The sequence below is a fragment of the Sapajus apella genome, unplaced genomic scaffold (genome assembly GCF_009761245.1).
Source record: "Sapajus apella isolate SASKATOON/1434 unplaced genomic scaffold, GSC_monkey_1.0 scaffold137, whole genome shotgun sequence".
Lineage (NCBI taxonomy): Eukaryota > Metazoa > Chordata > Mammalia > Primates > Cebidae > Sapajus > Sapajus apella.
The window spans coordinates 2,053,830-2,124,754 of NW_022437077.1; the positions used below are offsets into that span (position 1 = coordinate 2,053,830).

The 70,925-nt window shown below is 43.8% G+C and overlaps 4 protein-coding genes and 1 long non-coding RNA gene across 5 annotated transcripts in view; 4 read left to right on the top strand and 1 right to left on the bottom strand.

Annotated features, from left to right (window-relative positions):
• Positions 1–7,735: 7,735 nt before the first annotated feature.
• LOC116540214 lies at positions 7,736–8,898 on the top strand. Its single transcript, XR_004264349.1, has 3 exons — positions 7,736–7,835; positions 7,976–8,134; positions 8,735–8,898. It is a non-coding gene; the product is annotated as an uncharacterized LOC116540214 (long non-coding RNA).
• Positions 8,899–22,775: 13,877 nt separating this feature from the next.
• On the top strand, positions 22,776–23,824 carry WFDC12 (WAP four-disulfide core domain 12). The gene is made up of 3 exons (XM_032263549.1): positions 22,776–22,858; positions 22,962–23,120; positions 23,285–23,824. The coding sequence occupies exons 1-3, from the start codon at positions 22,780–22,782 to the stop codon at positions 23,380–23,382; spliced, it is 336 nt and encodes a 111-aa protein (XP_032119440.1). The 5' UTR covers positions 22,776–22,779; the 3' UTR covers positions 23,383–23,824.
• A 6,491-nt stretch (positions 23,825–30,315) lies between these two features.
• WFDC5 (WAP four-disulfide core domain 5) lies at positions 30,316–36,184 on the top strand. Its single transcript, XM_032263642.1, has 4 exons — positions 30,316–30,489; positions 34,883–35,023; positions 35,117–35,257; positions 35,644–36,184. The coding sequence occupies exons 1-4, from the start codon at positions 30,405–30,407 to the stop codon at positions 35,646–35,648; spliced, it is 372 nt and encodes a 123-aa protein (XP_032119533.1). The 5' UTR covers positions 30,316–30,404; the 3' UTR covers positions 35,649–36,184.
• Positions 36,185–43,029: 6,845 nt separating this feature from the next.
• KCNS1 (potassium voltage-gated channel modifier subfamily S member 1) lies at positions 43,030–52,233 on the top strand. Its single transcript, XM_032263560.1, has 4 exons — positions 43,030–43,446; positions 45,073–45,151; positions 45,625–46,667; positions 49,236–52,233. The coding sequence occupies exons 2-4, from the start codon at positions 45,076–45,078 to the stop codon at positions 49,704–49,706; spliced, it is 1,590 nt and encodes a 529-aa protein (XP_032119451.1). The 5' UTR covers positions 43,030–43,446; positions 45,073–45,075; the 3' UTR covers positions 49,707–52,233.
• A 13,525-nt stretch (positions 52,234–65,758) lies between these two features.
• The window catches only part of STK4 (serine/threonine kinase 4), a 105,611-nt gene continuing 100,444 nt past the window's right edge, over positions 65,759–70,925 (bottom strand). Inside the window, exon 11 of the mRNA XM_032263612.1 lies at positions 65,759–70,467. Coding sequence (XP_032119503.1) covers positions 70,309–70,467 — 159 coding nt within the window. The 3' untranslated portion in view covers positions 65,759–70,308. The remainder of the gene's footprint in view (positions 70,468–70,925) is intronic.

Consider the following 70,925-nt stretch of genomic DNA (forward strand, 5'->3'; position numbering starts at 1 on the left):
AAGAGATCAAGCTATTTATTTCACAATAACTGAGACACAGACCACTGACAAATGAAATCTGCCCCAAATCAGTAGTAAGAAGACCATCTCATAAGAACAAAAAAATGACTCCTGTGTTTGTTTTAAATAACATTTCTTAAATTTTGGTTGAAGTATTTATTTTCTACTTTTATTATCTACTTACATTACTTTTTCTATAAATCATATATACATGGTCCATGTTCATTTTTCTTTTGGCTCATCTGTTTTCTTTTGCGTTATAAAAGTTCTTTCAATATAATATAGAATATATTTATTCCCATCACATGACTGTACTCATATTTTTGAATTTCTAATTGTTTATATTACTATACGTTGGATTTTTTCCAAAAAAGTTTTTTATTTGCATATGATTAACAATAAAATTTGCTCCAGAAAGTCATTCCCATAACAACATTCTAAAACTTCACTCGTGTGTTCTTTGAGTACCTTTATAGTTCAATCTTTATGTTTAAATTCTTGACCAGCTGAAACATACTTTGAGATAATGAGTAAGATACAAATCCAGTATTTCCCCTGAATAGCTGGTAATCTGTCTTAATATCATTTGCTGACTTATCTAACATTTCTTGGATAATGTAGCATTGTGCTTTTATTTTTGAAGGCATCAAGTTTCTTTTTTTTCCCATTGATTGTGTGTGTGTGTTTGTGTGTGTGTGTGTGTATATATATTTCCTTCATTAATATCATATATTCTAATTATGTTAACATGTTATTATGACAAAATTGGTGGCTTTGAAATGTGTCATGAGTAACTCCCTTTTTCATGACAATTTACCCTCAATATATTTCTGGAAATTCTCAAATGCTACTTTATCAGGTGGTATGTTCAATTTCCCTAATCATTAGATGTTCTGCCATGGAGCTGCCAACCTCCTCTTCATCGTTTGGCACTAAAATTTCCATTGCTTTTCAAGAGAACCTTTAGGCTGGACATTCCTCACACTCTGGTCCAAGATAAAGGTCAGTTTGTTTGGGAGGACTTTGGAGCTCTCTGTTCTTGTAGCCTGCCTTTCACCCGTAGAAACTCAGTGAGCTCCTTCTATGGAGCTGTTTTGGAAATAGTGGTCCACGTCTTTCAGAGTGACAGCCTTGTTTTACCAACATGGTTCTGGGCATGAGCAGTAGCCTCTGATGTTGTTGGCATGCATTCCCTAACTTGAAAACTCTACCCTACTAATTAGCTGTGCCAGGGGTGGGGCATGGGGGTCACGATATTCTTTACCTCCAGTGCCTGGGGTAGACCCTCTCCAGTACAAGTAATGTTGGGTGGAAGAATGGCATCTCGTACCTCTTGGTCACACACAAGTGCAATACAACCTCTGCAACATAACCTGGGAGGGAGATTAAGAGATGTTTGCAACCTTTTCCTCCTGGGAAGACATCATAATCCTTGACAGGGGGGTGGGAGAAAAGGGATTTTTCCTTTTCTTGGCCAGTGATGAATTCATCTTACCAAGACCAGAAAGCAAAGTAATAGCTGGAACCAGAGTAATGGGATGACCGAGCCAAGGTGTGAAATTAAATAAAAATATAGATTTGGGGACACCATGAAGATTAAAGGAACCCATTTCTCATGAAGATGAAAGATGCCCAAGTGAAGCTTCCCTCATGCTGACCTTAGAGGTAGAAAGTACAGAGTGGGTTACGGCTCATTGGCATGGATACTTGTGTTCTCTCAAGGTTTAGTAGAGTTTTAAAAATAAACGTATGTATGTAGAACAATTCCCAAACGGTTGTTTGGTTAAAGAGTATCTCTTCACACTGCTATTGCAGAGTAGAAGTCACTGGGTCACTCGATTATTAGTTTTGTCTGCTGGAAATTTGGTAAGAGAGTAGATTTTATGTGCTCTTCCCAAAACAAGCTAACTATGTGAGACAATGAATATGTTAATTGGCTTCACTGTAGTAATTAACTATGTATATGTATATCAAAACATCATGTTATATACCTTAAATATGTACAATAAAAATAAAATCTAAAGTAAATTTAAAAAATAACTTTCACCAGCTGTGATTGTTGGCTGGGAGTAACTCATGGAGCTCTCAAAACAGCCATTCCCTAACAAGAGTCACCGAGTCATTCACTTCTTAATTACAAAGAAGTCAGTCTTGGCTCGGTTAAAATTAAGTGGATCACAAAACCATTAGGGAACCAATAAACTCAAGTTATGAGAAAAGGAAAAAGCAAGCAAGGCTATGAATGCAGAATCACAGTCAAAATCAGACATATATTGGCCTTAGTGAAGCTCCTTGGTGATACCTCAAAGTAGGTGGAGGTTACATGTCTCACAGCCAATGTCTGTACAATGCATGGACCATCATTTCCATTTCTCTTCCGAAAAGTCAAATACAGCTGCCATTCCTGTAACTGTCCCAGGAATAAATGTTCACATCCTAATATCACTAGCTCCCAAGTCCAGTTTAGAGTTTGTGCATTATATATTACCCCAGCATATACTCGTATGAGGTTGTATCTCTCAGTGGAGGCAGAGAAAACAAGAATCCAGATTTTCCTGCTCTGTTATAAAAAGTGGCACAGCCTCTGACTTCCAGGGCTCATATGGTGGTTAATTTATCCAAAATAGGAATGAAATTATTACACTTAGAAGCCAAGAATGCAAATTGTTTACAATAGCCACCCCCATTACATCTTGGGTCCCAGGGAAAGAAAAACTTTGCATTTTCCTTCCACAGATTGTGTTGTAGCCCCGTCTGTGCTACCAACCTGATATAGAACTTTGGACAATCTCTGTCCATTTCTGAAACTGAAATCACCTTCAGGGAAAAAAACAACAGAAAAATCAGGGCTTTGGGGTTAGAGGGGCCCTCTGAGCATTCCTGACTATGTTACTTCTTGATTGTACAGATACTGATGGCCCCATTCCGGCAACTTTGGCTTCCTTGTTGGGGAGAAACGAAAAAAAAAAAAACAAAGATAAAGGTTCCCATTTTTAAAAAATGGTAGAAATTACCCAGAAAAGGCAGTTGCAATGTTCAGTGTGACTTGTAAGTAAAGAAGTCAGAAAATGTGATTTTAGGTAAAACTCAACTGACACCACCCTTCACTGGAGACCTAGGGTCCTTGGCACTACAAAGTTTTACTGTGACAAGGAGCCCAGATAGCATCTCTCCAGGCTCTGGGTACATTACAGGGGTAGAGCAGTGAGCATCACTGATAACCTCAGGCACACTGGAGCCACTTGCAGACTCTGTTCTAGCCAGCCATGTGTGTCTGTCCCCAGGACTGCAGAGTGCCTCGGGGCCAGGACAGGCTCCAGGTTCTTTCCAGCTTGTAACAGATGTTCTGAGCCACAAACTCCCATTGAATTTAGAATGAAATCCCTGCTGGCATATCCTAGAAAACTGCCCTCCTCATACAGATGGGAAAATTAATTTGGAGTCAAGAACAGAGCTTGGAATTGAAATAATCTGTTATGATTTCAAATCACTTTTCTTTCCACAGGATGTAGACAAGACAGGAGGATACAGAAGTCTTTCACAAAAGATATTCATTGATCAGCTTAGATTGTCCCTGCTTGAAAGAGTTATGGTAGGAATGCCAGACCAATAAGACAATCCAAGCCAATGTGGAAAATTAAAGTAAATGTATTAATTTCAGCATTGTTTGTAACTGCAAAGTATTGAAAACAACCAACATGCCTATACAGTGGAGAGCTGTTGAGTCAATGATGTTATAGTACATCTATGCAACGAAGTATTATGCAGCTGTTCAGAGGAATGGTGAAGATGGCTGTAAACTGAGGTTTGATTTCCAGATACATTATGAAGTGAAAGTATCTTGTAATAAATAATGCAAAAGAAGAAAATATTCATTTATCTACTCAATGCAGGAAAAAAGAAACACACAAAGGAAAAACCAAGAGACCATGAAATGATCACCTATAGGGTGTCGTCAGGGATGGGGTAGAAAGGAGAGAAAGAATGGAGATGGATACCTGATTCTGCACAGACCTAACTGTGGAACCATGTTGAAAGTTTCACATACACAAACAAATAATTAAGTGAATAAATTCCATGGATTGGGGGAAAATTCATAATTGTTATATGTTAAAAAAAAAAAAACTGAAGGTTGGAGACAGAGCAAGGTGGCCAAATAGAAGCCTCCATGAATCATCTTTCCTATAGGAACACCAACTATAACAACTACCTACACAAAAAGAATATAAAAAGTTAAAAGATAACAAAAAAGCAGGTGAGTGACCTCAGTACTTGGATCTAACATCATATCACTGAAAGAGGCACTGAAGAGGGTATAAAAACACAGTTTTGAATTGCTGATGCCACCCCTTCCCATCCTCTGGCAGAGGCTACATGGCGTAGAGAGAAAATATGTGCACTTGGGAGAGGGGGAGCTCAGTGATTATGGGACTTTGCATTGGAACTCAGCGCTGTCAACACCAGAAATAACTCAGCCAATGCCCACACAGGGAGCATTTAGATGAGCCTCAGCCAGAGGACAATCACCCATTTCAGCAGTTGGAACTTGAGTTTTGGCAAGCCTCACCACTGCAGGCTAAAGTGCTATGGGCCATTAAATAAACTTGAAAGGCAGTCTAGGCCACAAGGACTGCTACAGCTCCTAGACAAGTCCTGAGCTGTGCGGGGCTTGGAGGCCAGTGGACATGGGGTGCATGCAACCGAGTGAGACATCAGCCTGGGCAGCTGAAGGCGTGCTTGCATCAGCCTTCCTCAACCCCAGGCAGTGCAGCACACAGCTCTGAAAGAGGCCCCTTTCCTCTGCTTGACATGAGGAGAGGGACAAGTAAAGAGGACTTTGTCTTGCAACTTGGATACCAGCTCAGCCACAGTAGTATAGAGCACCAGGCAAAAGTGTGAGGCCTCTCTGGCAGGCCCTAGCTCCTGTATGACATATTAAATTAATGTACAAAAGTAAGTAGCATTTCTATACACCAATAATACCCAACCTCAGTGCCAAACCAAGAATGCAGTCCTATTCACAACTGCCACGAAAATAAAATAAAATACCTAGCAATACAACTAACCAGAAAGGCAAAATATCTCTACTACAATTATGACAAAACACTGCTGAAAGAAATCAGAGGTTACACAAACAGATGGAAAAACATTTTATACTCATGGATAGAAAGAATCAATATTGTTAAAATGGCCATAATACCCAAAGCAATTTATAGATTCCATGCTATTTCTATGAAACTACTGTGATGGTCAATACATAGTGTCAACTTGATTTGATTGAAGGATGCAAAGTATTGATCCTGGGTGTGTCTGAGAGGGTGTTGCCAAAAAGGATTAACATTTGAGCCGCGAATTTGGGAAAGGCAGAGCCACCCTTAATCTGCAATTCAAGATGAGATTTGGGAGGGGACACAGCCAAACCATATCACTTAGCCTTGCTTTATTCCTTGCACAGAGCCTGAAATTCAGGCAGAGGTAGCTATTAGGGCCTTCCTTGGTCTTTCCTTAGCATGTACACAGAACTATGGCAAACACACAATGCTATGCAGATGTGTGACCTTCTAGATTCTCTACAATTATGATAGAGATGTTCAAAGACCCCTGAATATCTCATTTTTCACTTTTTCTCTCTCTTTTTTTTTTTTTTTTTTTTGGTTTTTGTTTTTGTTTTTTGGTCAGGCTCTTGTTAGCTCCAGGTGGCCTCACTGTCTGAAGTAGCTATGATATCAAAAACTTGTCCCAGAAATAGCATTGTCCATACAGAGCACGCTGAGTTAGGTGAGGCTTATATACGCTATGAGAAAGAAACTCTAAATTTTAGAGAACTGGCATATAGCTGAAATACTGAAATTTTTCTGGAAATGGAGCTTTTGAAGGCAGAAAGGGGGAATTTTTCTCCCCTAAAGTGACTGCTATGCTACTGCTTTTCACAACCACTCTAGAGTAAGCCTCTTGGCCTTCAAGGCTACCATACAGCTGGGGACAAAGATGGAAATAGAACAAGTTATGTTGCCACTAAGCTCTCTGCTATTGCTGAGATTCGTCTGTTTTTTTCTTCAATAAATATGTACTGAATGTATTGTTCAAGCCTTTGTTTACATATTGTTTCAAGCCTTTGTATTGCTGCAAGCCTTGGTTATGTTCCAGAGTTCTGAAACAATGGACTTTGACAAGAATTGTCAGTATTCTCATCACTCCTGTGGAAGATAATATTTTCCTCCCTCATTTTGAAAGTGCTTTTCTTTGTTGCCGGCTTTTTGTAGAGGCCCACTATCAAATTAAATAATTGAACTTCTGGTCCTGTGTCATTTACTCTTTTGTCATGAATAGATAAGTGATTTTTTTCACACATTCTATTGCTGATATGGGATAATCAGACAATTTCCCCATTTACTTGATTAGTGACAAGTATTTCAATGATAATTTGGAATGTGAAACCAACCATATATTTTTGAAATAAATCCCACTTGTTCATGATTTATCACCATTTTTATACACAACAAAATTCACTGGTAATATTTTGTTTAGGCATTTTAACTTTACATTTATGGCAAGATTATCATATAGTTTTCCTTTCATGTAATATGCCTGTCATATTTTGTTATCATAAAATTCAGTGAATATCAAACTTCTTTGAAAACAGAAAGGTTTTGTGTTGGTGTGTGTGGCTGCAAACAAACATCCTGAGAATAAAAGTTCAGACACACTTTAACTTATTGGTATGTCACACGAATTGGAAATATTTTTTTTTCTAAATTTTGACAGGAACTCAGTGAGGACAAGCCCAGCCAGAAGTAGAAGAAAATAGCACAGATGCACAGCAAAAAGGCACACAGCTGGGAAGTAACCACCACAAGATTGCACTAGAAAAAGAGGAAAGAGTGATAGATAATAGATAGATAGATAGATAGAACACCTGCTTCAGAGAGCTTTTTCCTCAGTATTTCTCTACCTTCCACACCAGATACCAATTTTTCTGAGTGCACTCATAAACCCATTTCGTACCATTACTGATAGCTGTGCTCTTAGCCACCAAGTGAGTAGACACATCACACACTTTTACAGGAGTGCAGAGAGGCAGAACGGTTATTTAGCCTAGGGGTCACATTCCAAAATGACTTCTTAGACTTTTATCAACAAATAAAGTTTTTGCAGAGTCATGGCAACATAACGACAGGAGTTAAAAGAGCAAACACTAACAATGCAATGGAAACATTTCTCTGTAGTTCATAATGCATTTATATTTTCTGTGAATCTAGAAATTATCTTGCTAATAGCGCAATATCTGGCTTTGTCTTTGTGTCTGTGCCTGTTTCAGTGTTAACGTGGTAAAAGTAAACACCCCAAATGCACTCATATCTAAACACCGCTGGAAGGGGTGGGTTTCAATTGTTCTGGATATATATAGTGGAAAGAGGGGAGTTGGTCAGAACTGATGCAAGCCCTGGGAAAGGCAGTGGCCTCCTACTGCCTCAAAATCCGCTGGATAAAGTCAGAATGAGGAAGAGCTAGGGCAGTCCTGCAACACCCTGAATAGAGGCACAGTCCATGAGGGCTCTCATAAATTATATTGCACAAATTGTTTCACATTGTCTCTTCCTGGAAGTAAAAGGGAAGAGCTAATGGTTCCGGGTCAAGTTGAGGCACCTCTGATCTCCAGCCTCCCCAGCCACAGCGCCGCCTACTGGTGGGGCCCCGCCAGAACTGACATAGACAGGTGCAGCCTCCAGGTGTGCCCACACTCTTTTCTTGCACCATGAAGCTGAGCAGCGTCTCTCTACTCTCTGTGACCATCCTCCTTTGCCTCCACATGGCTCAGCCTGGAATCCTGAAGAGTATGATTAAGGAGTGGCAATCCTGGGTGTGGTTGGGGTTAGGGAATGTTTCCTCTGAGGAATCTGTGGAATGAGCTGACTCTGGTGCCTGGAAATGACTTATGGCTGCCCTTGACTGACCCTGTGGTATTTTTCTCCAGCTGCACCGAAACCTGGATATTGCCCAGAATTTGATCTTGACTGCTCTTTCACCCTCTTACCTGTGTGCTGGTATGATAAAAAGTGCCCGGGGGTCAAGAAGTGTTGCTTCTACAACTGTCAATATCAGTGTATGGAGCCCTGGTGGACTTTGCATTGAGGTGAGGAGCCCCAGATCTGCCCTTCTCGGCTGCCCCTGAAACCTTCCTGCAGACGCATTTATCTTACAAGTTGAGAACTGCCCGTGCCCCTAGAAATCATTCAGATCAGAGGCTTCAAATTGGGTTGTCCCACAGATCTGCCTCTGAACAGTGAAGGGGGTGGCTCAGCAGACCTCCTTGCTCAGAATAGCACCATCCATTTCACATAAGGGGCATTACTCTTCTCCCTTGTATGAAGGGGACATTTGGACAAAATTATCTTTAAGCTGCTCAAGGGTTATTGAATTTTTATTATTATTTTAACTTTCACAGCACCTTTCTCTTCATATTTAAATTGTAGGGCAAGGGATTATAAATTCACAATTCCTTAGGATAGCTTGCTGAGAATCCCTGATCCCCAGTCCCTGATTCTGGGGCAGCATATCTCATTGTTCTTCGAAGGAGAGTACTTAGCAGGGTTTCTGCCATGGTGCCCCTGGGACACAAAATCATGTCCCCTGCAATGCTATGTCCTCTGGCATTGACAAAGTACCAGTCAGGCTGAACCTTCCCTGAAGCTTTTCACCTTCCTACATCTCTGATTTTCTCTTCTCTCTCAAGGTGGAAACTCCTTAACCAAGCCGGAGGAGATGCTGGTTGCTACAGGCTCAGATTTGGATAACTGGTCTCCAGTTCATCCATGATCTTCCCAGGCCCAAGATGTACTTTTAGAATTAAATGCTTATTAATATGACAAGAAGGCAAAGAGATAAAGTGTTGTATATTTGAAATCACAGAAAAATCTGTAAGAGTGTTCTCTCTCTCTCTCTCTCTGTCTCTCTCTCTCTCTCTGTCTCTCTCTGTCTCTCTCTCTCTCTCTCTCTCTCTCTCTCTCTGTCTCTCTCTTGCTCTCACTCTCCTTTATGGTTTGTCTCTTAGGGTCTGAAAAAAGGATGTGGTTACTATTTTACATTTAGTTAAGAACCACAAAGGTAGTAGAAGTTTGGACAAGTCTTCCAAAGTTTTCTTTGTAACTATTATAAACAAATTTTGGAAAGCCACTTATTCTCTAGCATAGTTTAAGTTGACATCAAATATTTTTATCATAATTGGATAATAGTTACAAGGGACACACTTTTAAGAATATGATGAGTATTGTCATTTAATTTAAAAATATACCTAAATATTTTTAGTGTTTCTAATGGAATTGAATCATCATCTTGATTTGGCAGTAATAACTAGTAAGAAAAAAAAAGCACGTTTTTTCCCCCATCTTCTTCCTCTTCTCCTCCCTTTCTTCATTTCCTGAACTATTCAAACCAAAACTATAGGTGAGTAGGTTTGTTTAGAACTCATTCTAAAAAGCAGATGCCCAGACAGGATTAGGTAATCAAGAGTGTGTATCAGGGAAAATGCCAGTGAGGGGAAAAGGGAGGCAGCCAAAGTGGCAAGGAGAGCATCAGACCATGATGCAAGGCTGCCTGCTCTGAAGGAGGTGAGAAGGAAGGAGGAAGAGTCTCAGAATGAAGTACAAAACTGATAAAGTACCAGCCAGGCTGAACAGCAAGGCTTGAACTGAAGTCATCTATCAGAATGGTGACTTCAGTTCTCAGAATAGGCCTGCGTTAGTGTTTGGGCAGCACCCAATCGTTGGCTGGGGGTAACCTGAGGGAAGCATGACTTCAGCACAGACATGGTGGCAGATGCAAAGGACAGTAGCTGGGGGCATCCATCAGTTACACACCCTGAAGCAGCAGGAGACCTGAGCGGTGCATTTCCATGCTCACCACTGTCCTCTACCTTGTGCTGCAGTTACTTCTCCAGGTATGGTGATGAAGGCTGGTTATCCCAGCTACTTGGGAGGCTGAGGTGGGAAGATGGCTTGAGCTTGGAAGGCAGAGGTTGCAGTGAGGGGAGATTACACCACTGCACTCCAGCCTGGGCAACAGAGCCAAACCCTGTCAAGAAGGAAGGAAGGGAGGGAGGGAGGTGGGAAGGCAGAAAGGGAGGAAGGAAGGAAGGAAGGAAGGGAAGGAGGGAGGGAGGGAAGGAAGGAGCAAGGGAGGGAGGGAAAAGAAAGAGAGAGAGAGAAAGAAGAAAGAAAGAAGAAAAAAGAAAGAAAGAAAGGAGGGAGGGAGGAGAACAAGAAAGAGGGAGGGAGGGAGGGAGGGAGGGAGGGAGGAAGGAAGGAAGGAAGGAAGGAAGGAAGGAAGGAAGGAAGGAAGGAGGTAAATGTCAACTCATTGAGTTTTTCTTCTTGGTTGTCAGTGTCTAATCCGCCATAGATGCTTCCCAGCAGGCGTTAATGTGTAATACACAAATTTTCACAGTTCAGTGTCCGCTCACATGTCGGTCCTCTTGCCCTACCACAGACATCCTTGCTACTGATTTTCTAGTCCTTTGTCTTCCAAGCTCCTTTTTAAAAAATTAGGTTTTAATATTATTTAGGTATGACAAGACCAACATATCAGATGATTGCCATTTAAGAGAGTTTGTTAAACTCACATATCTCAAAGGAGGGCCACACCTTGCCATGGAATGGGTGGGGCAGTGGGGCACTTAGGAAGCACCTTTTTGGGTCAAGAGGTAGAGGGAGTGAGGGAGAAACATGGGCAAACCTTTCCTGTGGTTCTTGCAAGGAGCAGGAAGGCAGGGTAAGTGTCTCAAGATTGGCCAATGTTAATAATTTCAGCGGTCTCTGAGGCAAGGGTCCTCTCCCTAGCTGTCTAGTGCCTTGACCTAAGGTGTCCAGTGTAGGGCTGTTGGGCCCCACAGGGTCGTGGGGTGTCCCTTATGCTGTGCCGAGGTGCAGGATCCGAGAAGTTAAGAGACAGGACACTGAAGAACTGGTGAAGAGCAGCTGGACTCGAGGGGCCACGCAACCTGTGAGCAGAGATCAGCGAGAGCCCCAAATGCCCAGAAGCATCTGTATTTATTAGCTACAAGCAGAGGCAGGGTCGTGAGTGAGGTCATCATCTATAGGCTTAGTAATAGGGCATACATAATCACGAGTCACAAGTGAGGGGGCCACCCCATTATGTCACTTGGGCAGAGATATGGGCGGTGTGCAGTAGGGGGCCATGCTGTGTGCAGTAGTAGAGGGTCGTGTACAGAAAGGGGGTTCACCCCAATTAGGTGAGCGAGGACTGTGTGCAACAGGTGTCGTGCGCAACACTTCTTATCTGGGGGCTGGCGACTTCAAAGGATTTCTAACAGAAGGATACTATAAGCCAAGGCAGTGGGAGCTGACAGACTTGTGCTCTTCTCTTAAGATATTTATGGGAGGATGATTTGAGGTAGCACAGAAGCAAGAAAAGACTGACAGGGTGTACAGCCGCCATGACTGGTCACACCAGAGGGGTTGTTCTCCCTTGATTATTTCCAAGATCTCAGGCCTGAGTCCTACTTTCCACAGGAACTGGATGCAAGGTACTACAACTCCTTTATCAGGAGGAGAGGCTCTTGCTCCAAGCCTGCCATACAGTGTATGCCCTTTCAGGCAGGGATGCCACCACCTGGGTCTTTGGTTCTCGTCCTGGTCTGGCTGTTTTCCCACATACTGCTTCCGCTTTGTGACTGCTCTAGGCATTCCTCCTACTACAAACTACTATATGGTTACATGGAAGAATTATATAAATCAGCACTAAATGTGTCAGTACAGCTCCGGCTACAATACCTGTATGATTATATAGAAAGATTATATAGAACTAAGCATGCTAGATATAAGTATTAAGTATGATTATATAAACTAGATATATATAAGCAGTAAGCTATACTTCAGGCACTAATTCTATAAACTAATATATGATTATATATAAAGCTTTATATAAAGGAAATAGCTGAGTAATAACACTATAAACTAAGATATTCTTCAGGCACTAATTGTGCCTTGGGTCTGGACAGTTCTCCTTTCTCAGTGCTCATAGGGGGTGTTACTCACAGTCCAGGGTAGAGTGATAGTGGCCAGAATGTAAGAAGTCAATAAAGGAGGTTGTTGGGGTACAGGCTCTAGAATTCAGTCTAAAATCGTGTGTGTGTGTGTGTGTTTGCCTGTGTGCCTAATCAACCATATCAGCAGAAACTCTGTCAATTTGGGCCTCAGTCTACAGATCTAGGATGAAATGAAGGGAAGCTGTCACACTTCTGTGATTCTACAGGCAGGGAATGGGCTGACAGAGTTACTCAGCTGAGAACATGTTTGATCCTTAAGGAAAATATAAGAAAAACTCCGAGGTTGGTCAAAGGGCAACAGACCCGCCCCTGCCACTACAAGCCCAGATGACACAGGCCCAGGGAAGGGACCACTGTCTCTTTGATGCAGGGATGGGGCCACTTCCTTATTTAAAGCAGGCAGAGCCACCAATGAAATGGGCCTGAAGAGTATGGCCACTGACCCTGTGGGCCCAGAAGAGAGAGCATCAAGAAACAAGGAATTGGCTGGGTGCGGTGGCTCACACCTGCAATCCCAGCACTTTGGGAGGCCGAGGCGAGTGGATCACTTGAGGTCAGGAGTTTGAGACCAGCCTGGCCAACATGACAAAAATCTCTCTACTAAAAATACAAAAAATTAGCCAGGTGTGGTGGTATGTGCCTGCAGTCCCAACTACTCTGGAGGCTGAGGCACAAGAATCACTTGAACTCAGCAGGCGAAAGTTGCAGTGAGCCAAGATTGCACCACTGCACTCCAGCCTGGGTGATGGTGAGATTCTGTCCAAAAAAAAAAAAAAAGAAGAAGAAAAGAAACAGCAGAGAATTGTTTTCAAACCTTAAAACCAATGGGATTTGCCCTGCTGAGTTCTGAATTTGTTTGGGAGCCATAAATCATTTTTCCTTTCTAATTTCTCCCTTTTGTAATGCAGATATCTATCCCCTACTTGTCTCACCATTGTACTTTGGTTTCACAGGTTATCTGGTTTCACAGTTTCACAGACAGGGAAGTATTTTGCCCAGGGTTGGCCATAATCAGAGTATCACATGTGACTTAAATAACAGTAAATAAGATACTCACCTTACAGTTGACTACAAAATGGGTTAAGACTTTTGGTGAAGTTGGAATGGAATAAGATATTTGAGATGTGGAAAGAATCTAAATTTTGGTTGGCCAGAGGGTGGGCTGTAACCAGTTGAACTGGGTTCTCCCCCCAAAAAATATATGTTCAATCCCAAACCCTGTGCCTCAGCATGTGACTTTATTTGGGAATAGGATCCTTGCAGGTGTAATTAGTTAAGATAAAGTCATACCAGAAAAGACTGGGCTTTTAATTCATTATGAGTGGTGTCCTTTTAAAGAAAATACTTTGTGAAAGGACACACACACACAAAGAGTCCAGTTGAAGAGAAAGGATTAGAGTGATACATCTGAAAGCCAAGAAAATTCCGTGGCTACCAGAAGCTAGGAAGGAGGCATGGAATAGATTCTCCCTTAGAAGGAGTCAATCCTACTGACAGTTCTGCTTTGAACCTGTAGTCTCCAGAACTGTGAGATGATAAATTGCTCAAGCTTTTGCAACTTTGTTAAAGCAGGCCAAATAAGTAATTCATGATATAATTCATCCATCTTTCTCTCTCATAGGTATTTACCATCAGATGAAATATTATGTCCATACAAAAACCTGAACACAAATGTTAATGGCAACTTTATACACAATTGCCAAAAATAGAAGCAACCACTATGTCCTTCAACAGCTGATTGGTTTTAAAAGATTGTGGCACATTTATACAATGGAATATTATCAGTGATGGAAAGAAATCACCTATTCAGCCACAAAAAGAGATGAAGAAAGCTTAAAGGTATATTACAATGTGAAAAAATGGTAATCTGCTAAGGCTACATACTACATGATCCAACCATATGTCTTTCTTAAAAAGGTAAAACTATAGAGACAGCAAAAAGAACAATGGTTTCCATAGGTTCAGGGAAGGGAGGGAGCATAGAGGATTTTTAGGACAGAAAAACTATTCTTATGATACTATAATAGAAGATGAGTAACATATATTTTTCAAAATCCAGTAGAACTATATGGCACAAAGAGTGAACCATAATGTAAACTATGACTTTAGTTAAAAATAATGTGTCAGTATTGGGTCATCAGTTGCAATAAATGTACCACAGTAATGCAAATTTTTAAAAATAGAGGACACTGTGTGTGAAGTAGGGACAGTATTTTAGAACTTTCTGCACTTTATGTTCCATTTTTCTGTAAAGTGAAACTAGTTTGAAAAATTAAAGTTTATTAATAGTTCATTTAAATTGATATGACATATGGAAAACAATAGCAAAATAGAAGTTTTTCCTTATCAGTAATTACTTTAAATGTAAATGGTTTAAAACTTTTAATTAAGAGTCAGAAACTCCCTGGAAGACAACCTTGGCAATACTACTCTGGGCATAAGAATTGGCAAAGATTTCATGACAAAGATGCCAAAAGCAATTGCAACAGAAGCAAAAATTGATAAATGGGATCTAATTAAAGGGCTTCTGCATAGCAAAAGAAACTACAAACACAGTGAACAGACAACCTATATGATGGGAAAAATTTTTTGCAAACTGTGTATCTTACAAAGGCCTAATATCCAGAATCTATAAGGAACTAAAACAAATTTACAAGAAAAAAAATTTTTTAATAGGCAAAGGACATAAACAGACACTTCTCTAAAGAAAACATACATGTGGCCAACAAGCATATGAAAAAAAAGCTCAACATCATTGATCATTAGAGAAATTCAAGTCAAAATCACAGCGAGATATCATCTCACACCAGTTAGAATAGCTATTACTGAAAAGTCAAAAATAAAAGATGCTGGCAAGGTTGTGGAGAGAAAGGAATGCTTGTAGACTGTTGGTGGGGGTGTAAATTAGTTCAACCACTGTGAAAAAGTGTGTCAATTCCTCAAAGACATAAAAACAGAGCTATCATTTGGCCCAGTAATTACCCAAAGAAATATAAATCATTTTATCATAAAGACACAGGCATGCATATGTTCACTGAAGCACTGTTCACAAGAGCAAAGACATAGAATCAACCTAGATGCCCATCACTGGTAAACTAGACAAAGAAAATGTGGTACATATACACCATGGGCTACTACACAGCCATAAAAAGAACAAGATTATGTCCTCTGCAGGAACATAGATAGAGCTGGATGCCATCAACTTTAACATACTAACGCAGGAACCAAAAAACAAATACCGCCTGTTCTCACTTTTAAGTGGGAGCTCAATGATGAGAACACATGGACACATAGAGGGGAACAGCAAACACTAGGGCCTTTTGGAGAGTGGAGGGTGGAAGGAGGGAGAGAATCAGGAAGAAAAACTAATGAATACTAGGCTTAGTACCTGGGTGATGACATAATCTGTGCAACAAACCTCCATGAGTCTACCTATATAACAAACCTACAAACATACCCCTGAACTTAAAATAAAAGTTTTTAAAATATATTAGGTAAATAATTCAATGTCATGAAAAATAAAATTATGGAAGGGCTATTCCAGACCAATGGGACATAACCCAAAATTTGTACTCAATAAATATAGTATTAGATAATACATGAGAATTGTTGTGACTTTTCTAGGTACAATAATAGTATCATGACTATGTGAAAGAATGTCCTTATTTTCAGAACATGTATGCTGAACTGTTTTGAGGTACAATTTTCTCAGAAATGATTCTGCAGACAGGCTGAAATGTTAACAATGGTTGAATCTCAGTGGAGGGCATATAAATGTTCACTGTATTATTCTTTCAACTTTTCTGTGTGTTGGAAAAGTATTTGTAATGGGAGTCAAAGTCTGATTATGGTAGTGTACAAACTTTTTCTTTAGCAGCTGAATCTTTCCTTAAACAAAATCCTCCAAAGACTCACGGGAAATAAAGCAGACAACAGCAGAGCTTTTCTGACTAAAGCAGGTTGAGGGACCAATGGTCCATCCCTGTCAGCAGCACCTTCACCCATGGAAGGGATGCCTGAAGCCTTCAGAGAACCTTAGTTAAAGAACACTGGATTACTAAACCATGCCCCATCATGACAAGAAGGGCTGGAGGGTAGCAGAGAGCCAAGTACCTGAAGAAGAGAAGTGTGCACAGAGAAAAGAGCATTAAAAAAGGAAGACAACAGGTTGGGTGCAGTGGTTCACACCTGTTATCCCAGCACTTTGGGAGGCCAACGGGGTTGGATCACAAGCTCAGGAGTTCGAGACTAGCCTGGCCAATATGGTGAAATCCCGACTCTACTAAAAACACAAAAATTAGCTGTGTGTGGTGGCAAGTACCTATAACCCCAGCTACGAGGGAGGGAGGCAGAGGAATCGCTTGAATGCAGGGGGTATAGGTTGCAGTGAGAGCGAGACTCTATGTCAAAAAAAAGAAAAAGGGAAACAAAAAGAGGACTTAATATACATTTCACAATAAAAGCTATTTACAACAAACCCACAGTCAATATCATACTGAATGAGCAAAAACTGGAAGCATTTCCTTTGAAACCCCTGATGGTACGGAATTCTTCAAATAATTAAAAATAGAACTAAAATATAATCCAGCAATCCCACTACTAGTTTACATATCCAAAGGAATTAAAATCAGTATTTTGAAGAGATATCTGCACTTCCATGTTCATTGCAGTATTTTTCACAATAACTAAGATACAGAATCAACCTAAGTGTGCATAAAAGGATGAATAAATCAAGAAAAGGTATATACACACACTGAAATACTATTTAGCCTTTTTAAAAAAATAAAACGTTGTGATTTGTTACAAATGGATGAACCTGGATGGTATTATGTTAAATGAAATAAGCTAGGTACAGAAAGACACATTCTGCATGATCTCACTTACATGTGGAATCTAAAAAAGTTGAACTCATAAAAGAAGAGAGTAGATTGTTATTAACAAGGGCTAGGGGAAAGGGGAGTGTGGGGAGATGCTGATTAAAGAATACAAAATTTCAGTAAGGTAGGAAGAATAAGTTCAAGATGTCAATTGCACAACATGTGAATATGGTTAATAACAATATTGTATATTCTTGAAATCTGCTAAGATAGTAGATTTTAAGTATTCTCATCATGATGGTAAAACTTGAGTTGGGTCTGAATATTAGGTGAAAAGAATGTATCAATGTTAATTTCCTGATGTTCATGGTTGTATTGTGGTCATGACAGAGGATATCTTTGAGGGAAATATACATTAAGGTATCAGGAGTGATGAAAAATAATTTTGACAATTTTCTCTCAGCTACAGAAAATCATGGATATATACGTCATTACAGATTGTGGTAAATTTGAGTACAAATATAAGTAAACTAGTCATAAAACTAACTGCTCTGAGAAAAATTTAAAGGGAGGGTAAAAAAGACTTTTTTGATGTAGCACCATTGAAGCTGAGACTTGAAGAATAGGAAAAACTTAGCCAAGTTGTGGTAAAAGAGCAAGAAGTGAAGAACACGTGCTCCAGCAAAGAGACCTATATTTCCAGAAGCCTTGAGATGGAATAGAATATAATAAAGCCAAAGAGCAAATACACAAGAACTAATATGTGTTTTATATGATCATTCTGGAGAATGTGTGGTTTGTCAGTGGGAAGACCAGTTATCTAGCTATTTCTCTGATCCAGATAAGAAATACTGCAATTGCCTGGATTATTCCCAACCTTGTCACTATTGACGTTTGGGATGGATAATTTTTTTGTTGTGGAAGACTGTCTGGTGCATTCTGGGATGTTTACTAACAACCTTGATCACTCCCATGTTTGCTGCAGTATTATTCACAATAGCCAGGAGGCGGAAACAAACTAAAAGTTCATTGACAGATGAATGAGATAAAGAAAATGTGGTATTTACATATCATGGAATTTAAACAGCCAACAACGTGGATGAACCTTGAAGACATGATGCTAAGCAAAATAAGCCAGTCATCGAAGGACAAATATTTCATGGTTCTACTTTTATAAGGTATCTTACGTGAGTTGTCTAAAGTAGTCAAACTCATTTAAGCCAAAAGCACAATGGTGGTTTCCAAGGGTTTCAGGAAGGGGGAAGTGGGGAGTTTCAATTCAATGGGTGTGTTTCCGTTATTCAAAATGGAAAGGTTCTAGAGATCTGCTGTACAACAGAGTGCATAGAGTTAGTATGGTACTACACGCCTAAAAAGTCATGAGGGCAGATCTCATGATAAGTGTTCTTACCACAATAAAATAACTGTTTAAATCCAAATTTAAATTTTCAGAAATAGCTACATAAGAATGTTATTTAGAAATGTGGAGATAAATATTAGAAACAGCTAGAAGAGCTAAAATGGTTACCTCTGGTATCGAGACCTCTGGGTATCAGGAATCAAGGTAAATAGGAGCAATGTAGGAGATTCCCATTGTAAACCTGGTTTTACACTTTACATTTTATACTGTGTATGTATATTATTGTGATAATACCTTAAATTGAATTTCATATCTTTAAAAATGGGGAAAAAGTAGCTGAAGAACAGGCATAACGTCTTCCTGGTCTACCTTCCTTTAAGGAAGCATTTGCACCTTTGTCTGGCGCAGTGGAAGGTGCAGGAGGGGTTTGGATGATCAGGTTTCCTGAGTTTTAGGCATTAAATATTTTGGGATCCCACAATTTCCAATAAGGGCATTAATTCAGCTTATGCTGTTCAGACAGGCACACTGTCAGGACAAAGACTTATTGTGATGTCACCTGTCATTAACATAAAGATACACATACACACACACACACACACATACACACACACACGAGTCTGTCCTGTTAAAGTGACTGCTGTAACAAGCAGAATATATTTGTACATGGCAGGTAAATAAGGAATTAAATCACCATGTAAAATTGGGGTAATACACAAGGTTTTTCATAAGGTGACTATGCCTTGTCCTGTCATATAATACCAATCAAATGCAAAAATATTGAACATGGTATCTCTGGAGTGAAACACAAAATCACACGCTTCATCTCTTCCCTCTTATCTCAGTTTAGGCATTGCCCTACCAAGTGTGTGATCTGCAGTTGTCCTGAGTTCTATACTCTTCTTGATAGAATTATTTAATACTCTGTTCAAGGTCCCAGAAACAAGAATCTGAAACATGATTTTAAAAGAAATGCCTTAAGGCCAGGTGTGGTGGTTCACACCTGAATTCCCAGCACTTTGGGAGGCTGAGAGGGGCAGATCACTTGAGGTCAGGAGTTTGAGAGCAGCCTGTTGGCCAAGGTGGTGAAACCCCATTTCTACTAAAAATAGAAAAATTAGCCAGCCTGTAGTCCCAGCTATTGGGAGGCTGAGGCAGGAGAATCTCTTGAACCCAGGAGGCACCACTTGAACCCAGATTGCACCACTGCACTCCAGGATGGGTGGCAGAGGGAGACTCTGTCTCAAAAAATAAATAAATAAAAATTTACAAATAAATAAAAAAATGTCTTAAATATTGGAGAAGTTTTAAATAATAAAATATTTTTAAATAAATGAGAGCACATGCTATTCGCCACAGCAATAAGCTAAATGTTACACACCATCAGAGATGAGACTGCTAGTGAGCTTAACACAACAGTTATTGTCAGCTTCAAATGAGACTGTTAAACAATTGCAGTGGATTAAAGGTCAATATTTTTTTTTTTGAGACAAAGTCTTGTTCCGTCACCCAGGCTGGAGTGCAGTGGCATGATCTCGGCTCACTGCAACCTCTGCCTCCTGGATTCAAGTGATTCTCATGTCTCAGCCTCCCAAGTAGCTGAGATTACAGGTATGTACTACCACACCCAGCTAATTTTTGTATTTATAGTTGAGACAGCGTTTCACCATGTTGGTCTTGAACTCCTGGCCTCAAGTGATCCACCCACCTCAGCCTCCCAAAGTGCTGGGACTACAGGTGTGAGCCACAGCGCCCAGCCAAAGGTCAAGATTCTAATATCATTTAGAGTTTCATTTAGAGTTATACAGCTTCCTTACAAAATAGAGGAACTGGCAAATCAGCAAAGCAGATTGCTATTTTAAGCCAGCACAGAAGCAAAAGATAGAAGACAAGGACCTCTGGTATAACAACATTTAGTCCAAGAATGATGATGATCTTCATTCCGCTTTTTATACCTCAAGAGCCACAGTATTTTACCATACCCACTTACCAAGCAAACTCCTTATCTTTTGTCAAAGTGCTATTATTTACTACAGAATTTCTTTATTAGGAACAGATGTTTAAAACTGTGGTCATGTTTTTATTGGGTGTGGGTTCTGTTTGTTTGATGTAAAACACTGAATGTTCTACTTCAACTCTATTTTTTCCAGAAGCTCTGTTATTTGTAGTGGGTGAAACTCTGTAACCTAATGATTTTCAGGGATATACACTCCATGTTTAGGAGAAATATATCATATCTTCCCTTTTATTCCCTGTTTTAGGCTAGGCCATTTTGGTTCCAGGCTTTCCACTTTCCTGAAGCACATAAATAAATGATGCCCCAAAAAGACAATGAACGTAAAATCTGGTTAATGTAATTCACAAAATAACAGATTGAAGATAAAATCCATGTATTTATTTCAATTGATGAGGAAAAGGCATTTGATAAAATTCAACATCCTTTCATGAGAAAAACTCTTAGCTAACTAAAATTAAAAGGGAACTTTGTTAACCTGATTCAGCAGAAATAGGATGAATTCCACAAGGTCACATGGCACGGGCTAAGGGATGCCTTTATTGGGTGAAACCAGTGAGCCAAGGATCAGCGCTCCTAAACATGGGATACTCCCAGCAGACACTCCCATCCTTACTCACTTCAGCCTAAATTGAGGTGTTCTGAGGCCATACACAGCTATCAGTCAGTGAAGCAGGACAGCAGAGTTTCTCAACCTCAAGACTACCAGCACTTGGAGACAGATAATTGTTCGTTGTGAAAAGCTGATCTGTGCATTGTTAACATCAGCAACCTCAGTCTCTAGACATTGGATGTCAGAAGCACTTCTGCCCCAGTTGTGACAACCAAATATGTTTCCAGACATTGCCAAAGCCCCCTGGGGACAAAATAACCACCGTTTGAGAAGATAGTTTACTACCGTAAAACAGGAACGTTGTCCCCTGTAATTTTACCTTCTTATGATAAGAATATGAGAAGTTCCTTATGGGGCATGCTTCCTAGACAGTCTAGGTTTCTAGGAAACCTAAATGTAAACCTAAATGTGTGTGTGTCTATGTATGTGTATGTGTGCACATATATGGAAACATATTTTTGCTATTGAGTTGCAGTAGTTCTTTATTTTTTACTTTTTTTAATTTATTGATTTTTTGAAACGGAGTCTCACTCTGTCACCCAGGCTGGAGTGCAGTGGCACAATCTTGGTTCACTGCAACCTCTGCCTCCCGGGTTCATGCAATTCTCCTGTATCAGCCTCCCGAGTAGCTGGGATTACAGATGCCCACCACCACACCCGGGTAATTTTTTGTATTTTTAGTAGAGAACACCATGTTCCCCAGGCTTGTCTTGAACTCCTGAACTCAGGCAATCCACCCACCTTGGTCTTCCAAAGTGCTAGGATTACAGGCGTGGGCCACCGTGCCTGGCCTGGCAGTAGTTCTCTATGTATTTTGAAAATTAACCCCTTATCTGATATGTAGTCTGCATATATTTTTCCCATCTTGTAGTTTGCCTTTATTACTAAATATTTTACATGTTATTGCTTTTAAAGTGTTACATTTTTCTAACCAATATTTCTAGTATATAGAAATGCAGTTGACTTTTATATATTGATTATTGTGTCAGCTAATCTTGAAAAATTATCTGTCATGATATATCTGTAGATTCTTTTGTGTTCCTATTAGACTATTGTATCATTTGCAAGCAATGGCTTTTCTCTTCTTCCATTCTAATACATATTTCTTTTATTTCTCTTTATATATGTGTGTGTGTGTGTGCATATATATATATATATATATATATATATAATAAAAAGTGAATCAGAATCAAACAGACATTTCTCCAAAGAAGACATACAAATGGTCAACAGGTGTATGAAAAGAGGCTCAACATGTCTAATCATAAGGAAAACGCAAATCAAAACCATAAGATCTCTTCATACCTGTCAGATGGCCATTATTTTAAAAAGAAAAGACAAAGAAAACAAATACTGGTGAGAATGTGGAGAAATTGGAACCGTTGTGCACTGTCGGTGAGAATTTAAAGGTGTATAGCCACTATGGAAAACAGTATGGAAGTTCCTCAGAAAATTAAAAATAGAACTACCACATGATCCAGCAATCACACTTCTGGGTATTTATCCAAAAGAACTGAAATCAGGATCCCAAACAGATATTTGCACCTGCATGTTCATTGCTCTAATAGTTACAATAGCTAAGAAGTGGAAACCTAAATGTGCATTGACCCATTGACAGATAAATGGGTGAAGGAAAAAAAATTATATATATATGTGTATATATATATACACACACACATATATGCATTCCATGGAATATTATGCAGCATTATTCAGTCACAAAAAATAAGAAAATTCTCTTGCATGCTGCAACATGGGTGAACCCCAAGGACATTATGCTAATAAAATAAGCTATTTTCCAAATAGATCCCTTGCCATTTTAGGCCTTCAGCTCCACCCACCGGCTCGCCCAGCAGGGACACTATAAAGCCAGGCTCAGCCCAGCTCCCAGCCAAACAACTTTCCAGCAACATGGGGTCCATCAGGTCCTTGGTCCTCATGGTGTCTCTTGCACTTGTGACCCTGGTGGCTACGGAAGGAGTTAAAGGGAGTGAGCAGACATGGTGGAGCTGGGTGGGGCTGGGCTGGGGAGAAGTCCTGAGGGGCCCTCTGGGGCTGGAGTTCTCATCTTACCTTGTGGCTTCCTCTACTAGATCTAGAGAAACCAGGGGTTTGCCCAGCTGACAATGTACGCTGCTTCAAATCCGATCCTCCCCAGTGTCACACAGACCAGGACTGTCAGGGGATAAGGAAGTGTTGCTACCTGCACTGTGGCTTCAAGTGTGTGATTCCTGTGAAGGAACTGGAAGAAGGTAAGGAGACCTGCCTCCCAGGGCTAGGGCTGTCTCTTCCCCTGCCTGATACCTGGCCCATAAAAGTTCGGAGGAATTAGTCCCTTTAGCTGGTGTGGGGAGGGATGGCTAAAGCTGGCAGGGCCTTCGGACACCAACTAGTCTGAACATCTCCATTGTAAAAGGAGGAAACAAGGATGAAGACGTATCAAGGCCATGCCCAGAGCCAGGATGGGAAGCCAAGCCTCCAGCCTTCTTCTCCACCAGGTGTCCTCAGAAATGACGCTGGTCCTTTCCACCTCTGGGGGTCACTCTCACCCGGCACCTGCCCCTGAGGGTCCCGAGACTTGGAATATGGAAGAAGAAATACCTAACCCCACCAAGGAAAACTTGATCTTGAAGTCCTCTTCCCCAAAAAGAGGGAAGAGTCACAAAGAGTCCAGATCCCAGAGACTGTACTTTCCCTCTCTACCTGGTGCTCCTCCCTGACACTCATGAGTAGACCTCTCGTGAATGAGATCAGTGCCCTTATAAGAGACCCCAAAGAGCTGCCTTGCCCATCTGCAATGTGCAATCGCAGCTAGAAGGTGCTGTCAGAGATGAGAAACTGGACCTCACCAGATGCTGAATCTGCTGGTACCTTGGCCTTAGACTTCCCAGCCTCCAGAACTGTAAGAAATAAATATTAGCTGTTTATAAGCCACCCAGTCTATGGTAATTTGTTACAGCAGCCCAAACCAGCTAAGACAACCTAATAGTAAAAAAAAAAATCCTATTTAACATTATCAAAATGAATAAAATGTAAAATACCTACAAATAAACATTTCTGGAGATGTACAGAAATTTTCTGAAAAAAAAACCTGTAAAACTTAATTAAATGATGTTTTAAAAGATCTGGATAAATAGACTAAACTTTTCTACAGTTAAAAAAAAAAAGAAAAAAAGAAAAAGGTTTTTAAAAGATATGTTCTTCCCCAAACAAGAAACCTCCACAAAATATTTATCTTGGTCAGCTTAATTTATACCTGAAATATAATTAAAAACAAACCCATTGGGTTTTGCAAACCCTGATGAAATAATTGATTCAGGCAATGATCATCCATGGTTTCTGAATATTTACAGAGTGTCATTTCATGACCCCATGAAATATTTACAGTTCATAAGAAGGGAAACACAAGTTTACAAGGTGAGGATTCAGGTACACACCTAAAACACATTAATCTGTCTCCACAATGCTAAAAATGGGTAAGCCAGACCTTCGTTCCTCCTGAAGTGATGCAACACAACACACAGCATCATTCAAGAAGGGTTCCTGCCAAGACAGTTGAGCATGAACCTCACCAAGCCTCTCCAGCTAACATTCGTCTATGAGAAATGTAAAGGACAAAGATCAAAGACATCACAGGGAAGCAACATGGGACATTCTAAAGAACAATTTGTCTGTTTTGTTCAACAAGTAAATAGCACGAAGAAGAAAGAGGAGGGAGGAAAGGAGGACAAAAAACGAGCTGGAGGGATTGTTCTAGATTAAAAGAAACTTCAGATACAGTACAGCCAATGCAATGTGTGCACCACAACCATGCAGTCACTTTTGAGACAATAAGAAAAACAGAATGCAAATAGAATATTAGATGACAAGAAACTACTGTTAATTTTCTTAGGTGTAACAATAGTATTGTGATTATATGAGAAAATGTCCTTAGTTTTTAGAGATGCATACTGAAGTACTTAAGGGTAAAATATAAGATGGGTTGGATTTACTTTAAAATACTTCAGCCAAGAAAGGAGTGGGGATATCCAAGAAGGAACTGTTGTAAAATGTTCATGGTTGAATCTGGATGATGGGTATCTAGGCTTCATAAAAGTCTTTGCTGTTCTTTCGTTCATTTTTGAAAACTTTTTAAGATAAAAACAATGGGTTTGTTTTTGCAACTTAACAAAAGGATAATTAGGTTTACATGGAACCATAAAATATAACCTGGAAAATTGAAAATGTAGATTAATGAAGGGTAATGGATACCACCAGTCACAAAAACATACTATGAAGCTACAATAATTAGAACCGCAATACAAGCAAACTTTGTTTTATTGTGCTTTGCAGTCATTGTATTTTTTACAAATTGAAGGTTTGTGGCACCCTGCATCAAGCAAGTACATTGGCCCCATTTTTCCAACAGCATGTGCTCACTTTTTGCCTCTGTGTCACATTGTGGTAATATTCACAATATTTCAATTTTTGTCATTATTATTACATCTGTTATGTTGCTCTGTGACCAGTGATCTTTGATGATACTATTCTAATTGTCTCAGGGTGCCATAAACTGTGCCCACAGAAGACAGTGAATTTGATTGATAAATGGGGCGTATGTTCTGAATTCTCCCCCAACTGGTCATTCCCTGTTTCTCTCCCTTGGAGCATACCAATGTTGAAATGAGGCCAATTAATCATCCTACAGTGGCCTTTAAGTGCTCAAGTGAAAGGAGGAGTCACGTATCTCATTTTAAATCAAACAAACTAGAAATTATTAGCCTTAGTGAGGAAGGCATGTTGAAAACCAAGACAGGTCCAAAGCTAAGCCTCTTTTACCAGTTAGCCAAGTTGTGAATGCAAAGGAAAAGTTCTTGAAGGAAACTAAACAGCTGCTCCAATGGACACACAAATGGTAAGTGAGTGAAACAGACTTATTGCTAATATAGAGAAAATTTTAGTGATTTGGATAAAAAATCAAAACAGCCACAGCATCCTCATAGCCAAAGCCTAAACCAGAGCAAGGCCCTAACTTTTTTCAATTCTAGGAAAGCTGAGAGGTGAGGAAACTACAGAAGAAAAGTTTGAAGTTAGCAGAGGTCGGTTCCCAAGGTTTAAGGAAAGAAGCCATCTCCATAACATAAAAGCGTAAATTTTTTGTAAAGGTAGGGTCTCACTATGTTGCCCAGGCTGGTCTCAAACTCTTGGGGTCAAGCAATACTCCTGCCTTGGCTTCCCAAAGCTCTAGGATTATAGGCATGAGCCACTGCACCATGCCATGACTCCAATTTTGAAAGAGGATGTACAGTGTATAAAATGTTATCAAACAGCATTGCATGCTACAGAGAAATCTTTCACAATATACCTTCGTATCACATCTGCACATGTACCCCCTAATTCTAAAATGAAAGTCAAAAAAAAAAGGAAGAGTAAATGGATGCAGCAAACTTCATGGTTGTCTTCTTTTTAAAAATTGCTACAGTCAACCTATCCTTCAGCAAGTCAGCAGCCATCAACATCAAGGCAAGACCCTCCACCAGCAAAAAGATGACTTGCTAAAGGCTTGCATGATTATTGGCATATTTTAGTAATAAAGTATTTTTAAATTAAGGTATGTACTTTTTTTTTTAGATAAATGCTATTGTGCACTTAATAGACTACAGTATAGTGCAAACATAACCTTTAAATGTACCGAGAAACAAAAAAGCCATGTGGCTCAACTTATTGCAATATCCTCTTTATTTCAGTGGTCAGGAACTGAACCCACAGTATATGCTTGCCTGTGCTGGCACAAGAATAAACAGTCGAAAGAAAAGAACGGGCCTGGCGTGGTGGCTCAAGCCTGTAATCCCAGCACTTTGGGAGGCTGAGGTGGATGGATCATAAGGTCAGGAGTTCGAGACGAGCCTGACCAACATGGTGAAACCCCGTCTCTACTAAAAATACAAAAATTAGCCTAGCATGGTGGCACGTGTCTGTGATCCCAGCTACTCAGGAGGCTGAGACAGGAGAATCACTTGAACCTGGGAGGCGCGGAGGTTGCAGTGAGCTGAGATCACGCCACTGCACTCCAGACTGCGTGACAGAGCGAGACTCTGTCTCAAAAACAAAAGAAAAGTAAAGAAAGGAAAATCCAGAAACAGCCCCTGTTACACACAAGACTTGAGTTATTGATAAAGTTCTAATTTTTAATCAATGGCAAAATTTGAATCATTCACTAAATGATCATAGGACAATTGCTTACTTACAAAAAAAAGATATTTCCTATTTCACATTCTATACCATGATAAACGTCAGCTAGATTAAAGAGTTAACATGTCTTTCAAAAATCACAAAATAATAACAGTAAATATAGTGAATATTTACCTGACATCAGAGTCAAAAAGCCTTTTTGGCATAAAGATAAAAGTAGAAAATAAGAATGAAAAGATTGAATTGATTACCCCCAAATTTAATCATTTGGTGCTAAGCAAAAACAAGCAAACAAATATTTGCAATATGGCATTAAAGTATTTGTCAGGCTCATCTCATTCAGTCCTCAGAACCGTCCTATAAAATAAATATGATTATCTCTATCTCTACTGGCATATAAGAATAAACAGAATAATAATAAATATATAAATAAATAATAAAAAATTAATTAATTTACAAAATTAATGTCACACAGCTAGAAACTCTGGCACCAAGATTCAAAACCAGGTCTGCCTAATTCCAATATACATCTGTTGACCACTTCACCTTACTGCCCCTTGTGTATGACAGGTTAATAGATTCTTAATATATAAACAGCTCTTAAAACTCAATAATAAAAGGACCCGCAATAAAAATGGGCAAAATACAAAAACAGGAAATTCACAGAAAAAGAATACAGTCAGTATGAGAATAAGAAATGCTCACCATCACAGGTACTAAGAGGAAGGCAAATTAAAATGAGATGCTGTTTTCTATTAGCAAAGATTTTATTTACTTATTTTTTTAATATCCTGTATTTGGTGAGTGTATCCACTAAGGATCTTTGGCTGTGAGCAATGGCATCTGAAATTTAAAATTTGGACTGTTCTGTTTAGAGCACTGGCTTCTCTGTTCAAGACTCTAATGAAGGAGTGGGCAGGTTACGGGCGGGGGAAGAGTGCAGTGGGTGTAACCTGGATCAAGTGTGCGCAGCTTTGATAGGAGAACTACCTGCTGATCGGCAACCAAATAGAATTACAGGAGTCAGGGAAAAATGGTTCCACCAAAGGAAGAGATGCCGTGCAGACAAAACAGTAGATGTCTATTGCAGGGCAGGTGGAAGCGCTTGTACACCTACTTACTTCCTTTCTGAAATTTAATTTGACCAGATGTATCCAAAGCCTGGAAATACGGTGATGCCTTCTGACCCAGCATTTCTAACATTGACAAATTTACTTTCAGAAAACAGTCAGAGATGTGACTCTAAAATGTACACAAAAAAAGATTGTTATCACAGTTTTATTTATGAAAGTGGAAAACTGGAAACCTACATGTTTCAAAATAGGATCTGACTATGTATATTTTGGCACATCTTTTTTCCCTCAAAACTTGACTGAAGTGATGTTTTGACATATCAGTCTAACAAAAGAGCATGTGGCCATCAGAAAACATGATTTCAGAGAACATTTCATAGCACAGGAAAATGTCTACAAAATAATTTCCATTAAAAAAGCATTTCATGGCTGGACATAGTGGCTCACACCCATAATCCCAGCACTTTGGGAGGCCAAGGTGAGGGAGTCACTTGAGTCCAGGAGTTAGAGACCAGCCTGAGCAACATAGGAAGACCCCGTCTCTACAAACAAAACAAAAAAACCAGCCAAATACCGGGGTGCACACCTATCGTCCCAGGTACTCAGGGGGCTGAGGCAGGAGGACTACTTGAGTCCAGGAGGCCGAGGGTTCAGTGAGCCATGATGGTGCCGTGCACTCCAACCTGGGTGACAGAGAAAGATCCTGTCAAAGAAAGAAAAGAAAGAGAAAGAGACAGAGACAGAGACAAAAGAAAGAAAGAGAGAGAGAAAGAAAAAGAAAGAAAAGAAAGGAAGGAAGAATAAGACAAAGATGAACAAGAAGAAGGAGAAGGAGGAGAAAGAGGAGGGAAGGCAGGCAGGCAGGAAGAGGAAGGAAGGGAGGGAGGAAGGAAGGAAGGAAGAAAGGGAGGGAGCGAGGGAGGGAAGGAGGGAGGGAGGGAAAGAAGGAGGGAGGGAGAAAAGGAGGGAGGGAGAAAAGGAGGGAGGGAAGGAGGGAAGAAAGAGAAACAGGGAGGGAGGGAAGAAAGGAGGGAAAGAAAGGAAAGCGCATATATTTTTTCCTCCAAAATAAAGCTTCCAAGGAGGTGCCAGAATTCCAAAAGTAACATCAGATCATAAAGCCAGAGCCTCTCCTATCTTACTAGCATAGAAGACATCACAAAAGGGTCACATTAAACCCAAGGAAGAGCTTCCTGCTGTAAGAGCTGTCCTGGATTGGAATGGCTAAGTGAGACAAGCCCTGTAATGTCACCTTCCTTTCTCAGGATCAGCTGAGGTATTGCCCTGCTTTCCAAACCCAAGAGCTGAATGAGGATGATGGAGAGGCAACGGTGGGAAGTCCCAGCCTAGTCAGGAATTAGCTGCGTGTCCTTGAGTCAGTCCCCTCCTATCTCTATCTCACAATTTGCTCATCTTTCAAATGGGCAGGCTGAGAGGATGTACTTCGATGGAGTTTCTGTTTAGAATGTCCCTTAGGATGCCAAGTCTCAGATCCCTCTCTTCTACCAAATGTAGGAGCCAACATCAGAGATACAAATCTAGGGTGGTGGTCCCTGGATGAGATGACATCTTTTTGCTCAGAGAAGAGGTTCTAGCAGCCACACATTGCTGTGACCAGCAACCTTAGCCCAACCAAAAGCCATGCTCCCCCCGCCCTCAACAGCCAAGCCAGCCCCAGGTAGAGGGCAGCTCTACCAGAAGCCTCTGCAGGTGATCTCACCAAAGACGAGGTGGTCTTTCTCCCGTCCACAGGGCCCAAAAGGAGAGGCCAGGGCTAGCCTTACTCACTATGCCAGCCTAGGCCAGCCTTCTCTGGCAGCAAGCTCTGGCCTAACCCTAACGCCTTCTCCCTTCCTGGGCATCCAGCACTCTGCAAACCCCACTCCTTTGCTATTCAAAGCTGACCTCTGTCCCCTGCCTGGACATTGCTGGGGCTTCAACACCTTAGAGAGCCAGGAAAGCAAGTATCTTACTCAACTACCTTCACTCTGTATACAGATGAAGAAACTGAGGCCCAGAGGACACTTGCCCAAGATCACAGCCTGAGTCGGCAATACAGGCAAGACTGGATCTGAGTCCCCCCTGCAGGATGTGTACCGCCCTGTCTTCAGCTATTGCCTTAGCTTCCTTTGCACTGAGGCCTCAGGCCCTCAGGGGGTGGGGCCAGGACAAAGCAGGTGTGCTGTCACTCCACAACCCCTCTCTTTGCTCCGCTGACTAAGTTTCTCTGGCTTCCCTGAGGCTGCAGGTGTTAATTTGGTGGGCCCTGGGCCCTGGGCTGGCAGCAGAAATATGAGGATCCAGAGCCTCCTCCTCCTGGGGGCCCTCCTGGCTGTGGGGAGTCAGCCGCCTGCTGCCTTTGGCAGGAAGAAGGGAGGTGAGTGCGGGTAAATCCCTCTGCTCTGGGGACCAGATTGTTTCTACTGTTCTAGGGAGAGTGAGGGTTTGGGGGAAGGCAGGTAATTCCCTGCGGGGTGTGTGTGAGTGCGTGCCTGTGTGGATGTGTGGATGCCTGATTCTTAGTGCTTTCAGAAGCCCGTGCTTTCATTTGTGCACCTTTGCGCCTGTCCACCTGCCTGTGTCAATATCTGTAAGTGTCTTTTCTGCCAGTTTCTCAGTGCTTGTCCGTGCCTGTCTATACGTCAGGGGATGGTGGCAGGGGGAGGCGGGATGCATGTGCCTGTCTCTATGTAGACATGAGTCTTTGTGCCTGCTTGTCTGTGCTAAGCTCTGTCTGCACATGTACACGTAGGAATGACTGCATGCATGTGTCTGGGCTTAGTGCCTGTCCATGTGTGTCCATGTGTGCCTCTGTGCCTCTGGGTATGGGGAGGGGTCCTGTCTGCACCTGCTGGTCTGTGGTGTGACTGGGTCCATGGATCCACCACCCCATCTGTGGAAAGGACTTGGGAATTGAGGAAAGGGTGTGGTTTCTGGGATCTGGGCTTTGCTCGGAGGAAGCTCTCTCTCTAGCTCCCGTCGCCCCCAACCTCCTGTCCCCATGCCCACCCCTGACAAGGCTGGGGCTGGCCTGCTAACAGGTGAGGGAGGGCTGCTGAGTGGCTAGACAGGTGACTACTGATCTGGGTAAGGCCCTCACCTCTGTCCTCTTCTGGGGCTGGAACACTCTAACCTACATTCCCCTGTGTAGGCCTGGCCCTGCCTTAAAGAAAGAGGACAGTAATGGGGACAGGCCAAGGAAGGAAGGACACTGGTGAGCTCCAAGGCCAGACCCTGTGTTGGCTGTGATTCATGAACCATCACCACATAACTCCTTGATGCAATGCTGTGAGGACAGGACTATTTTTATCCCCATTTTGCAGATGAGGAAAACTGAGGCCTAGTGGGGAACCACTTAACAAGGTCAAAGACTGACTCTGAGTTAGTGTCAAAGGTGGCATTTGAATGTGGGGTCTGAAATCAGAAAGACTCACTGTACCAACTATTACAGCAAAAACCCAGGACTGTACAGAAGAACATACCCCGACCTAGGAAGGAGCCGAGAGACCAAAGAATGACGTGGACAAGCCCAGCTTGGCAAGTGCATGAGTTTATTAGGACTTCCATACAGGGCACTCCCGGAAGGCAGCAGGACAGGTCTGGGGACTTACTCCTTGTAAAACGGGTTCCCATGTCTTTCTCTCAGGAGTAAATTGTGTCTCAAGGAATAAGGGCCTGGGACACAGTAAGTGCAGTGTAAGTGGGTGATTTGGGGGAGTCATTGTGTTCCCAGGGAGCACGCCCCGACGTTCAGCCCAGCTGCTCAGAGGCAAACAGCTGCTCAGAGGCACAGCAGAAACTGAACCCGCGCAGGACCACTCTGCATGGGCAGGTGTGACACACCTGTCTCTCCCCCAGTTCGTCACACCCTGTCCCCTACTGGTTTCTCTCCCATAAGACAGCTGCCTGGCTGTTGGGAGAATTTCAGGCCATGGAGGAAGGTGACGGGGCCGAGGGAAGGGGAGTTTCAATTTGTTGTCTGTGGAAGCCCAGCCACCTCTGTTTATAAGAGCTCCCCGTTCTGTCCTTCTCACTCAAACATCTGGGTGTCTCTGGTACAAAGGGCCTGGCATAGTCCCTGACAAATAGTAAGTGCCTAATTAAATGCTGTCGGTGGTTGTGTGGCATTGGGAAGATATATGTGTCTGTGTAGCTCTGTGCATATGATTCTGTCTATTTGACTATGTATGCGTATATGTTCACACACATATGCTATATATTTATATACACGACTGTGTGTGTCTGAGTGTCTATCTTTGTGTATGTAACTGTGTGCGTAGGCATGTGGATATGACAGTATGCATAATCACTATTTAACAGTGATTATGTTCCAGCTCATATGTACATATATGACTGCCTGTTTATATATGTGTGTTTCTACATATACTGCATATATAAAATATCTGATGTACAGATAAAATATCTGATGTCTGTATGTAAATATGCATGTGTATTAACTTGAACCATGTAAGGCAGTGGGCAATGGCTCATGTCTATAATCCCAGCACTTTGGGAGGCTGAGATGAGTGAATCGCCTGAAGTTGGGAGTTCGAGACCAGCCTGACCAACATGGAGAAACCCCGTCTCCACTAAAAATACAAAATTAGCCGGGCGTAGTGGCACATGCCTGTAATCCCAGCTACTCAGGAGGCTGAGGCAGGAGAATCGCTTGAACCCAGGAGGCAGAGGTTGTGGTGAGCCAAGATCATGCCATTGCACTCCAGCCTGGGCAACAAGAGTAAAAGCTCTGTCTCAAAATAAATAAATAAATAAGTTGAACCATGTAAAATTGCTACTTTTGTAGGTACAGCAGTTGACTATCAGCAATTTCCTATTGTTAAGCCTGTAGGTAATTGTGTGTCTAGATCTAAGTGTGCTTGTGTATTTGACTGTGCATGTGTATCGTCTGTGTGTACAAGTGTATGTAATTAACTATATTTGCATACGATTCTTTTGCTCTCTAAGTCTACACACCCGTGGCGCATGCATCTGGATGACCACCTGTGTGTGGGTCTTGATGCACACATCTTTGAGTGAAGAAGCTGGTTTGGAGGGAGCATTAGGAAAGGCAGGCAGAGTGACTGTGACCACCCAGAGCCTCTCACACTGGCTCTGCACGTGCCAGGCTTTTATCCCCACCTCTACACAGCAGCTATTGTCGTTCGTCCACTTGAAATGCCAGCCGTCATGTCCTCTCCCTATCTGTCCATTCCAGAGCTCAGCTCCAGGCCCCTGTCCACAGAAGCTCTCCCTGCCTGACCCACCCTCCTCCACCGGCTTTGAGCGCAGGCAGCTCCGTCTGGACCACCCTTTGAGGCCTGAGCACCTTTGGCTAGAACTTATGAATTCAGAGCTAAACCTTGGACCTCAGTTTCCCAGGAGCCCTGGCGTCACCCCCACCCCCATGAACCCATACTTTTCCCCCCTCCCCAGGCCAAGCCTCACTTTGTCCAGCAGGGGGCAGCAATTCAATTTAAACCAACCCGATCTGACAGCTGAAGTTGACTTTGAGCATGTGCGATGTGAGCAAGGTGCCTACCTATGTGTGCAGCCAGCACCCGTGCAGGGGCTGAGGGGGTGGGGCGGACACAGAGATAAAGTCACAGCACCAGATCCAGCTGCCCCAGGGGCTCGTGAACATTTTCTCTGATGCCGGATTGAACTGAAGGCCTGAGACCTGCTCCATCCCTACAGCTCAAAGACAGCTCAGAGAGGAGACTTACAGAGGTCAGAGGGAGGCAGCCCCTGCCAGTCCTAACCCTGGCCCATGTGGGTCTGAGCAAGTCACCATCTCTTTCAGGCCTTGATTTCCTCCTCTACATGGAGGAAGATACTGATTTCTAGCTTTGTGCATGAAATCTGAAAATGGCCCAAAATCCCAGGAAGAAGAGTGGGTAGGTAAACTCTGGGACTGAACATTCTACAGCTGTTCAGAGGAATGCCTCAGAGACAGAGTTAACGCCCGATCCCTGAAACCATGCCATTTGCAGCAGTGATGAACAACAGTGCAGACGTGGCGGCTGTGGCTGTGACAGTGCCCCAGGCTGGCCGCCGCTGGCACACGTGCAATGCTGGGCCTCACTTCAAAACCCTTCCTTTCCAAGTCACTGAGCCCCTAGTATTGTGCATCAAGTGCTGTGATACTGACCGATGGTGAGCAAAGCTAGCAGCATGTCCAGTCATAACATCTAGCCAAGCAAGAGACACAGACAAACAGATGCAGCGCCACCAACTCTGGAGGAAAGAACTGGGTGGGGCTGGGGTTGGGGCTGGGGTTGGGGCTGACCTAGTTAATGGGGGGTCAGAGAAGCAGGGTCTTCTGAGGATGCAATGTTTCTGCTGAGTCCTAGTGAGCTGACGAGGTGAATGGCGTGTAGGAGAAGTGCACCAGGCAAAGGATGCAGTGAGAGCAAGAACCCCACAGAGAGCTGGCTTGGAGATCAGGAGCCACTGCGTGGAGGAGCAGCAGAGGATGAGGCTAGAGAGATGGGCAGGGGCCAGACCAGGCACGGCCTTATTGGCCCCAGTGAGATGTTGGGCTTCATTTCTCCCTAACATGTATGCCATCTAAGTCTCAAACTAGCCAAGCTTCCCATTTCACAGCCAGAAAACTGAGACTTGGAGTCATTTGAAACAAAACAAACAAAAACTAGCCAAAGGACAGGCAAGAAGTAAGGGATGGAGAATTTGGATCTTGTAATTCCTAGGTCAGTGCTTATTGCATAACCCTGAGCTTCCTTCAGCTGTAATACTGGGAGATTCTCTTTCAGAGAAATCAGGGGGCTGCCCTCCAGATGATGGGCCCTGCCTCCCGTCGGTGCCTGACCAGTGCATGGAAGACAGCCAGTGTCCCTTGACCAGGAAGTGCTGCTACAGGGCTTGCTTCCGCCAGTGCGTCCCCAGGGTCTCTGGTAAATGTCCCCCTCCACCGTGCTGACCACCCCAGCCCCAGGCTCCAGAGCCAGTGGGCACAGGCAGAGCTCACCCAGTTCCCTGTGTTGCAGTGAAGCTGGGCAGCTGCCCGGAGGACCAACTGCGCTGCCTCAGTCCCATGAACCACCTGTGTCACAAGGACGCAGACTGCTCCGGCAAGAAGCGGTGCTGCCCCAGCGCCTGCGGCCGGGATTGCCGCGATCCTGTCAGAGGTACAGCTCCTGGGTGCCCGGGGCAGGTGCCTTCCCTGTCTGAGCCCCAGCTCTAATATTTTCTCCATTGCTACAAGCTTAACAGGATGCCTCCCCAGAAGTCAGGGCCTCCCATGGCCAGGACTAGGGAATCAGATAGCGGGTGGGGGTTCTGCTAGGATGACAGAGGAACCGGGAGTCCTTTGTTCTCTTCTTGAGCTTGCTGTGGCACCTGGACGACAGCCCTCAACTGCTCTGGGCTTCAGTTTACCCTTCCGAAGGGGGCGGAGGAGTCCTGCCTTAGTGGTATCCAGAGCTGAGCTGGGGGGGGCCTAGATGGGAGACCGAGGCCAGAAACCAGAGCCCTACTATGGGAAGGAATTCACCCTTTCTTTCTCTTTCCTCAGGCTAATTCTGATTTAGGACCTGTGGCTCTGCACCGCAGGTGGGAACCAATGGAAAGAGTTCACCATGATGGGAGGTCTGGGAACCTCCCGCCAACAGCACTCTCTACCAGCGGCAGTTCCAGCTTTCTGATGAACACTGACCTGCTGTCACTTCCCTGCAACCCACCCACCCCTGGTTTCTCCTCCTAGGAGTGAAGGTCCATAGCCTGACCTCGGAGGAAGGCGCCTTCATCACCCCAGTACCCTGCACCACTGCTACCTGGGCATCCCAGCCCTCCTAACACTTTCACACCTCTCCATACCTGCTGCTCCACCAAAAATGCCCAATTCAGGCCGATCCTGATCTCTCCCTCAGGCAGCCCAACCACCCAGAATGAATATTCTAACAGAGTTTTCCAAACCTGAGTCTTTCACCTCTTTCATGATTTTCGCCATACCTACAAAATAGCATGATGATAGGCTGCATGCTGCCTGTACCACCATCTACTTAATGTTTTCTTTAAGGGACTCACTTTTGTATATAAATAAATGCATTTCAAAAGAAAATTGATATCACTACTATAAATGGGATAAACGAGATCAATTGCCACAAATAGAATTATGAAAACAAATGCAATGGAAACAGCTCAGTTCCATTAAAGTAAATCATGCCAGATTAAATGATATTAAATAGTGTTATCAAACTCTAGCTACATACAGCCACCTGCCAAGACTGAGCCTGAAGCCCGCACTTGGTCTATGTTTTTGGTTTTTTGTTTTTTGAGACAGTCTCCCACTATTGTCCAGGCTGGAGTGCAGTGGCTCAATCTCAGCTCACTACAACCTCCACCTCCTGGGTTCACGCAATTCTCCTGCCTCAGCCTCCTGAGTAGTTGGGATACAGGTGCCCGTCACCATGCCCAGCTAATTTTTGTGTTTTTAGTAGAGATGGGTTTTCACCGTTGACCAGGCTGGTCTCAAACTCCTGGCCTCAAGTGATCCACCTGCCTCAGCCTCCCAAAGTTCTAGGATTACAGATGTGAGCCACCATGTACAGCCAGTCTACATTTTAATCAATGAAGATTTAAAGGGTTAAAGATGCAGACCTCTAGCTGAGACTTTCTCACTGGGGTAATCAGAAGGCTTGAGAAGGGAATATCTTTCTCACTCCAGGAGTCCGTGTTGTATGACGCTGCATCCAGGTACATACTAAGATAACTTCAAATTGCCCCTAATTTGGGGAAATATTGCTCAGGTAGTTGGAATGCCACTATTATGGTGGGTCTCTCTCTACCCACTGGGCCTCGAGACACCTCACTCACCTCAATTTTTCCTGGGTCCAGTATGTAGTCAGGGCTTAATGAGTGTTTCTTGCTGGGAGAAGTGGTCAGTGTGGGAATCCAGACAGCTGAGTTCCTGACTCTCCCTCTTCTCTCCTCCCAGGAAAGAGGCAGCAAATTCCCTGCTCTATCTCCTGGGCCTCTTGTGTCTAGCACAAGACTGAGGGTCTGGGTGGTCCACTGTGGAGGTAAACCTGGGAATCCTTGGTCTTCTTTCCTTGTTCTCTCGACCTTGCAGTGTGATGACAGATGCATCCTTCTGCACTCTGGGCTTCCGTTTGCCTTGTTGGAAGATGGAAGGAATTCTACCTCCTCACCCACCTTGTCCTTCTCATGGGATTCAAATGCTCGAATTGTTGATTCAAAAGCACCAATTGCTAACTATACATGGATATAGACTAAGGTTTTGGAGAGGGGAAGGAGAACTATGTGGGAGTCACTGACTCTGAGAGACCTTGGATATTTCTCTTCCTCTTTCTGGGCCTCAGTTTCCCCATCACATATAGTTTCAGATTATTAACACAGATAATATGGTAGATTGGATTATGTGCCCACAATTGTCCCTTTCCCCTCCCCACCACATGCTTACCATGGCTTCCCTCAGGGAGAGTGAACATCCTGCCCCAGTGACTTGGGCTTGACGAGAAGACCTGTTCTGGCTAATGGGATGTGCGTGGCAGTGACAGCATAGCCTGTTTCAAAACATAACAGACAAAACATTACCCTTCTTCTTCATGTAGTGGCATGATCTCAGCTCACTGCAACCTCCATAACCCAGGTGCACATGATTCTCTTGCCTTAGCCTCCTGAGTAGCTGGGATTACAGGCACCCACCATCACACCCAGCTAATTTTTTAATTTTTATTAGAGACGGGGTTTTACCACGTTGGCCAGGCTGGTCTCGAACTCCTGACCTCAGGTGATCTGACCTCCTCAGCCTCTCAAAGTGCTGGGATTACAGGCATGAACTACCACACCCAGCCCCTACCCTTCTTGGAGCTTCTGCCCTCTGCCATGAAAAGAGCTTGCCCAGAGCCACTTGTCTTGCTGGAGGGATACATGGGGCAACCCTGAAGCTGAGCCATTCCAGCCAAGCCTCAAACTTGCCAAAGAGAAATAAATATTTGTAGTAAGAAGACACAGAAATTCAGGGGTTGTTTTTCACAGACGTATCACAGTAAGAACTTGACTACTTCAGATCTGGTTGTTAGCCTGTAATGAACGTCTGCTGTAGACCTCTCACCTTCAAACATCATTTCACTCATCCACCCATAGACCCAAGAAAGGCTATTCCCATTTGACAGTGAAGAAATAGCGGCTATGAGATAAGTGACTTGCCCAAGACCCCCAGCTGAAGGACGATACAGCCAGGATTAAGCCATACCACATTCCTCCCTTGAGAGTAATGAAGGCAGCAACAGCTAACAATTACAGATCACACGCCACGCACCAGGTATTATTTTAATCATTTGACATGTATCATCTTGTATAATCTCATGAAATCCTCACATCCTTAGCAGGTAGGATCATTTTTCCCCATTTCACACATGAGGAAACTGAAGCATAAAGAGGTTACTTTGGCCAAGTTGTCCTACTTGTAAGTACTGGAACTGGGATTCAACCCCAAGCAGCCTAACCATAAACTTGACATCCCCAATGGCTACACGAATTACTTACAATTGGTCTTTGAAGATTCTTCCCAGCTCTTAAGATTCAATGTCCACATCTGAAAAATGAAGATCACGAAGACCCAAGAAGGTGAAGTGACCAGACTTAATTCTAGACAACTGGAACCCAAGCCTGTTGGTACATAGCTGATTGCCCTAGGTTTCTTTCTTCAAAGGCATCAGGAGGAGAATTCAGCTATAAATTAACATTTGTGCACTTTACCATGGGAACAGTGTATTTCAATTTTAAAGGTAAATTAAAGTTAAAACAGTATGTTTCCTCTCCAGGCTCCCTTGCAGCTAATGACAATCATGTGACCCAAGACTGGCCAATCAGAAGTAAGGAAAATCTACTAGGCGGGGCTTCCTGGCAAGCTATGGTTTTCCTAAGGAGATGGACTTGGCCTTTTGTCCATCATCCATCTACCCTGTGTCCTTCCAGGAACATGGCTGCTGCTGCTGCTAAACAGCCATCTGGTGTTCTTGAGGATTATTTTAGTTGGGTTCCCCCAAAATAAATCTTGAGAGGAAGAATCATATGATGATGATGCTTTGGAAATGTTTCCAGGAAAAATGGGTATAGGAGTGCAGAAGTTCACCAGGAAGAGAAGCAGCCAGTGATGATGTGAAATCCAGTGAAGCCCCACAGGGCAGTTCTAGAAACAAGCATAGATGGAGCACATACATTCTCAGGTACTGCAGGCTCTTCCTGTGTGGAGCCATAGCAGGCTCTGGCAGCCTCTGGGAAGCCCCAGATACCAGCTGTCAGGAGGAAAACATACCGGGAGCCTGTGTGTGCAAAAGTGTAAAGGATCCCAGAGGAGCTGTGGGCACAAATGAGTCACATCAGAATGGTGGAGGAGGAAGTGACAAAGAGCCTGAGTCTTCAGTGACATTCATGAGCAGCTGTACCTACCTTGGCCTGCCAAAAAAAAAAAGTAAACTCTTCTCTAGTGAAGTCACTGCAATTCTGTTTCTGTTCCTGCAGCTAAATTAAATTCTAACTGATAGGCAGGGTAAAGAAAGGGCAGGAAGAATTGTTCATGGAGAGGGAACTCCATGTGCTAATCCTCATCTCAATCCTGAAAGGTAGGTGTTCCCATTTTACAGATGAGGAAGATAAGGATCCAAGGGAAGTGCTTGGCCCAAAGTCACAAAGCAGTTTGGTGGCAAAGGCAGGATTCAAAGGTAGTGTATTCATTATCTACTGCTGTGTAACCAGTTTTCACAAATGCAGCAGCTTAAAGCAACACACATTTATTATCTCATGGTTTCTATGGGTCAAGAACCTGGGCACAGCTTAACTGGGTCTTCTGCTTCCGTTTCTCTGCTTCACAAGACTGCACTCCAGGGGTCGGCCATGGTGGGAGTCTCATCTGAGCCTCAGTTAAAGAAGGATCCACTTTCAAATTCTCAGGGCTGTTGGCAAAATGTCAGTTCTTTGAGGATTAATGGACTGAATACCACAGCTCCTGGCTGGTTGTTGGCTGGAAGTCACCTTCATGTCCTTACCTTTCCCGCATGGCAATTTGCTTCATCAAAGCCAGCTGGAAGTCACAACCCTAAGTAACCTAATCAGAGAAGCGACATCCCATCACCTTTGCTATATTCTGTTCATTAGAAGCCAGTCAGTAAGGCCTGCCCACACACAAGGGAAGGAGATTGCACAAGGGTGTGAACACCAGAAGGCAGACATCACTGGGAGACATCTTAGAAGATGCCCATCACATCCGGGTCTACTTCATTCCAAAAATTTCTGTATTTTCTACAACATCAAGCTTATGCTGAAGGTAAAAACCCCATGGATTTGAATGGCTAATCCTGGCCAGGGAGTGAGGGGGAATTTGGGGGACAGCCCATCCATGGCACATGAAGGACAGGACTACCCCATTCTTCCCACCCATCATGCCCATCTTCCCACTCTTGTGGCTCTCAAATTCCACCAAAACTTTGTTTACCTCTCACTATGTAATCTGGGATGAAACCAGATCCTGATTTCATTCTTTTCTGCCTTGGTAAATAGGTCTGTCTTTTCTGTTTTGGAAACCCTCTCTGCAGCTCCAGGAAAAACTCCTGAGTCTTGAGGGATAGTGAAGGCTGCAGACAAACTCTTAGGCCAGGAAATAGAAGACCTGGTTCTCTGCCTCAGTTTCCCTTTCGGTCAAATGAAGAAATTGGGCAAGATGCTTACTAAGCAGCTTTCTGCTCTAACTTCTTCTTTGGAGGGAAAAACTAAAGTGGCACAGCCTAGAGCTGTGCTGTCTAACATGGCAGCCATGAATCACATGTGGCTATTGAGCACATATACTGTGACTAGTCCAAACTGAGATTTGCTATAGGTGAACGTGGAAGGCATTCCTTCCAGTGATCCTCATCCCTGTATTATCTCCTCCTCTTTAAGTGTAGGTGGAACCTGTGAATGGCAGAAAGCAGATTGCCCTGGGTGGGCCTGGCCTAATCAGGTGAGAGTTTTAAAAACAGAGATTTTTCTCTGACTCATTACAGGAGAGGAATTCAGCACTCTTGTGTGCCTGAAAGCAAGCAAACATTCATGCTATGAACTGCCTATGGGGCAGGAACTGTGAACAACTTCTAGAATCTGAGATTGATCACCAGCAGACAACTAGCAGGAAGAGAGATCTCAGTCCTATGACCACAAGGAAATGAATTCTGCCAACAATCTGTGAGCTTGGAAAAAAACTCTGAAGCTCACATGAGAACCTCAACCCTGGCCAACACCTTGACTTCAACCTGATGAGACCCTGAGGATCCATCCATGCCATGCCCAGACTCAGACCTATAGAAACTATGGGATCATCAGTTTGTATTGTTTTAAGCTACTAAATTGTGGCAATTTGTTATTTAGCAATAAAAAAAATTAGTACATTGGATTTTAGAGACAGTAAAAAAAAAAAAAAAAAGAAAATGTAAATTACCTCAATAATTTTACTGGTTCCAGTGTTGAAATTATAATATTTTGGATTTAATAAATCACTAAAAATACAGTTGACCCTGAAACAACATGGATTTGGACTGCAAGTGTCCACTTATATACAGATTTTTTCCAATGAATACATTGGAAAATTTTTGGAGATTTATAACAATTTGAAAAAACTTGAAGATGAACCATATAGCCTAGAAATATCAAAAGCATTAATAAAAAGTTAGATGTGTCATGAACTCCTATGACATATGTAGATACTACTTTATTTATCTGTTAATTGACTTTATGTTATTGATAAGGTTCCTGGTGAACAGTAGGCTATTAGTATTTAAGTTTCAGGGGAGTCAAAAGTTATACTCCAATTTTCTATGCATGGAGGAGTGGTTCCCCTAACCCCCACTGTTCAAGGGGTAACTGTAATTTCACCTGTTTTTTGCTTATTTAAAATGCTGCAATCAAAAATCAAAAAGTATGTATGTGAGCCAGGCACAGTGTCGCATGCCTGTAATCCCAGCATTTTGGGAGGCTGAGGCAGGTGGATCATTTGAGGCCAGGAGTTCAAGACCAGCCTGGCCAACATGGTGAAACCCCTTCTCTACTAAAAATACAAAAATTAGCCAGGTGTGGTGGTGCATGCCTGTAATCCCAGCTACTCAGGAAGCTGAGGCTGGAGAATTGCTTGAACCCAGGAGGTGGAGGTTGCAGTGAGCCAAGATGGTGCCGCTGCACTACAGCCTGGGCAACAGAATGTGTGAGACTCCATCTCAAAAAATAAAAAATAAAATAAAATTATTTATGTGGCTCACACTATATCTGTTGGACAGTGCTGGCCTAGAGGACTCAGAAGTCAGCCATGAAACCTCTGGCAAGTCACCACACCTCTCAAAGCGTTTCTTACCTTAGAGATAGGAATAATAATAGCACCTACCCCGCAGATAAATTTGCAGTTTGAGTGGGACTGAGGTCTATACTTGGCCCAAGGTAAGTACTCAAAAAATGTTGGTAACTATCATTATTATTAATAACAATATTTGCAAAGGCTCCTATCCAAGCCCTAGTCTCCAGTAGCCTCTCCCCAGCCAGGCACACAGTAGCCACACAATAGGTACATTTGTGGGGATTTTGCAACCTCTACAAAGCTCTTTGGCACATGCTCTTTGCCCTCACAACCCACTTGGCAGGTGGGAATCAGTAACCTGTGGCCGGTAAGGACACTTTGCCTCAGGGGGTAAAATGAGCATTTCAAGCTTCGTAGCTCAGCTAGGAAGAGCCCGCGGCTCCGAGGGAGATGAGGCCACCTTCTACATCTCCCTAACTCAGATGCCGGCAGCCTGAGAAAGTGACTGGAGCTCACCCCTAAAATGGGGGACATAAGGTCCTGGCCCTGTCAAGTGTGTGCCAGGAATAACTGAGATCAATCACTTGCAGCAGATGAACTAGCCTGGCACATACTAAACACTCAATTAAGCAAATCATGATTACTGTTGTTCCTTTGCCAGAGAATTTCAGTTTCTGCTGAAATCCTTCTCTAGGGGGAATCCTCATGCCCTAAATGACCCCTCCTTCCCAGGCCCGTGACTCGGGAGGATGCCCTTGCTGTTAGCCCCAGTCTCCAGACACCACCCCCCCCCCAGCCGAATCAGGAATAGAAACCGCCGCCTCCGGCCGCCAGCGGCCTCACTCCTTCCCCCGGCAGCGATCGATGCGGCCTTCAGCCGCGGGGGACAGGCAAGGAAGAAGGAAGGAGGGGACAGCGGGGCCTCCTGCAGCAGGAGGCTCCGCGGGGCAGAGGCGAGACCGAGTATAGCCAGCGGCTCCCAGCCTCGGTACCTTTGGGACAGACACTCGCGGCACCTGGCAGGTGCCACGACAGGTAAGGGGGCTCCTTTGGGGAGGGGCGTGGCCCCGGGACGGTCCAGGGCGGCCAGAGTGGGAGGCGGGGCTGCCTGGGGCTCCTGGTGCTCTTGCCCCCTCTAAGAGACTCCCCCAAGGAGGAAGCAGTGTGGTGCGGCCGCGCTTTGGAGACCCTGGCTGGTCCTGCTTGCTCATCTGTAAAATGGGGTTAGAAAACCTCCTTGGCAGCGTTGCTGTAAGGATTAAACCGAGAGAGGTGTGCACGGAGCCCAGAGAAGTGACCAGCAGGTAGAAGGTGCTCAAGATAAGTGTGTGGAGAGACAATTAAATAAAAAAGCCAGGTCTCCAACCTTAGCAGTGCCATGGACTGGCTGGGTGATTTTGAACAAGTCACTTAATCTTTCTTACTGATATTCAGATTCTTGTCAGGAAATGTTTGTTGAATTATTTATCCCATTTCATAGAGCAGGAAAGTGAGTTCTAGATAGATGAAGGGATTTGCCCAATATCATACTTCTAATGGGTGATGGAACTGGATTAGAAATTTCATGTTTGATGCCAAATGCAGGTGGAGATCCAAGTGGAGGTGGGAGTGGAGCTACATCGCACGTTTTTGCGCATTGATTATGTGCCAGGGACCATGCTGCTGATAAACATCTTGCATCATTTAATCCTCTAAGCTTCTCATGGAAAGTGTGATGTTACCCAGTTCCTCTGACAGGGACACAAGCCCAGAGAGGGCAATGCATGCACTCAAGGTCAGCAGCTAGTCAGTGGCAGACCCAGGTCTGACCAGAGGGAAGGATTAACATTTATTGAGCACCTACAGTTTTCCCAGGGCTTTGAACATATACCACAATAATAATTCATCCAAAGCAACATTATCCCCATTCTAGAGGAATAAAAGCCCACAATGGGAAGACTGGCCTGAGGTCACACAAGTGACAGAGCTAAGGATGGAACCACAACTCTACCGCCAAGCCCAGGTGCTTTGCACACACTTAATCTCTAGTCTAGGCATTACTGAACCCATAGTGCAAATGAGATTGCCAACGGTCAGAAGGTGTCACTAGACCCCAGTACCAGCAGAGCCAAGAATCAGTGGGTAGTGGAAGGGCCTAAATCTTTCCTGAGTATCCACTAAGGCTGAGCACTTTCCATAATCTACCTTAATCCTCCAGCAATCCCAGGACGTAGGCGCTATTGTCTACATTGTGCAGGAAATTGAGATCTGGAGAATAAATCAGGGGTGGAGATAAACCCAGGTTTGTCTGACTCCAGAAGATGGTCACATCAGTGGATAATTTATTAAATTCCTTCTGTGAGCCAATCCCAAGAAAGACATTAAGTCATTTAATCTTCATAACCACACTTTGAGATGAATATTTTTATCTCCATTTGACAGAGGCTCAGATAAGTGATGTGACTTGCCTAAGGTGACAAAAGAAAGCCAAGGTCCGAGGTCAGGCCTGGCTGACTCTACAGATGCTTTACATAATCTAAACCAGGAGCTCTCAAACTTGAACATATATCTGAATCACTTTCCACCCTTGTTAGAACACAGACTGCTGGACCCCACCCTTAGAGTTCCTGATTCAGTAAATTGATGGCAGGCTGATAATTTGCACCTTTGACAAATTCCCAGCTGATGCTGATGCTGCTAGTCCGGGGAACACGCTATGAGAACCACCGGTCTAAAGTGACGCTCCCAACACCCCTAGCAGGTGAGTGTTACTATCCTCATTTTGCAGAAGAAACAGGTTCAGAGGCTGGCGGGCCCAAGATCCCACAGCAGACCTCTGTTGTAAATACATCCAAGTTTGTCCTGGAAAAGGAGACAGCCTATATGAGCACCTACTGGGTGCCAGGACATCCTGCGATTCCATCGCTTTCACATCCTTCCAGGTAGATCTCAGCATTTATTTTCCAAAGGAGAAAAGTGAAATGGCGGGGGGCGGTGGGGTGGGTCAGTGATGTGGCCAAAGTCCCCGTGTTGGGAGATGAAGGATAGTCAAACCCAGGCCTGACTCTGAGTCCAGAGGGCACCTGATATCTACTGAGCACCTCCTAATTACCAGGTGCTTCACACAGAGCCTCCAACACCCCTCAGCTGGTTGGATGGAGAGGGGGATTTTAACCTGGTCTTCCTGGAAGTGAAGCCCGGGAACTCCTCAGCGCGCCCTTCTGGTGTCCGCAGGGAGGAGCAATGAAACCACGGTGTGCGAGTCCCCGAGCCCCGACACCGGGATCCGCTGGCGGCAGAGCGACGAGGCGCTGCGCGTGAACGTGGGCGGCGTGCGGCGGCTGCTGAGCGCGCGCGCCCTGGCGCGCTTCCCGGGAACCCGGCTGGGCCGCCTGCAGGCCGCGGCGTCGGAGGAGCAGGCGCGGCGCCTGTGCGACGACTACGACGCGGCGGCGGGCGAGTTCTACTTCGACCGGCACCCGGGTTTCTTCCTGGGCCTGCTGCACTTCTACCGCACCGGCCACCTGCACGTGCTCGACGAGCTGTGCGTCTTCGCCTTCGGCCAGGAGGCCGACTACTGGGGCCTGGGCGAGAACGCGCTGGCCGCGTGCTGCCGCGCGCGCTACCTGGAGAGGCGGGTGACCCGGCCGCGTGCCTGGGACGAGGACAGCGACACGCCTAGCAGCGTAGACCCGTGCCCCGACGAGATCTCCGACGTGCAGCGAGAGCTGGCGCGCTATGGTGCAGCGCGCTGTGGCCGCCTGCGCCGCCGCCTCTGGCTGACCATGGAGAACCCGGGCTACTCGCTGCCCAGCAAACTCTTCAGCTGCGTCTCCATCAGCGTGGTGCTCGCCTCCATTGCCGCCATGTGCATCCACAGCCTTCCCGAGTACCAGGCCCGCGAGGCGGCGGCCGCGGTGGCCGCGGTGGCCGCAGGCCGCAGCACGGAAGGCGTGCGCGACGACCCGGTGCTGCGACGCCTCGAGTACTTCTGCATCGCCTGGTTCAGCTTCGAGGTGTCGTCACGCCTCCTGCTGGCGCCCAGCACGCGCAACTTCTTCTGCCACCCGCTCAACCTCATCGACATTGTGTCTGTGCTGCCCTTCTATCTCACACTGCTGGCTGGTGCGGCACTGGGCGACCAGGGTGGTACAGGCGGCAAGGAGTTCGGCCATCTGGGCAAGGTGGTGCAGGTGTTCCGTCTCATGCGCATCTTCCGAGTTCTCAAGTTGGCGCGCCACTCCACCGGGCTGCGCTCACTGGGCGCCACGCTCAAGGTAGGGCCTCTGAGGCCAGGTTGGGGAGTGGGGGATAGGCGAGTGTAGCCATCTGGCAGGTTAGCAGGTGAACTTACAAGCCTGCCGAGTCCAGGCATCGTTGAACTGAGACACATCATTTGTGCCAGGCACAGGGCTGGACACCAGGCTTATGTTTCACATGCAGTCTGAACATCCCAACAGCCCTGTAAAGAAGGCCTTACCGTGGCCGGGCGCGGTGGCTCATGCCTGTAATCCCAGCGCTTTGAGAGGCCGAGGTGGGCGAATCACCTGAGGTCAGGAGTTCGAGAGCAGCCTGGCCAACATGGCGAAACCCCGTCTCTACTAAAAATACAAAAACTAGCTGGGTTTGGTGGCGAGCACCTGTAATCCCAGCTACCCGGGAGGCTGAGGCTGGAGAATCACTTGAACACGTGAAGCGGAAGTTGCAGTGAGGGGAGATCAGGCCACTGCACTCCGGGGGAGGAGGGGGCATCTCAAAAGGAGACTCTGTTTAAAAAAAAAAAAAAAAAAGCGGGGGGTGGTGGGGGCTTACCATTATCTCTATTTCCTGGGGAGAAAACTGCATAGCTTTGTCTTTCAAAAGAAAGAAAAAAGACAAAGATGAGCAAAGCAGGATGCTAACTGGCTTTCCACTAGAGCCTTTCTTCTGGCATTATCGGGGGCTCTGATAGTCATAGATCACTCTTAATAGGTAAAGTCTAGAAGCCCAAGGAGCTAACACTTAGCACTAAATCTGTGCCAATTTCACATCCATTATCAATTTAGTTCTTGGGAGAACTTCCTCAGGAAGATGCTATTAGTTATTTTCTTCCCGTAGATGAAGAAGCTGAGGTTGGAGGGTTGGCTCTTTAAAGCCTGGTTGCAATTTACTGAGCATCCTCCTTGTGCCAGGTGCTGCACTGGGGATGAATCACTGCCCTTGCAAGCTTGCACTTAAGGGGGTGAAATTAGCCTGGTTTGAAGAGGGAGGCAAGGCGAACAGTGTGTGCCAAGCCCTGGAGAGAGAACAGGATGAATGCCGGGAGGGGGACATGGAGGGAAGGAGATTCCCAGAGATGAGATTGAAGAGATGAGTGGGGCAGGGTACTGCAAAGCCATGAAGTCTTGACCCATGATTTTGGACTTAGTCCTGAAGGTATAGGAGACCTCGTGAGAGGTTTAAATAGGGGTAAGTGTTGTTGTCACTGCTTTGCAGATGTGGAAACTGACGCTCCAAGAGGTGACAGTGTTTGTTGGAAGTTTCTCAGTAAGCAATAGAGCCCAGAGAAGAACTCAGCTGTGCCTGGCACCAGCACCTCATGCTCTTTCTCCTAAAGCTCCATGCAACCCTGCTGATAATCCCCAGATGGTGTTAAAAGATCCCTTCCACCCATGGCTTAGTACAGCCTCTTGCATGTCCTCGGGACAGGGCAGCCAGGAGAAGACTGGGTGCTGGCAGATGACCTAGGCAGAATCCTAGGGCACTGGGCAGGTACAAGGAATTCCATTTGCTAGACCCCCTAAGCTCAGCATCTCCCCAGGGAAGATCCCTATGCCCCAGAACGCTGCCCTGCCTCATGCATGCAGAGCCAGGGCCTGACTAGTTTTGTCTTCAGTGGGGGGAGAAGAGTATTATTGATCAGGGCTGCCAGGGTCTAAGATGCAGGTGTAAATACTCCAAATGAGAGCCTTGCTACTCAAAGTGAGGCCCTTGATCACCAGCAGCTTTCTCATCACTTGGAAGCTTCCTAGACATGTAGACTCTCTGGCCCTACCCCAGACTATTGGGTTCTGCCAAGACCCCTGCATGATTCCTCCAGGTATTAAAGTTGGAGAGACTCTGCTCTAGAGTAGAGGCTCTCAGCCTTGCATTATGTACATTTGGGACCAGATAATTCTTTGACGTGGGAGCGGCCCTGTACATTTTAGGATGTTTAGCAGCATCCTTGGCCTTTACCCACTAGAGGACAGTAGCACACCTGTCCCAGTTGCAACAACCAACAATGTCTCCAGACATTGCCAAATGTTCCTCTGTGGGGGATAAGACTACCCTGTTTGAGAATCACTGCCCTAGAGGTTGGCTTCAGGGACAAAGCAAACATACAGGGCGATAGGAAAGTGAATTCTGTGGGTGGCCCACAACTTATGTCCTCTCAGCTTCCTTGAGGAGCAAAAGATATTTTGATACTTTTCAGACCAGTCAAAAGTACATGAAACCAACTCTTTGCACGGTGGAATATAAACTATGGTTCTCTTGGTTCTGCAACAGTGTAAAAATCACAAGCTCTTCATTCCCTGGCTGTGGTGCCACCAGTAACCCCTGAGTTAGAAAACACAGCTGTATCCTAGCAGATACCTTGGACAACAGAAATTAGGCCTGTGCTCAATACCAGGGAGCTTTACTGCCAACTATAGTTGAAAGATCTTAGTTTGGAGTCAGGGGACCTGGGTCTTGGCACCAGCTCTATCTTGCTCTGTGACTTTGGACCTGTCCCTTATACTCTCTGGGCCTCAGTTTCCCCATATGCCTAATACCAGGGCTCTAAGCCCATCCACTCTGACTTGGATTTCTATGTTCTTTTTCAGCACAGCTACCGTGAGGTGGGCATCTTGCTGCTGTACCTGGCCGTGGGTGTGTCAGTGTTCTCTGGTGTGGCCTACACAGCTGAAAAGGAGGAGCACGTGGGCTTTGACACCATCCCGGCCTGCTGGTGGTGGGGCACAGTGAGCATGACCACTGTGGGCTATGGGGATGTGGTGCCAGTGACGGTGGCTGGCAAGCTGGCAGCCTCAGGCTGTATCCTAGGGGGCATCCTGGTGGTTGCGCTCCCCATCACCATCATCTTTAACAAGTTCTCCCACTTCTACCGGCGCCAGAAGGCTCTGGAGGCAGCCGTGCGCAACAGCAACCACCAGGAGTTTGAGGACTTGCTGAGCAGCGTTGATGGGGTGTCGGAGGCGTCACTGGAGACATCCCGAGAGACTTCTCAGGAGGGACGGTCTGCAGATCTAGAGACCCAGGCCCCCAGTGAGCCTCCACACACTCAGATGTATTAAAACCAGGGATCCGTGACCCCCTGCCATGCCCCTACAGAGACTCCTCCCCAGCTAAAGTTCTTCATGGTAGTGAGCCTCTCAGGATCACTCACGCTGTCCTGAGCAATGAGATTCAAAAGCTGCATTCCTTCCTCCAAAGGCCCAGGGCGGGACAGTGCTACCCTAGATTCTGTGAGATTCTGCGAGCAACTCAGAAAGCTTTGTAAGCCTGCCTCCAAGCCATCCATGAAGCAGGCATGAGCCAGGGGAAGGAAGTTGGAAGGATGCTAATTATTCCTGAGCACCTCCTACATATGAGCCAGGTCATGTTTGGCCCTGTGTTGGAGAAAGAGAATTATCCCCACTTAACAGATGAGGAAACTGAGGCTAAGAGATGAACAATGACTTTCCCAGATGTCACATCATTAGAAGTGGCAGAGTCAGGCTTGGGATGTAGGCTTGTTGGTGGGCCCAGAGCAATGCCCCATCAACTCCATCTTTCTTCTGCCCTCACAATGTTTGTATGTGGTTTTGGGGGATTTGTGAATCCCCAGAGTTGATCCACAAGGTAAGAAATCCCTTTCAGAGCCAGGGAAAGGTCCATACAGGGGATCTGGATATAGGAACTCTGGATCTCAGCTGTGGTTCTTTTCTAGAAGCTTCCAACAGGAATTAGCTCTCAAAGATGAGTCCTGGAAGGAAGGAGGATGAGTCTTGGGAGGAAGTACAATAGTATTGTACTTGCCTCATTAGCTAGTATGCAAGATTTGCTAAGCAATAATCTTCCAACCTTCCTCCAGGGCTGATAGACAATCTGAAGGAGCCCTGGCCTGAGATCTAGACCTGGCTGTGCCAGGACCTGCTATGTAAAGTGGTCCAATCCCTGCCCCCAAGTCCAGATTCTAGCCCTTCTGTCAAATGGTCATAATCTGTGACCCAGAGGGGAATGAAGGCCAAGTGGAGCAGAACGGTCTCTAACTTAAAGCCAGCTCAGCTCTGAAATGTTGGTGGCAGAGGCCTGCTATGTATGAACACTGGCTTCCCAGATCCCCCCAGTCTGACCTTGGCAGTTCCTTTCTGCCCATCACACAGACGTCCAGCCCTACCTAGAGTACCCATCCAGGCCCATATGCGAGAGTCGTGTCCCTTCTGGCCAGCTCCAGCCCCCCATCCTTCCTGGGAGCATGTCTCTCATACTCACCTGCCAAATCTCTCCATTTGCTGAGAAAGTCAGAGGAGGTGGTCCAGTAGCCCTTTCCACATACTGTGGCTACAGCACCCAGCACTGTGCTATTGTCTGACTGTGGCTATCTCTGTGCCATCACCGGAGCCTCAAGATGGAAGACATTGTCTGGTTGAACTCTGGGCTTGGTGCAGAGTAGGTGTTTAGTAAATGTTGAATAGATCAACCAATTCCTAGAGCCCACTGGGTGCCAAGCACAGAAGGGAAACAGAAGATAGCCAGAGAGAGACCTGGCCCTCAAAAAGGTGTGAACAAGACTGAAAACGTACGTTCAGCTCTGCCTGCCCTGTCCCTGCTTGGTTCTTGAAGTTTTTACAATGTGTTCCTTGTAGGTTCTTCACTCACTCACTCAACAAATACCCATTGGAAGAGTCTTAAACTGAGGCTTCGTGTGTGGCCTGCAGTCATGTTTTGGCTTAGCCCAACAGTATTTTTATTATATTTTAAGAATTTGAATGCCTTTGCATGAGGCATGCACTCTCAGGTTCCCCATAGTGTCCCTCTGCCGCTGCCACCCACAAACAGACACACATGCTGCTGTGTTATGCCCAGCTGCTCTGATTTACTGGCCTCTGACTTATGGACTGCTTACTAGTCTCAAGAAATACAGTGGTGGAAAAATATATCCCATACTCATAAAGCTTACTGACTAGTAGGGAAGATAGACTCTAATGCAATAATCACATGCATACATCACAGTGAGCCCTACTAAGTATAGGTGTATATATGTATCAGGGACCACTGCCCAAGAAAGTGAGAAGCTTTCCTGAGCAAGTGACAATCTAACTTCCATCCAAATGATAAATTGCTAATTACACAGATGAGGTTCTAGGGGAAAGTACTCCAAGCAGAGAGAATGGCATGTGTAAAGGTGTGTGTCATATACAGAGCCTAGTACATAGTGGGTCCCCTACATATGCATGGATTCTGAGTCTCCAGATTGGAACAGCATGGAGCTAAGCAGGAAGGGGCCTCTCATGAATTCACTGCACGCATGCCAGCCCTTCTGCACACTCAGCTCCTTACATCTAGGCCCAGCTGAACCCAGGTTAGGGGTAGATCAGAAGGGCTGCATGTATCACTCTATGGTCTTGTTGAACACACCAAGAAGCCAGATGGCTTCCAAATTTTCTGACCCTACAAGCAGGTGCCTAATACTGGCGTAGGGAAAGCTTGAGAAAGAATCATCTGGCCTCAGCTCACCATGGGCTATGTGTGGTCCTGGCAGAAAAGCAACAACTTGCTCCCCTTCCCATGTATCAATGAAAACCATTATGCAAATAAAGAGCTGGGCCCCAGGACATGTTTCTGCTTGTATGGAGATGGCTTCCTGACATGCTGTCTGAATGATTGGAGAGGGTGGCCAATATGTGGGGTGACTTGGAATCCACATTCTCAGGCTCTAGTCTTGGATTTGGCACAGACATTCTGGTTGTGCCAGCCACAAACAGGTTGCAAGTGACAGGAATTCAGTTGGAACAAACTTGGTCAAAAAGGGTCATTTATTAAATAATTAAATGATGAATAACTGTTAACAATTAGAGTTTGGGGGTATAAACAACAGAAACTGACATTAAGTAAAAAATCAATTTATTGGAAGATGTACTAGTTTCCAGTGGCTGCTGTAACAAATTCAGACAAACTTGATGGCTTAAAACAGTAGAAATATATTCCCTGACAGTCATGGAGGCCGGAAATCCAAAATCAAGTGTCGGCAGGGCCATCCTCCCTCAGGAGCCTCTAGAGGGAAATCTCCTTTTCTCTTCTAGTTTGTTGTGGCTGCCAACATTCTTGGCTTTACTTGGCTGTGGCTGCATCACTCAGGTCTCTGCCTTCAATATCACTTCATTTTCTGTGTATGTCAAATCTTCCAATGCCTCTGTCTATAAGGACACTTTTGATGACATTTAGGCCCACCAGGATAATACAAGATGACCTCATCTCAAGATCCTTAACTTAATCATGTTTGCAAAAAGAACCTTTCCCACATAAGGTAACAGTTACAGGTTCCAGAGATTAAAATATGGATGTATGTTTGGGGTCACCATTTAGCCCATTACAGAAGGGTATCTGTGAAATTCACCCAATCAAAGGAAGAGCTGACTGACAAGTCCTCAGGAAATATAGGAATGAGGGGAGCTCTAGGGACCTCAGTAGCAAGACTCATGAACCTTCTGTTGAAGACATTGCCACCCACATGATCTGCCTCCAGTCACCTTCCTTCCCTGTATCATCCTGCTCACAGTTCCAATCCCAGGAAAGAGTCTGATTTCACTTGAGTCATATGCCTCTCTTGGGAGGAATGGAGGGCAAGGCACCATATTCATATTTGCGGCCGTTGGAGGAAATGTACTTACCCAAAGAAAAGACCCCGTATTGTCACTAAAATCAAGGTGAAAGGTATTAATAGGCAAAAATAGCATGCCATACACTCCCATCCTTTTCCCATACACACAGATTTATGCATGTTTCTAAAATAAGGAAACTCTCTTATATATAACCAAAAACATACTGATCTCCCCAATGGAAATTCACCCCATGGGGCATATCCTGTTCATGAATCCAGCTATAAGTTTATTCTTCCACTGGTACCACTAATCCTGTCTCAGCGTCCTGTGATATAATGAATAAATGGTAAATGTAACTGCCACCAGCATACCCTGTATATCATACTAGAGGGAAGAAAAAGAAAAACACAGCAAGGAGGAAAACAGGGCATTGCTATGTCCTCATTCCTATTATGGTCATAAGGCTGCCACTGACATTTATAACATCCCTTCTCTGTGAGCCGTGTCATGACCTGCCCTGCCTTTGGCCAGCACTTTAGTTGGTAGGGATTCTCTGTTTGATGGGGTAACCTAAACCTTTATTCCTAGAGAATCTGAGCACTTCTTAGTCCTGCTGGCATGTGAAGGTTCCCCAGGGAATTCCATAGAGTTGCTTGCATTCCTTTCTGCCTACTTTGTATAGTAGTAACCATATTTCCCCTTGACAGTGCGATTGATTACCCTAATTAAGATTGTAACTCCCTTTATACACACCTAGGGAAAAGAAGAGCTCAGAAAGTTCATGTGTAAGTCTCAGTCTCCAATTCAGGGAATTCTTCCTTGGGTACCAAAGGAAGTATTCTTCCCTTGTGTACCAAAATCTCTAAATCAGCAGAACTCAGTCATAGGGATAGGAAGCAATAGATTTGCAAGTGGGTCACTGGGTTTAATCAGAAAACATGCAACTTGATTGAAAGCAAACTTCTCTTGTGATCAACTTATATCATTAGGATCTACATGAGTCCAATCCCATGTACCCATGGATACACTTGATGGAGTCCTTACTGGGCATGTTGACTTTCTATCTGGATGGATGATATCATAGTTGGTTACCTTGGGTCATAAGATTACCTGATATCCCATAGTTAGGCCTTCATTCACTATCAAAGCCCAGTAGCAAGCCAGGATCTGACAGCAATAGAACGAACAAAATCCAAATAGCATTGTACTTCTTTGTGTGGTGATAGAAGTACTACACATGTGTCTAGGATACTGGGCACTTTAAGAAACTTCACTGAGATGCACTGGATTTATCTCCCACCTTGTGAAAGGCATATATCTTACCTACAGAGCTAAAGTGTCTGTTCCTTTGTGCTCTCCAGGCCCTATTAATGTGATTTAGTCAACATAATAAATTAGTTTGCTGTCTTTTGGAATAGGGATATTCAGGGAATCAAGGTCTTTCTGGTACAGAGCTGAAGAACAGAGGTATGCCTGAGTTAGAACAGTAAATGAAAACTCTTATGCTTTCTAGGTAATAGCAAAATGCTTGCAGTGGTTTCTGTTCCTCAGAGTAGAGAGTAAAACTAGTAGATGCATGACTCCGGGGACTGGAATGATGAGCATATATCTAACATAACAGTTAAAAATGGAATTATTCTGTAATCCCAGCACTTTGGGAGGCCGAGGTGGGCAGATCACCTGAGGTTGGGAGTTCAAGACCAGCCTGACCAACATGGAGAAACCCCATCTTTACCAAAAATGCAAAATTAGCCAGGCATGGTGGCTCATGCCTATAATCCCAGCTACTCGGGAGGCTGAGGCAGGTGAATCACTTGAACCTGGGAGGCAGAGGTTGCTGTGAGCCAAGATTGCACCATTGCACTCGAGCCTGAGCAACAAGAGAAAACTCCATCTCAAAAAAAAAAAAAAAGGAATTATTATCTGAGTGAAAATTTTTGCAATCTATCCATCTGACAAAAGGCTAATATCCAGAATCTACAAAGAACTAAAGCATATTTATGAGAAACAAACAAACCCATTCAAAAGTGGGCAAAGGATATGAACAGACACTTTTAAAAAGAAGACATATATGTGGCCAACAAACACATGAAAAAATGCTCCTCATCATTGGTCATTAGAGAAATGGAAATCAAAACCACATTGAGATACCATCTCACGCCAGTTAGAATGGCAATCATTAAAAAATCTGGAGACAACAGATGCTGGAGAGGATGTGGTGAAAAAGGAACACTTACACACTGTTGGTGGGAGCGTAAATTAGTTCAACCATTATGGAAGACAGTGTGGCAATTCCTCAAGGATCTAGATATAGAAATTCCATTTGACCCAGCAATCCCATTACTGGGTATATATCCAAAGGATTATAAATCATTCTGTTATAAAGACACATGCACACGTATGTTCGTTGTGACGCTGTTTATGATAGCAAAGACCTGGAACCGACCCAAATGCCCATCAGTGATAGACTGGACAAAGAAAATGTGGTACATCTACACCATGGAATACTATGCAGCCATAAAAAATGAGTTCGTGTCCTCTGTAGAGACATGAATGAACCTAGAAACCATCATTCTCAGCAAACTGACACAAGAACAGAAAACAAAACACTCACAGGCGGGTGATGAACAATGAGAACACTTGGGCACAGGAAGGGAACAACACTCACAGGGCTGGGGGGGCGGGGAGGGAAGGGACAGCAGCGAGGCGGGGAGGATGGGGAGGGATAACACCGGGAGAAATGCCTGATGTAGGCGCTGGGGCAGGGAAGATGGAGACAGTAAACCACCATGGCATGTATGTACCTATGCAACAATCCTGCAGAATGCAGGATGTATACATGTACCCCAGGGCCCAAAGTAAAATAAAATAAATAAAAAATAATCCACTGTCATTTTCCAAGACCCATCTAATTTTGCACTTTCCAAACAGAGAAAATTAATGGTGTTTGGATAGGAGTCATCAGCCTGCAGTCTTTGGTAGAGACACGAATCTCTGCAGCCTCCCCTAAAGATATGTTACTACTGCTGATTTTTCTATTTTGGAACAGTTGTTCAGTTAGATTCTATTGGCCTTTTATATCATAATGGCCATTACTTCATAGGTCAGAGAGCCAATATGGGGATCTTTTCCAGCTATCTCTCTGAAAGTGTTGATATGGAATAGTTTTGGAATTCTACCAGGCCTCCAATGGCATGGACAAAAGTCAAAACACGAATTTTTTACATGATAGATGGACATACAGTGGTACTCTTAAACCCAAGAAACTGGTGTTAGCTCAAAATCTTCATCAACGTTCCTCAAATGGTGTATTTCCCTTTCTTCAGTATCCAGTTACCTTGAGAAATGGCCACAGATCCTTCTGGAGAAGGCAAGATAAATATTGACATTACACTTATGTAATGTAGCAGAGTCCTTCCTCAAAGGCAAGTAGCACATCCTTCAATTGAAGGGCTTCAGATCAATAAACTCAAGCCTAGTGTTAATGATGATCTGTAACTATCACAGTGGCTCAAGTCATGACTTTTTTTTTTTTTTTTTTTTTTTTTGCGCAGAACTAGAGAGTGTTTTGGGTTTTTGTTTTGCTTTGTTTTGTTTCTTATGTTTTGCTGGCTAAGTGGAGTGGGTTGCCTTTGATTTAACCTTTTAGGGCCCGATGCCATGAGTTCTTGCCTCACACAGAGCCTACTGATAGTACAATGACCATTCCAACTTCATTTCTGAGGGTGAAATGCCAATGCCTGGACTTCTTCTTCCTCTTGGAATTGGGGAACCTATTTCAAATTGCAGCCCCTCCACCCAGCATTCTTGACTGTCCTCAAAGCAAGGGTAAAGTGTGAGGGCTACAGTTAGAGGTATCTGTGGGAAGGAGGCACAAAATAGATCGAATCCAGCATCCTATCTTCAGAAACCTTTGAATCCCTTCCTCTCCATGATGCCAAGGAATTTGGGGCCTTTAAGTTCCATTTCACATGGGCCAGCATTTCTTTTAAGTTTGCATTAGCCAACTCATCACATTGTTAGAGCCATGCTAGCTCCTGGAGCCAGCACAGAGACAGCCAAATAATCCCTGGTAAGTGAATCCATATCAAGAAGATCAGCCTTCTTCTCTCTTCCTTGATAAAGCACCACAAAATTTCATTTCCACAAATATTTCCCCAAATTTTTGGTGGTGTCAGTTAACAAGTTTCTGCAATTCCGTATGGGTCCAGGATTTTTTTTCCTACTGAGTCTACTTTTCATGCTCTAGGCCAAACTGATCCCTCCACGTTCCAGCTAAGTAGCCTTGAGGGATGGGGCAAGCAGGGAATTGTGAGATTTCTCCTGTAAAAAAAGGTGTGAGCTGTTTACAACCCAGTGTTTTAGAGAGCTTTTGATTTTCTCCCACATCTTCTCATATGATCATTCCACTTATCATAGTCCCACTCTCTATTAATGTCTAACTTCACAAAGTGCAGCAGGGCTGTGAATTCAGCTCCCTGCATAATCAATTGCCAACTTTGGTGTTTGGAGAACTCAGCCCTATTGCAAGTCATAAGAGTCTTTTGCCCTAGTCATAGAAATCCTGTGTGTTCATTCTGTACAAAAATAAAAAAGGCATTGGGGCTTGCTTTGTTGACTCTCTCTTTATATTACTCTATGCAGTTAGAAACAAAATGCCCTATCTCACAGCCTGAACATTCCTCACTACCTTAAAATTAACTGTGACACATGTTATTCCATCTCTGAAAGTCTCATCCTCAGGGGTGAAATGCTATGAAGTAATGTAAGACATAACTCTTTACCATTGAAGACCATTGCCAGCTTCCAAGACTAGAGCATGAGCCACAATCTTTTTGTATTTTGCCCCGTCACAGCCCAATAACTTTGAATATCCTGCATTTCCTAGAGGATAAAGTGTCTACAACTCAACTCCACTTCCAGTTTCTGTATCAGTTAGGAATCTTTGGTTGCAAACAACAGAATCCAACTCTGGAAAACTTAAGCCGAAAGATGACTGCATTGGAAAGGTACTGGATAGGATCAAAGTCAATTTAAACTTCTTGTGTGACCTTGGACTTCTGATTTCTCTTTTCTGATCTGCAAAATGGGGCTGGAGAGGGGACAGATATTAAATCTGATAATCCCTAAGGAATATTATGTCTCGCTCACAAGGGAAGTCCCCACCTTGAGGTCACTGCAAAGAGGGGGAAACTCAGGCAGTTTATCATTAACAACAAGCATACCACATCTCAGAGCCCAGATATGCTGAGGAATGTTCAGGCTGTGAGATAGGGCATTTTGTTTCTAACTACATAGAGTAATATAAAGGGAGACTCAACAAAGCAAGCCCCAATGCCTTTTTTATTTTTGTACAGAATGAACGTACAAAGATGACTGCATTGAAAAGGTACTGGATAGGATCAAAGTCAATGAGGCTTTGAGAAAGACAGGAATTAGAGCAACACAGGGATTGAGGTAGGTAAAACTCATAAATTACCTCTTTGGGGCACTGCAATTACAACAGCTTAGTGACAACTGCCTCCATTGTATAAATCACTCTGCTCAAGCTAAAAAATTCCCTGAAGATTGAGTCTAACTGGTCTGGGTCATATGCTCATCACATGATTTGGGGGTAAGATGGGAGGAACTATGACAGACAGTGCCACCAGGACATAGATGGCAGAGGGGTAGCTCCCTGAAGGAATATGGGGATCCTTTCATTAAAAGGAGGGAAAAGGAGCCAGGGGAGACAAAACCAACAGGTATCTTTTACAATACCACCGAGTGAGAATGGCAGCCGGGCAGCTTGGTTTCAACAACAAAATCAAGAATGAGAGAGAGAGAGAGAAAAAACAGGTACAGAGAGGGAGAGATTGATTTCCGCATCACGTGGTAGATAACAGGGTTAACGCCGTTTCCCAACCTGACATCTTGTAGCACCTCCACCAGAGAACTTCCCATTTCCAGTCTGAAAAACCTCTGATTGGCCCAGAGATTGGTCACCTTGGGTGAGGTGACTGGATCACTCTACTGTGGCGAAGGGGTTGGGTCATGTGAACCTATGGCTGGGGTAGGAGTCAAGCAGTTCCCAGAAGAGGGAAGACAGGACGGATCTCATAGTAATCCCTCGCATTCTTCCTCTTTTGGTCTTCAGTTCCAACTTCTGTAAAATGGAGGGCTAATGTCCAGAGATGTTAGGGAGCAACTGGGGGCACGTGGGACAGCTCAGCGTATCTGGGCTCTGAGATGTGGTATGCTTGTTGTTAATGATAAACTGCCTGAGTTTCCCCCTCTTTGCAGTGACCTCAAGGTGGGGACTTCCCTTGTGAGCGAGACATAATATTCCAATCCCATTTCTGAGTCCCTTTGAGTGAGAAGAGCTGCTCAGCTCAAATAAGGGTCAAGCAGGGTGTTCACACTGGGACATGGGAGTGGAAGAGACTCCAGCTGACTCATACGGTACTTTTTGAAGCTCCCATGGTGAAGATAGCCTAGCAAGTAATAGCCATCCTCCACGTCTTTGGCACTATAATTTGCAAAGCGGCTTCACATATATTACCTTATATGCTCCCCACAAGACAACAGCAACAATAATAAAATAGTAGTATTACTATTGAAAAGATGAGAAAACCAAGACCTACGGTCAGACAGTTAAAAATAGCAGATCAGGGATTCAAACTCAGGCTTTTTAATACTAGATTGTACTCACCCAGCACCGCTTCCCACTATTACCACTTTGGTAAACTTAACTCCCCAGGCACTACTGAAGGAAGTGGCTTTGAAGTGTGGGTCCTATAATGAGTTTATTCTCTCTGAAGGATCTGGAAACAGCCCTGAAGTGCTGACTGGGATGGTCCTTACTACGAGACCTCATACTTCAGGCCAGTCAGGCCCTGCTGGTATGGAAAGAATTTTCCAGGAAGTTAGTAAGTTGAGAAGATAATCTCATAAGACAGGAGTCTTTGAGAAGGAAGGGGTGGTCTTTCAGAATCCTGTCGCTAGAAAGGAGGAGGACAAGGGCAGCTGTAGACTGATATTTAACCTTGTTCAGAAGAGCAGGGTTCAGAACCCTCAGGGAAGTCATTCATTCAAGAGGAAGAATTGCACACACCTTGGTTTTTGAAGTCACATCTGGCTTCAAATATTGCCCCTGCCACTCATCAGTTGTGTGACCTTAGATTGGACCTATTGACCTCTAAGGGGCATTATATCAGGACCAACCTCCAATTGGTATCCAAAGGCACCCCCCACCACTGCCATCTTTTCCTACCTACCTAGATCAGTAAAGAATCTTTCAGGTACAAGTGAAAGAAAGCCAACAAAGTGACTTAAGTACAGGTGGATCCAGAAATTCCACTGAGGTCATCAGGTCATTTTTCCCTGCTCTCTCTCTGCTCTGTGTTTCTGTGTTGGCTTCAGGCAGGGAGTTCTTCAAAATATTTGAATACAGTGGGAGTTTATGAGGGATGCCATGCAGTGCAGAGGAAAGAATGTAGTTAAAGCTAGGAAGAGTTGGGCTTGAATCTTTGCTACTTATGAGCTGTGTGATCTTGGTTGAGTTTCTTTGTGTCTCTGAGCCTGTTTCTTCAGTTACCTTGGTTTAATAACACCCACACCTCAGAGAGTTAAGGTCAAGTTCAAGTGAGATAATATATCTGAAAATCCCTGACACAAGGCTAAATATTAAACAAACCAAAAAAAATGCAAAGGAAGGAAATAAGAGCTCAGCAGCCTCTACCAGGGCTCCTGTTTTCCTCCAGAGGACAAAGCAACTCCAAGCAGAGGGCACTGGGAAAGGAAGGGGGTTGCTTATCTAGAGATCACAAACTGGACTCACTCTTGTACTTGAGGCCATAGCTGGGGTCTCAGAGTGAACACTGGGGTAAAGAAGCCTAAGTTTGAATCCAGACTTGACACTGCCAAGCCTGGGGCCTCCTTTGGATCATTTATCAAAACAAGATGCTGGCTGAGATAAATGGTCATGGCCTAAGAGTAACCACCCCTTACATCTGCATAGGCCTAGGTAGTTTCCAAGGGGCCTTCCCACCATGATCTTGGAAGCTTCCAAAACAGCCCAGTGGAGTAGAAGGCAAAAGTCTTGTTTGTATAAAATACATATGTGAAAAAAAATACAAGTATAAAATACATATACTTTATATGTAAAAAAAAAGCACAGACCCTAAGAGTTCACATTGATAAATTTTCTCATCATGAACACACTTGTGTAACAAGCACCCAAATAAAGAATTAGAACTTGAGTAGTCCCTCCTCATACCCATATCCAGTCACTACCCTACAACCAACAAAGGCAAGTGTTGCCCTGACTTTTAACAGCAAACAATAGGTTTCCTTGGTTCTGAACTGTATATAAATAGAATTGCATAGTATGTACTACTTTGTGTCTGGCTTTTTTATTGTGGAAAAATACATACAGAATTTACCATTTTCACTTTTTTTTTTGAGATGGAGTTTCATTCTTGTTGCCCAGGCTGGAGTGCAATGGCACAATCTCAACTCACCGCAACCTCCACCTCCTGGGTTCAAGCAATTCTCCTGCCTCAGCCTTCTGAGTAGCTGGGATTACAGGCATGTGGCACTATGCCCAGCTAATTTTGTATTTTTAGTAGAGAGGGGGGTTTCTCCTTGTTGGCCAGGCTGGTCTCAAACTCCTGACCTCAGGTGATCCATCCGCCTTGGACTTCCAAAGTGCTAGGACATTTTAACCACTTTTAAATGTAAAGTTCTGTGGCATTAAGTACACTCACATTGTTGTGTAAGAACATCTGTCTCCAGAGCTTTTTCATCTTCAACTGAAACTCTGTGCCCATTGAACACTAACTCCCTATACCTCTCTCCTTCCCTCTGCCAACCACCATTCCACTTTGTCTCTGTGAATTGCTACTCTAGGTACTTTATGTAAGTGCAATCTTATATTTGTTCTTTTGTGACTGGTTTATTTCACTTAGCATAATGTCCTCAAGGTTCATTCATGTTGTAGCATGTGTCAGAATTTCCTCCTTAAGGCTGAATAATATTCCACTGTATGTGTAGATGATATTTTGTTTATTCATTCATCCATCAATGGATGTTTAGCTTCATTTGCCTGTTTGAGAGATACTGCCATATTGTTGCATGTAGTGAGAGACTGAATGTACAAATGGACAATGCCAGAATATATATAAAAATATAGAACTTTGACGCACAACCTCCAGTAAACTGTCCTGGAAACCAACCTCATATCTACAATAAATAGCCCAGGTTGCCAACCTGCTGTAAGTCAGACTTGCAGGAAGCCAGATTGCTATCTCCAGTGGCAATCCAGGAAGCTAAACAATAACTTCTGTAACAATCAAGCCAAAATGGTCAGGACTTGATTACTAATTGACAGCTTCCCCAATTTTTGGCCCCACTTCCAACTTAAGACCAAACAGAGAAACCAAATATGCACCCTAATCAATCACATAGGATGTCCTGCTTCTAGTTAGCCTACCTACAGCTTCCCAAGGCCAACAGCTTCCAACAGGGCATCCCTGAAGCCTTCCTGTTTTTCTTCTATAGAGCTTTCCCTTTTCTTTGCCTGCCTTTGAGTCTCTGCCAAAGTGCAAGTAACAGTGGCTGATTTCTTTGTTGTAGGACGCTCACAATAGCCTTTTGCTTATTTCCACAGTAGCTAAAGTTAGCTCATTCTCATTGTTGTATAGTATTCCACTATGCAAAGCTATGTAATTTATTTTTGATGTCACTGGGCATCTGGATGGTTTCTGGTTTGGCAAATTATAAATAATGCCATTATGAATATTCTAGTATATGTCTTGTGGTAAAAAGGCATACCCACTTCTGTTGAGAAAATACCTAGGGAAGGAATCGCTAGGCCATGAGTATATTCACCAGTACTCAAGAGTTCCAGTTGCTCCATATCATCACCAAGACCTAGCATTTCTATTTCTTCCATTTTAGTTATGGTGGGTACAGAGTAGTAATGCATTAAGGTTTTAATCTGTACAGTTGCCCCTTGGTATCTGTGCTGAATTGCTTCCAGGAACTCTGATGGATACCAAAACCTGCATGCAGATGCTCAAGTCCCTAATATGAAATGTCCTAGTATTTGCACATCTTCCTGTATACTTTAAATCATTTCTAGATTACTTATAATACCTAATATAATGCTTTGTAAAATACCTAATGTAAATGCTATGCAAATTACTGTTATGCTATATTGTTTAAGGAATAACAAGAAGAAAGGCAGACACAATTTTTTTCTTTTTTTTTTCTTTTGAGATGGAGTCTCGCTCTGTCACCCAGGCTGGAGTGCAGTGGTGCAATCTTGGCTCTCTGCAACTTCCACCTCCTAGGTTCAAGTGGTTCTCCTGCCTCAGCCTCCTGAGTAGCTGGGATTATAGGTGTGCCATCATGCTGGCTAATTTTTGTATTTTTAGTAGACACAGGGTCTCACCATGTTGGCCAAGCTGGTCTTGAACTCCTGACCTCAAATGATTCACTGGCCTCGGCCTCACCCTCCCAAAGTGCTGGGATTACAGGCGTGAGCCACTGTGCTGGGCCATTTTCTTTCCTAATATTTTTGATCTGTGGTTGGTTGATGTAGAACCCATGGATATGGAAGGCTGACTGTATTTTCCTGATGACTAAAGTTGAGCACTATTTCATGAAGGTATAGTTTCAAAATGCGTTGTCTATCATGCCAGTTCCTTGCTTAAAAATCTTTGACAGCTCTCCATTTCATCAGGAATAACACCCAAACCCCTTCCCATGGACCACAAGGCCCTGAACACTCTTGCCTTCACCCGCCTTGTACACACTGTTCCAGCCATGGAAGAATCCTTCCATTTTTCCAACAAGCCAAACTTTTGTTCTTATCTCAAGGTCTTTGTTCTTGCTGTTCCCTCAGCCTGGCTGGCTCCTTCTTATCTTGCAGGTCTCATTATAAATGTCGTTTTTCCAGAAGCGCCATTTATCACTCTACATAAAGCCACAACTTTCTACACATACACACACACACACACATTACTCTCAATCCCATTTCCCTGTTCTTTTCTTTTTGCAGTACTTCATCATTCTCTGAAATTACATGTGTTTACAAGTTACATGGAATTTCTGTGAATACAACAGCTACAGATCTAAACTAATCTTGAACTAGTGACTCAAAAATCACAGCCATTGATGATGTGGTTTTCCGAAATGGAGAACAACTCTTACTAAAGTTCCGAACAAAACAAACTGCAAATGTCTCTCCACTCTTCATAGTTCATTCTTTAAAAAACAGTAAAACCTTATAAAAAGCACTTTATGTTTACATTTAAATGAACTTTGGTTTAGTATCACATGTTTATAAACAAAATTTTCACCAAAATAAATAACCAGTGGAACACCTGAATGTTGTGCTGGACACTGGGCAGATATTTGTTATGCAGGACTGTCCCAGAATGCATTGCAGACCATCTAGTAAACCTACCCCTGCCCATTAAATGCTGGTAGGGCTCCTCAATCGCTATCACAGCAAAACACCCCCTCGTGGGCAGTACTGTACACTGTAAAAATCAATGTGTCTATAGAAAGGGTACACTATTATATATCTAAGAGTGTGTGTGAGAAAACAAATGAGGTCATCTACACGGCTCTACATTGTTCCTGGCAGATAATAAGTGCTTAATAAATAAAACTTACTTCATCCCTCCCTCTTTCCTTCATCTGGCCGTAGGTTCTCAGTGTGATCAATAGGGAACATCTGTCATCAACTCTGGCAACAGGAAGGAAGGTACACTAAATATTTCAGGCAGTGAGGCAAGTAAATTAGGCAACAATAAACACACTTATCACCCCACTCCAAGAAAGGCCCACAGAAAAACATGACAGTTACACACACTGACTGTAGAACTATTCTATTAAATACTGTAGAGCAACTTGACTCAAGAGACCTACACTTACTTTTCATTGTAACTCTATTGCCTCTGCTGTGGGGTCAACTTTAAAGACTGAAAAAAACCCCAGGGTTAGGCTGGCTAAGAAAGGGCAGGAATCTGCTGCTGTACCTCTGAATGCTGCACCACATCTGGCCTGGCTTCATGCAGCAGCAAATGGGGATGAAGGATTCTAAGGTGATTGACATCTCACACTAGATGCTTTATACAGGCATGTTCTTCTGTCCAGGATGCTTTCTCTCCCTTACTTTCTACTCTTTATTAATCCAGGCATCTCTTCTTCTATTTTAAAGTTTCAAGGTATATTATCTCCTCTAGAAGAGTTTCCTTGGACATCCCAGCAGAACCATCACTCACTCTTTTGTGTATCTACAGGTCACGTGTCTTCTTCTACCATGGTATGTTCAATATTGTCTGTTTTTGTGCTTGGCTAACTTCCCAAATGCTCTGCAAGAATGGTGTCTGGTTCATCTTTATATCCCTGACAACTAGCTCAGTACCCTGGCACACAACAGAAGCCCAAGAAAAGTTTACCTATCTTTCCCCGACTTTGGATCTCAGAATAAACACCACAGAGTCGATGTCACGAAGATTTTTCACAACACAGTTATCCAGGCTCATTAATAAGGGTTTGCGGTCCAAAGGACAGTTTATTTAAAACAAAGGTGATGAGGTATAGGAAGAAGAAAGGAGAACAACAATTCTAACATAAACACATAGGAAGCAACTCAAACTTAAAAAAAAAAAGGAGTGGGGGCAATGGAGGAAGCTATGTCTCATACTTATACAAACTGCTGACCTCAATTGATTACTTACATCCAAACCTTACAAAATAGGCATTTCAGGTCAGCACTTAAGCCAGTGTTATTAGATTTTCTTACAAAAAGTTAAAGCTACAAACTTCACATTTTTAAACTGTACATAGCAACAGCATTTAAGCTTGTTTTTTCCCAAGTTGGTCTGAGTGCAAGCTGGTAAAAGAGATTTTTTTTCCAAACACAAACAAGAACATGTATTCCAAAGACAATGAATATAATACTGATGAAAACACAAACATAGTACTTAAGAAAGGATGGGGTGAGGTGTAGATGTAGACTGGGCAGAAACAATTTTGCAGTAAGTAAGGAGCTGCAATCTCTAGAGGCAACATGGTACGCTAGAAAGGGCACTGGAATAAGAATCAGAAGATCTGGATTTTAATCCTGGCTCTGCCAGTATTCTAGCCACATGACCTTGAGCAACAGACTTTACCTCTCTGAGCCTCAGTTTCCACATCTATAAAATGAGGATAATAATACCTATATCTATCAGCACTATTAAGTTTCTGTAGATATAAGGCTATTCAGACTATCTATTTCTTCTTTATTTGAGAGAGAGAGGGTCTCCTTCTGTCACCCAGGCTGGAGTGCAGTGGTGAGGCCATGGCTCACTGCAGCCTCAACCTCCCCAGACTCTGGTGATCCTCCCACTTCAGTTTCCTGACCAGCTAGGACTACAGGTATGCACCACCATGCGCGACTAATTTTTTTTTCTTTTTTGAAGAGACAGTATTTTGCCATGTTGCTCAGGCTAGTATCCATTGAATGAACTTTGGTACTTTTTATTTTTCCAAGGAATTTATCTATTTCACCTTTGAAGTTGTTAAATTTATTAGCATAAAATTATTCATAACATTCTATTAACTTTTTAATATCCATAGGATGTATCATGATGTCACCTCTCTCATTCCTGATATTGAAAGACCTACTGAGTTTTACATGGTATAACTTTCTGGCATCTAATAGGTGCTAAATAAATGTTTCTTGGATCAAAATCTACAGTCTCAAGGAGTCAAGGCTACAATTTTTAAGCTGCTTCAGATGACTGGTTCTATCTATTTATCAACACGTCTGTCTATCCACTCATCCACTCATCCATGCATCCTCCCACCCTTCCTCTTCCCCATCAAACTTTCATTCATCCAATCGGTGGCTTGGGGAAACGGACAAAAAAGGGGAAAAAAGGACTGTGCTTCAAAAGTACTGAAGGAGCAACTAAGATATTCTTAAAGAATTCTGCGATTTCTTTAAAGACAGAATCAGGTCATTGTTTCTTGAAAGCAGAGAACAAGCAAGGACCTTGAAGTTCCCTGGAAGCTCGAGTTGCAAATGCTCAAGCAATGACTGAAGCCCAGGGCTCAATGAAAGCAAGCTGGTATATCTTAAATTTAGTATTCAACAACAACAACACAACTAGGACTTGCTCCGTTGCCTTTCTGTCACTAGAAAACAAATATTCCTTGTCAAGAAATTTCTCTGATCCAAAACAAATTGACTTCTGGCCAAAAGTCTCCATCTAGCTAGACTGGTAAGCAACAGACTGCTGGATCAGCAAGCTGGATGCACATATGCTTGAAACAGAACAAACTCCAGATCAAAGTGCATGACCCAAGAATAGTTATGAGGGAAAACTGAACTTTCTTTTATTTGGATTTAGCTTAGGAAGGGAGAAAATGGGCTTTCTCTTCCTGTCTGGCCAATTGCAAAGTTCTTTGTTTAAAAAAGAAAGAGAGGCCAGGTGCGGTGGCTCATGCCTATAGTAATCGCAGCACTTTGGGAGGCCAAGGCAGGTGGATCACCTGAGATCAGGAGTTCAAGACCAGCCTGACAGACATAGTGAAACCCTGTCTCTACTAAAAACACAAAAAATTATTCAGGTGTAGTGGCGCATGCCTGTAATCCCAGCTACTTGGGAGGCTGAGGCAGGAGAATTGCTTTGAACCTGGGAGGCAGAGGTTGCAGTGAGCCAAGATCACACCATTGCACTCCAGCCTGGGCAACAAGAGCGAAAATCCATCTCATAAAATCAAAAGAAAAAAGAGAGAGACAGAACTATTAATTTGCACAGCAAATGGTGCAGGAGTGTGCATCCTGGATGCTTTGGTTTTTAAAACGTACTTGGCTATCAGACTTTACTAATTCAGCTGTCTTTCCAACCTAAAAATGCCAGTTAGAGTTATTTAGTCTATGCAAGAAAAGTGGTCACTTCATTTTAAACAGACTTGTGACTTTCCTTTTTCCTATAAATACTGATCCCCTACAGTGATGTTATGAGTTCTGATTCTATCATTTACTAGCTGCAGGGCCTTGGGAAGGAATCTTTCTCTCTGAACCCATTTCTTCATCTATGAAATGGAGATAAAGTAGTTAAGTCACAGGGTTACTGTGAAGTGTAGAGCCTACCCAGCTCAAGGCCTAACATATAATAGGCGGTCAACAAATGGTAACTGCCATTTATTATTCCAGCAGGATCCTCAAATTGTCCTCTATTTTCTGTATCTGCCACATAGCTATTTCAGTGGCCAAGCCCTGAAGACTAACAACTGCCTCTTGCATATTTTAAAACTTGCTTTAATTGCAAATAACAGAATCTGGCCACAGAAGAGGCACATTCCCTGCTTTTCCATTGATTCCCAGGTTTCAGGAGCAAAAGCAATTATGGAGTCAAATTACAGTATCCTTAGGTACAACCCAGTGATGATTCCCCATCTGAGGGAAAGAGGTACTGGAAGAAAATAAAAAGATATTTGTCTTCCCCAATTATCACAGAACTTTGCTGTGTGACTAAACACCATGTGGCATTAAGCCAAAGTTGCAGGAAGATGGCCCTATGCTGTCTTTTGCAAAGCCCTCTGATCTGCTTCAGGCCGGAAACCTGCCTCTGTGGGTGCTTGTCTGCTATTACGGCAGATGTTGCAGAGCTCAAGAAGTTGCTGAAACTGAATGATCTGGCTCATCTAGGGAATCTCTTTACAGCCAGGTCACCTACTGAAGAGCCAAGGCAAGAGCAGGTTTCTGTTAGCAAGGTTCTGCTGGGACAATTAACTAAAACTGACACAGGTCTCTTCCCCCTAAGAAGGGGCTGCATGTTTCAGTGGCCTAGGAATGAGGACCCTGAATTCTAGTCCCAGCTTTTATGCTAACTTGCTTTGTGGTTTTTGCCATGCCGCTTCCCCTCTCTAAGCCTCAGTTTTCTGATCATCTGTACAAGAGGGTCAGATCAGATGACCTCTATCATCCCTTCCAACTCTGACATTCTGTGTTCAGGTTGAACCTCCTGGAGAACAAATCTTAGTCTAATATTCATGTATCCTTTCCAGCCTGCTTAGCAGTAAAAGAGGAAAGAAAACAGTCACATATTTGAATGTGGGTCAGAAAAGCAACCCCCTCTGCCCCTGTCTGTAAGGAATGTGGAGCAAAATGCCACGTGTATGATTTTTTACATGAACAATGAGAGCTTTGAAAACCCTTTCCCTTTGTGGACTGAACACAGCCCTGTGTTTGCTGAGAGTTCCTGGTAGGCCTATCCCCTCCGTGGATCATTCTCCTCTTAAGGCACTGGGCAATATCCGTGCTGTGACTTTAGGCAGTTGAGAGAGTGGAGATGGATGAAAGGCATTGAAAGAGCAAAGGTCAATTTGCAAAGAGGGTGCCAGGCTTCTCCTGGGACTCAAAGAGTAAATACAGACTCTCAAAGCTTTCCCTTGGACATCACCAATAGCTCCAGAAGCCAGTGATGACCACACAAGGCTGAAACCATGGTAAAAGAACTGTCCTAAACCTAATTTTTAAATGTAGCTTTTAAAAGGGGGAGGTTGGCTCCTGGGATTCAGTGACCCCCTAACAGCCTCCCAATGTCCTCTGCTCTCATGTTCCACAGTACCATAATCTTACAGAAAAGAGGCAAACTGTTTAAAACTGTACCTGTACAGAGATGCCACCACACTGAGTGGGGAATCTATTTATAATTTATATATATATATGCATATTTATATATTTTTTAAAAATCTTCCAGAAAGAACAATTGAAAGCTCTTGGGAGAAGAAAAACAAAAAGACAATGTAAAACTTTCCCAGCTATCACTCAACTAGAAGTCTCTGTTCCTGGGGTTTAAAACTCTGAGTTGAAAGCGCCAATATAAATCCTTTGAAATAATATACCTGACCAATGTACATACACACATCAAGATGGCACGCTGACTGTCAAGAGAGCCCTTCCCACTGGCGCACATTCCTGAGTTCACAAAGGTGCTGTGGAGAAATGACAGAGCAGAAGTGCTGGCTAACAAATGTGAGGGAAGCCATCCAGAATTCACCACAGCCTGGGTGGAGCTGGGCCCTCACAGCCTGGCCTTGCTCAGAAGTTTTGCTGCCGCCTCTTCTTAGCCTCAATGGCATCCAGGATGGGCTGCCGCTTGGACTGGTACTTCTGCCGGATCTCTTCAATCTCCTGCTCCATCATGGGGTCCAGGGCCAAGAGCCTCTTCTGAAGGTCCTCCACTGTCCAACTCTTAAGCTAGAAGAGAAGTGGAAAGTATAGTCACGACGAAGCTTAGGCCAGTGGCAGAACAGTGGCGAAGCCTGCCTTCCCAGGCATCCAGAAGGAAGGGAGACAGGGAGAAGACACTGCTGGGTGGTGGTGGTTGGAAAGTGACAATTCACTCCAAAGAATGGCATACCTTGAAGCTTGTCTGAGATAATCTATCCCTGGAAAAGTTCTAAGTGCTAACCTTTTTGATTTAATGTACCTTGACCAGGAACTTAGTGAATAATACTCTTACCTCCACTAGCTTTTAAATTAATTAAATATAGATTCATTGTTAGGGCATTAAAATAACAGTAACTTGCTGTACGTGAAATAATGGTTGCCTCCCCGTTCTTGTGCTGTCCACAAGATGAGCATCTGGACAGTGCCCTTCACACTTTCAGGATACACCACCACGGAAGATGGACGCTGACGAGACGCGGATGCCA

What these genes read in the sequence shown, in the direction of transcription:
- WFDC5 (XM_032263642.1), top strand. Translation starts at nt 30,405, where the DNA reads ATGAGGATCCAGAGCCTCCTCCTCCTGGGGGCCCTCCTGGCTGTGGGG. An exon ending in CTTTGGCAGGAAGAAGGGAG is followed by an intron (nt 30,490 to 34,882) that starts GTGAGTGCGGGT and finishes ATTCTCTTTCAG; the next exon opens with AGAAATCAGGGGGCTGCCCT. An exon ending in GTGCGTCCCCAGGGTCTCTG is followed by an intron (nt 35,024 to 35,116) that starts GTAAATGTCCCC and finishes CCTGTGTTGCAG; the next exon opens with TGAAGCTGGGCAGCTGCCCG.
- KCNS1 (XM_032263560.1), top strand. Translation starts at nt 45,076, where the DNA reads ATGCTGATGCTGCTAGTCCGGGGAACACGCTATGAGAACCACCGGTCT. An exon ending in GCTCCCAACACCCCTAGCAG is followed by an intron (nt 45,152 to 45,624) that starts GTGAGTGTTACT and finishes TGGTGTCCGCAG; the next exon opens with GGAGGAGCAATGAAACCACG. An exon ending in CACTGGGCGCCACGCTCAAG is followed by an intron (nt 46,668 to 49,235) that starts GTAGGGCCTCTG and finishes GTTCTTTTTCAG; the next exon opens with CACAGCTACCGTGAGGTGGG.
- WFDC12 (XM_032263549.1), top strand. Translation starts at nt 22,780, where the DNA reads ATGGGGTCCATCAGGTCCTTGGTCCTCATGGTGTCTCTTGCACTTGTG. An exon ending in TACGGAAGGAGTTAAAGGGA is followed by an intron (nt 22,859 to 22,961) that starts GTGAGCAGACAT and finishes TTCCTCTACTAG; the next exon opens with ATCTAGAGAAACCAGGGGTT. An exon ending in TGTGAAGGAACTGGAAGAAG is followed by an intron (nt 23,121 to 23,284) that starts GTAAGGAGACCT and finishes CCATTGTAAAAG; the next exon opens with GAGGAAACAAGGATGAAGAC.